Consider the following 72,089-nt stretch of genomic DNA (forward strand, 5'->3'; position numbering starts at 1 on the left):
AAATAGCAGAATCTCCCCGTGACGCGGGGTATTTTCCCGTCTGACGGGATTAGTTACCGTGTCACGGCATGATGCCACGTGGCACGGTGACTCTGCTTCTGTCCTGCACACTTTTCGATGCCATCAGCGAATATTCCTGGCATTTTTGACCAGTTTGAACAGTTTTTCCGAGGTTTTTGGACAGTTATTTTCTCACGGAAAAAGCGCCGAAGGTTCTAACTGATATTAAAAGGGGACCAAAATTACTATTTTACCCCTAGCAAACGTCAAAGTCTATTTTTCGACATTTCTAACACCTAATATGGTCGAAAAGTCGACTTGAAGGTAAATCATCTACGGCCCACGCTCGGGGACAATCGAACCACTATCATTCCGGCACAAGGTTCTCGATACACAGAGACTTGTAATTTCAATAGACAAATTTTTCCTCAAGCATGGAAAATTGCCGGTCGTTGTCACCTCTCAATACGAGGAAGTCAACGATTATTTCATTCATCGACTTTCCTCAAGCATGGAAAGTATTCATTCATCGACTTTCCTCAGGCATGGAAAGTTTTTATCTGTCAACTTTCCTCAAGCATGGAAAGTATTCATTCATCGACTTTCCTCAGGCATGGAAAGTTTTTACCTGTCGACTTTCCTCAAGCATGGAAAGTATTCATCTGTCGGTTTTCCTCAAGCATGGAAAGCATTATCGGTGGATTTCTTCAAGCATAGAAAGCTACCAAAATCATCAGTCGATTTTCCTCAAGCATGGAAAATGTTATCCGGTAGATTTCTTCAAGCATAGAAAGCTACCAAATTCATCAGTCGACTTTCCTCAGGCATGGAAAGCATTTCAGCGAAACATCATCCGGTGGATTCCTTCAAGCATAGGAAGATACCAAGCATCATTTGTCATCGATACACTGGTGTCAGATACGTATTCTATCCCTTTACACTTTTATCTGTAGAACTAACATTTTTCTGCAAGTATCGGTGTATACAGAGTGATTTAGGATCGCAGAACGTCTTAAATCATTCTCCGTCCCTATCGACTACTTTGACTATCGTTTTCGAAACTGACGTTTCTACAAAATCAGTCAAAGTGGGAGCTTCTGTAGACACCTAAAAATGTCTCCCCAAAACCAAACCCGATGATGAACAACCTTTCACCGTCACTATTGGTCGGGTTTAGTATTTAATCCCGAGAGTGCTTAAAAATCATATTTAATTAAATTCGTATTTCTGAATAGTCCATGGATCAGTCTTGGTGTTTGATAAAAGCATAGTTTTAATTTCGGCCCAAACCTTTTATTTATTTTCTTAATTTAGCCCGATTTTAATAAATCAGAAAAATGGCCCGAAATTATCAATCGGCACCTAAAATGCTGAATGAAATTAGGGTTAAAAATGAATTTAGACGGGAAAAAGGAACAAACTGTCCCGTGTCACGGCAAGAAATACCGCGCCACGGGAATCTTTCCCGTCTGACGGCAAAGAATCCCGTGTCACGGGATATCTGATGTGACACGGGTACAGTATGTGTCCCTTCCGCGTAAACCCTAACGTTTTTTCTTCCCCCGTTTGTTTAAAATTATCCCGCGTTACACAAAAGAGTACCGTGTCACGGGATTTTCTCCCGTCTGACGGTGGAGTTTACCGTGTCACGGTACAGCTTGCCGTGTCAAGGGATACTGTTTTAGGGTTTCTGTCATTTTAGGGTTCCGTGTGTTCCCTCAGCACATTTTTTCTATAAATAACCCCTCATTTCTGATGTATGGGGCATCAAATAATTCTCTCATTTTCTCTTCTATGCTCTAGCCTAAACACTAGCCTACCCCTTTCTCTTTCAAAATACCTTCCTTAAGCACTCCAAGGAGTCCGTACTTTACCCAGGGTTCAATCCTTAAACCACGGCGTGAAAGGTAGAACTGTTTGAGGGTTTGGCCTCAAATCAATTCTCATTTGATTTAATTCTATTTTAATTATTGTTTAATTATTTTCCTTGAAGTTACTAACGCGTTTATTGTTTTTATAGTAGCAAGCAAACAAAATCAAAGTAAGGAATCATGTTCCTTTTGTTTCTATTATTTTTCTAACGATTTTATTTTGTTGGATTTATTGCTATATTTCTTCCAATATTAATGTTTATTAATGTCTATATTTGTTGATCACCATATTTCATGTTAAAGGGAATATGTAATTGAAAATCACAACTAATAAGATAATTTGGACAACCAGTTTAGGTTCCTTTTTAATCTTGTTGTTAAATCGAAGTGATCACCAAAATTATAGAATTATATGTTGCATTAATATTCAACCAATTTAGCATAATAATAGTTTGGAGCGAATTTGAATTTGGTTTGTATGCCATTGAGATCACAGAAATACTTTTTACAATAAGAATCGAGTAGAGGCCAATACGGGCGAATGTGACTCCATGACTCACTTCGTACCATCATCCCCGATCCTCCTTTCGTGGTTCCGAACCATATGGAGTTAGTAATCTCATGGATTATGAATGGGGTGTAACCTTCACGGGTCAATCGTTGTTGCCTATCGTTGTCCCTTTTCGTGGTTGCCTTATAATGATCCGTGAACGGTTTACAAGTTCCTTAAAAACTTGTTGGCGGCTCCCTACTTTCTTGTCCCTAATCGTTGTCCCTAATCGTAATGTCTATTCCCACTTCCTATGAGTGCCAAGCATATTCACACGTGCTTTTACGTAGGCGCACTTCGAACGACGCCTACACTTAGCAGGGATGTTCATTGAGAAGTTGGTGGCAAACAAGAAGGCTAGCTTCTTGAAGCAATTAATAGATCCAGCTCGGAAGTTGCCAAACCATTGTTGGGCAATGCCCTTCAATGTAGCCGGAAAACACCGACACCAGGTGGCATCGTCCCAACCCTGTAAGCACATAAGGTTGGTGTATGCCATTAGGTGGTCTTCTGGGTTGGTGGTACCATCATAAGTACCTACCAACACATTCTTAACCTTGGCCGGCTGAGCCGCCTCGGTTATATTCTTGGGGAACGCAGAGGGTTGTTCACCAAGCTTCAGCAGCCGGAGCTGCCAATCCAATGGTTGGACATTGTTGTATGCCGCCTGACCTCCAAATGGGGTGGCTGCATAAATTGGAGGCCATATTGCCCATATTGCGCCTGGGGTGAGTATGGAATAGACCCTATCATGAGTTGAGGTTCAATGTTGACGGTCTTGCAACTTGTCCGACTCTCATGCAAGGACAACGATTGCCTTGCAGAAGTTTCACTGAAGCTGTTTAGAAAGCTCGATGTAGAGGCTGACTCAGACAGTTGTTGTTACCTCCTTCGCTCAATGATGTGTCGAGCGTCGGAGGCAGATTTCTTGTTGGCCTCCGGCTGTTCTTGCCGGGGCTGCCTCTTGGGCAATAGAATTTTGGCCCAATCAAGTTTTGCGGCTGCCTTCTCCTTTGGATGGGGAGTTGGCTGCCTGTCCTTGACTGGCTTTTTCCTCCCGACAAGGGGAGTCTTTTAAGCTAGCTGACCCTTACTAGAGCCAGCCTTGTTTTTGTTGATCATTGGTCGGGTCTAAATCTACCGCAAGTGTACGGGTCAATTACAGTAAATATAGGATGAGCAAGGTATCGTATCCACAAGGAGGTCTACTCAAGTACCAAATTAAGAAACTAGAATATTATTTAGACAACAAAATATGAGAAAAGTAGTACTAAACTATAAAAGATTAAGGCTTGCAAACTAATAAAACGATAGACAATAATAAGAAGTAGTTCTAGGTTTCGGGTTTCGCCAATTACTCTATAATGAAATTAAACTAATTGCAGGGTTGAACATATATAATATAACAATGATCGAATTACCAAAAGTATGTAATCTCCTCTTCCAAGGTAGAAAACGCATATTTAAATCAACATTATGTCTACTTCCGTGATCACAACAATTGAAATAAACTCATTAAGAATAAGAATTCAAAAGGACCACCCCAAGTGTATAACTATTCCTAAAATTATACTACTTGACGTTTGATAATCCCACGAACTAGTATTGAAATTTCACTTCCGCTAATAATCCAATACCTTAAACATACAATCAATTTGCCAGATTAAGAGTACGAATTAAAACAAGATTATCAAATTGCAATTATATAAATCAAACCCAAACAAAGTAATTCAATTTATTGATAGATTATAAAAGACTACATCCCTAACCTAGAACAAAGGAAATTAGCTAGACATGGAAATACGGAAGACGCCCAATTCGTAAAACAATGAAAAATTGATACTCGACATAATAATTAATTAGAGTTTAACAAATTGACAAAAATTAACAAGTTGAGAGAAGAAAAACTCTTAATCAAATTGCTGCTCGGCCACTTCGTATCCCCCCCCCCCCCCCCCCCCCGTCCTGTGTGTGTCTCGCTGCTGTTTTTTTAAGTACAGTAGAGTATTTTCAGGGTTTTTCTCCTCCTTTCCTCGTGCCTCTGCCGCTTCTCCCTTTTTTGTGGGTTTTAGTTAGTGGGTTTTTCAATCCACATTCTCTTAATTGAGGAAGTGTGCTCGTGGGATTGTGGGAATCCTTGTGGGCTTTCTTTGTTCTTTTTTATGTTTGTGATTCAACTTGCAACAAACCTGTTCACATAATGAAGATGGGGTTTCTTAACTTCTTTTGCCAATTTAGTAAAATAGTAGCATAATGTAAGTATAATTAATTAAAAATAATTCATTAAACTTAATAAAGTAGATCTCGTGATAAGACATTTAAATCTATATAAACACTTAAATAATACTCTAAAATAGCATAAAAATGATATAATAAAGTATATAAAATATGGACTTATCAACTCCCCCATACTTGAGATTTGCTAGTCCTCGAGCAAATAATAATAAATCATATCGAGAATTTTTAAATCCAATTTCATTCCATCATAAGATCATATATTGCCACAATCAACAAGAATGGATCAAGTGTGATACGAAACAAGAATTTGCACCCTCATTGACCAAACATTCTTACCGCTTCTTTTCCCCAAATTTGAATCCACCCTAGGGATGCTCAACCGTTTAGCTCATGCCTCTCTTCGGTTTGATGACCCTCGTCAGGACTTGCACAAAATCTGCTTTTGTCCCTCGGGAGAGTTACAAAATCTACTATTTTACCGTTTAGCTCATTCTTACCGCTTCTTTTCCCCAAACCCTCGTCAGGACTTCCCCACAGACGGCACCAAATGTTTTTTGTACTTTTGTCCCTCGGGAGAGTTACAGCTCGAAGATTGGTCCGACTGGATTTGCACCTGCAAAAATAATGGAGACTCTGGATGGGTGGAGCTCCGCCTCCAACGATCAAGTTAGAAACTTGAAGAAAGGTATAAAGTGCGGAAATTTAGGTGGGGATCTGCTTGGATTCCAAGCTTAGATATTCTCTGATGAGAGAGAAAATTGCTTGTAATAAATGATTGTGAATGCCCCAAAATGGGGGAATATCTCCCTATTTATAGGGTCATGGGGAAAAGTGCCCTCTACTAGGTCATTCTGACCTAGGACAGGTGGGCTGCGCCGCAAAAGAGCGGATTTGGGGAATTGGGCCCTTGAAGGCCGCAATTATGAGAATGTATAGGGGGTGTGCCACGTGTCAGCTGGAGATTGGTCAGAGATGACTTGCCAGCCTCTGACACTTGGCATGCCCTCATTGGTCTAAGTATCAGGCATAAAAAATCCCCCAAACAGACAGTAACTCCAAATCCTTAAAGGTCCTACGAGAAGAAGTAGCCCATAATGGCTCATAAAAAAGCAAAAAAGGCTAAAAAAAAAGCAGAGAAAGAAAAAGAAAACATTCTGCAAGAAAAAGCAAGAGCCGAAAAGCTAGAGGCCTTGAAGAAACTTGGCCTTCGATCTAGCTCAGGGGCTAAGTACTTCAATTATGAGCTTGCATCACAACCTAGTGGCAAGACTTTCCCAGAAAAGTTCTTGACTACGAATTTGCCAACCTTTAAGGTTACAGACAATCCTTGGACTCACTTAATGAGCTTTATTAGAATTATGGCATTGAAAGGGGTTGAGCAAAGCCTATATGCATGTACTTTTCCTCTTTCATTGGACCCAACTACTAGATCATGGTTTTATAACCTCAATCCAAAACAAACTTCCACTTGGAGTGATGTGGTAAAAGCATTTTTAACCCAATATGGAGATAAAATCGAGCTCACAACTACCTTGCGCGATCTTGAATTGGTTAAGCAAGGGAAAAAAGAAGGCTTCATTGACTTCTTTTCCAGGTGGTGATCAAAGGTTGCTCTTCTTTCACAAAGACCTCCAGATCACGAACTTGTCCCAAAGTTCATAGACAATATGTCTCCACCATACAAGTGTCATTTACAATACCTTGGTTTAGACACATTTCAAAAGGTCTATACTGTGGAAACAATAATTGAAAGGGACTTGATAAATGAAACCATGAATCATATAGATGGACTAGATTTTTAGAGAGGATTTCACCTACGTAAAAAACGGACAAAGCTCGAAGACGTAATCTCAAGAAGGTGTCAACAATTCAAGATGTAGCATCCTAGGTCTTGTTTTGTTTCTTTCCTTTGTTTTTTTTTTACGATAGACTAAGAGATTCATGTTGTCGAATCTACTTATTTTGTACTCTCATTAATTAATGAAGAAAAAATTTATTTTGAAGTACGTCTATCTTGTACTCTTTTCAATGTTTTTATTGTTATTGGCTCGAATTAAATAAAATGTATACATACAAATAGGCAATATCAAAAGGCATACATACTCAACACTTTAAGAATCTTGATAAGCTTTGACTTACTAGATTTATCGAATGAAAAGAGGCCCAACTTTGGCCCACAAAGAAAGGATATGATGATTTCACCAACATATGAGGTAACTTGAAACTCCACAAAGATAATCCCATGTTCTTAACCTTAGAGGAAATCCATCTTCTTGGCAGCCCTTTTGAGCCTCGTCAGTTGAGCCTTAGTTATTCAACCTACATTATTCTATACCTTGGGATGAGAATGGTGCAAAGAGATATAAATGAAAAATTCGGGAAACCAAACATAAGAGGGGGACACAAAGTTAGTCTAAGCCGAAAAGGAATGGTCCAATGTAAAAGAAAGAGAACAATTGTTCTAAACCCAAAATAAAACTTGTCAAAAAAAAAGAGAAAAACAATGAGAGAAAAAAAAGTAAAGAGAGAACAAGGTAAAGGCACCTAATGTAGGATGTTGCCACACAAAGCAAAAAGGTTTCACTTTGATAAGCACCAAAAGTAAGGGATTGTGGGAGTATACTTAAGCCAGTCCATTCTTCATTACCCCAAGCCTAACCACGTTACAACCTTGGAAAGGCCCTCCTTGAGGTAGACCATAACCATGTACCAAAATTATTATCCCATGAAAATATGGCCAATTCTGAACCCATATGTGTTCTACATATAGACATAACCCTCTGGGGGTTCCTGCTTCACCTGCCCAATTGAATATCCACTTTATGTGCAACAACGGGTACGTGCAAAGTTTGTAAATCCACCAAAACATGGAGTCGAGTTCGATTTCATCACGAACTCGCGGGGTCCCGTCCATTCACACCAACCCTCACGGTTAGGCTTGTGTGCAATGCATACGGACTCATAACCATGGACCCTTTTGACTTAACCCATATCCTTGAACTTTAGAGAACTAGAGCCATGGTTAGGTTGCAAACTCATTGCATCATATTGTGACTATGTGAACTACTTGTGCATCTCTTATTTGTGCATAGCTTATACGTGACTAAACTAACCGTTTGGTTTGACTTGTGTTTGCAAATAAGTCTAAATAAACTAACCAATGACTAAAGGACTTTGTTTAATTAATTAATTAATTTGAACTAATAAATATGCCTTTAATCGAGTCATAATTCCTTTTAGTCAACCCGGATTTTTATTCCCGTATACTGCACATGCGTCAACTTGTTTTGGTCATAGCCGGAGTTCTAGGAAGAACCACGAGTCGTACAACTTATGGATCTGTAGCCCCGAGTTTTATCTTCAATTTGGAGTTGGTTTCGTCCCAATCAGAGTCATATATTAAAAGTTATGACTAAAGTACCACAGCCTGTCCAGTTTAATGCACATACGTGAAGTCTTAATTTAGTCTTTGCTCAAGTCTAGTCACATAGTCTAGCCACATGGTCATGACACAAGTATTAACATGTCACCTACACTCACTAGTATTAGCACACACTTTGTATATGTCATCATGACCATGTCTTAGGTTCATGCATGAGTCGATTTTTCCGTCATTTGAGTTGGGGGTCCATTCTATTCCTAATTCTTCCATATTTCTTCATCTACATCTTCTTCCTACTCTCCACATACTTTCTTCCATATTTCTCCATCTCCATCATCTTCCCACTCACTACATTCTTTCCCCATGCATATCATACCCCTCACTCTTCCATAATCTTTTCCCATCTATTGCATGTTGAATAAAGCTTGAGTCAAAATAATTGGTATAAAACTTATCCCTAATTTCCCTTTCTACAGTACTTGGTCAAGGAGAGAAGGGAGATTAATAAAGGACAACATTTCATTCAAGTAGCACTTTTTGACAAACCGGTTAGTAGGAAAAGGAAAGCTAAGAAGACAATGGCTAGTCAAGAAGAGCTTAATGAAGTCAAGGGACAGGTAGCCAACTTGGCTGAAACATTGCAAAACTTAACTCTGCAAATGAGTGACCCTGCAAGACAAAAACAAATGGACCTAATCCAGGAAAGCTTGGGCAAGCTGTCCAACAACTATAGATTTCAAGGGATTAGCTCACAAGGGGTCTCGGTGGATAAGGAACTTCTCCCGCAGAAGTTCAATCCCAACGACATCCCTAAATTTAAGCCTATGGATAACCCCTACTTTCATTTAAGAGCATTTGAAACTATAATGAATATTAAAGGGATAGACAAGAAAGCTTTGTCTTTAGAAGCTATATGTCAACAGTGGTACTTTTCACTTGATAAAGAAAAGACCTCTAGTTGGGAGTCTATTGTAAGTGCTTTCATTGAAAGATATAAATGCAATATTCAAATTGAAACTGATCATAGAGAGCTTGAAATTCTAAAGCAAAAAGAAAATGAAGGTTTCACTTCCTTCTTTAATAAATGGAGGGAAACTACTGCAAAAATGGTTGAAGTACCTAGTGAAAAAGAGTCTGTCAGGATGTTCATCAAGAACCTTCAAGAAAAATATGCAAAGCACTTAAAATACCAACACAACTTGAATACTTTCTAGGCTGTGTATAATATAGGTATTGACATTGAAGATGACCTTCTGAAAGATAATAGTGCGAGAGGAAAGAAGAACGACCATCCCTCTTCTTCCTCTCCCATTAACGAAGTACATGCTACGAACACCTCTAAGCAGCGAATCCAAAGGTCAAAAAGAGTGTTCACTCCACTCGGTATGAGTTATGAAACAGCTTTCGAAAAACTACACCACAAATGACTGGTCATGCCCATAGGACCTATCAAAGACCCAGTTCCCGAAGCCAGGCCACCTAAGTGGGATCCTAGTAAACACTGCAAATATCATCAAGGAAAGAGTCACGACACTGAGGAGTGTTGGAAACTCAAAGAAGCTATTCAGGACCTGATTGATGAAAATAAAACTTTCGAGATTCTAGCCATCACAGAAGATCAAACATCCGTCGATCCTTCACTCCTTATCACACCTGTAGGTGAGCCCATAATCGATATGACTTATATAACTTCAATTGATGAAGTACCCATGATTGAGGAAGACGAAGGGGCTTTCTTAGATGATATCGAGGAAAATTTGTCAAGTCTAAAAGACGACGTTTGAAAACTACAAGATGCCATTGTCATGCTCTTGAATGTGGTAGAAGGATTAGCAAGTCAGATAATGGTTATCGAACAAAATTCTCACCAAGGATTCAATAAAGAATTCAATGCTCCTAAGACACGGGCAAGACGGACCATGGAAAACCTCATTAATTCAAATCACATTCATACTCCTCTTAGCAACAGGAAGGCCAAAAATAGTACCAATAATAACAGCGGCTGGAAAGGAAAGAAGAACGACAATCCTTCTTCTTCCAAAACTACTCACTCAAATAACGTTAGCACATTTGACTTGGATGAGATCCTTGCCATGAACAAACGAGGACAAATGAGAAACATCACACCTATTAGTATAAGTTATGACACCGCATTTGATCGTTTACATGCAAAAGGTCTTATAACTCCTATTGGACCGTTTGGGGATCCACCTGTCGAAAGGAGGACGGCTAGCTGGAATCCCAATGCATATTGCAAGTATCACCAGGGCAGGGGTCATACTATTGAGAGCTGTTGGAAGCTAAAGGAGGCCATCCAATATTTGATTGACAATAACAAGCTTCTTATAACTCCAGTCAACGAGAAGTCTGAGTGATGATAAGGCACAAGACAAGAGGCGAGCTTTAACGACAAGATTTCGTGACCTCTTTTTTCTATTTCTTTTTTTTATTCTTTTCCCCAATAAGTCTAGCATAGGCACCTTTCATTTTCCCCTAGTTTTTACTTTGTAGGACTTTTCATTTACTTTTTCCTTTTAATAAAATGAGCATTTAATTTCTTGCATATGATCATTGCATTGCATTATTCAAAAAAAAAAAAAAAAAAATCGCCGAATTAAGCACAAGGTATACCCCAATGATTTGAGGCACCCTTGTAGCCATATCATATCTTTCACCCTTTAAATATATAATCCTTTTCTTGATAAACCACTTTGAGCCTCGTCTAACGATAGACCCTTTTTTCTTCAACCCACATCTACTTAACCTTGGGATGGGATGGTGTGTAATTTATGCAAGTTCCAAATATGAAAGCTTGAGTGATCTCAAAAGAATAAAATAAAAATATAAAAATAAATAAAAGTGTGCAAAAGGGCAAGTGTTCCAATGTCTTTGATATGAAAATGTCTTTGATAAGAACACGTCTCAGATTGCGTCTCTTATCGAGTGCTCGGTACCGTGCCTGAGAAACATGAATGCCAAGTGAGTGATAGACCGCATGATCGGGATTGCCCACACTTACAAAAAAAATGCAAAAGCAAAAAAGATAGCAAAAAAATAAACGAAAAAAAAGAAAGCTCAAAAATGAGAAACCTCAAGCATAAAAATACAAAGATTCAAAAGCAAGGTTGCACACCTTGGGGGCTTATTTAGGGTCTTGAGCCTTTATCCCCTTCTTCTCTAACCTTTAGCCTAACCACGTCACAACCCTTAAAAAGACCTTTTTGAGGTATACATATACTTGTGCGAGGTTCGGCTAGAGCTACGTTTGGCCTATTCCTAATGGATAAGTAGGCAACCTCACATTGAGGTGCGGCCATAATAAAAATGCATTCATTTTCACATTCACACACTCACACTATGATCATGTCAAGGGATCTCCAATGCTCATCCCTATTCACATAGAGCTAGACTTGGGGGCTTGATCCTTACATCATTAGCCTACGGAGCCTAAGAGTCATCATTATTTGACTCTTACCAAATAATACTTTTCCATACCGTTAGCCTTTGCAGCTTAACTTTAGTGTCACTTTCACACACATCACAGATACATGACCAAATAGACTTCCAATTAGGAACCCTTTTGTCATGAAGTCTTAACATAACGTTGAAGCATGCTTTGTCATATCAACATCACTCATCACTTGTAATCATCATTGTATCAGGAAGTATGAAGTGCTTAGCCTCCATGCCTAAGTTACCCAAATACTTTCATAATCGAGTCAACTAAGATAGTTTAGGAGGAATTAATCCTTGCAACTTGAGGGACAACATTGAACGCATATACTTGATTAAGCTCATTCAACATGCACCATCAAACACTTCGATTCTTTTTTGCGTCTTTCTTTTTTGGGAGAAGGTCGGTACCCTCCAAAAAAATGACGGAAATTTTTTTCTTTTTTGCATTTTCGAGTCGCACATCACACACGAGTCATGTACATTGAGTCATGTCGTGTCAATTCACCTTGGGTCAACCTCAAGTTAGTCAGTCACATTGAGTCAACCTCAAGTCAGTCAGTCACATTGAGTCAACCTCAAGTCAATCATTCACCTTAGGTCAACCCTAAGAAAAACATCAAGCCTTAGGTCAACCCTAAGAAAAACACCAGCAAAGTCTTTTGGCAATTCTTTTGATTTTTACAGGATACAACCATTCCGCAAAGCTCCTGTTCGCAGCCAACCGAACGATCGCAACAAGAATTCAAGTATCAAAGCTCTTTTGTTCAGAGACGCGTGGACATATCATCAAAGCTCTTTTGTTCAGAGACGCGTGGACATATCATCAAGCTCTTTTGCTCAGAGACGCGTGGGCATTCTATCAAAGCTCCATTGTTCAGAGACGCGTGGACATATCATCAAGCTCTTTTGCTTAGAGACGCGTGAGCATTCTATCAAGCTCCATTGTTTAGAGACACGTGGGAATTCTATCAAGCTCCATTGTTCAGAGACGAGTGAACAATCCTCAAGAAATCTCCATTGTTCAGAGACGAGTGAACAATCCTCAAGAAAGCTCCATTGTTCAGAGACGAGTGAACAATCCTCAAAAAAGACTCCATTGTTCAGAGACGAGTGAACATCAACAACAGCAAGATAGCGTTCCCTAGCTTGTGGAAAGTTGTCACAATAACAAAGTGCAATAAATTGGTTACCTCCAGAGACGTGTGCTCGACGGTGCAAGATACGCGTTTCTTAAATCTTTTATCTGTTTAACTAACATTGTTTGTAGGTATCGGTGTTACAAGAATGATTTAGAATTGCAGAACGTTCTAAATTGTTCTCCATCCCTATCGCTACTTTGACTTTTGTTTTCGAAACCTAAGTTTCTCCAAACTCAGTCAAAGTGGGGGCTTCTGTAGACACCCATTTGTGTCTCTCCAAAACCAAACCCAGTGATGAATACCTTTTGCGTAGAACCATAATCGAATGAGGTGGAAATGTGAAAAGTCAAGTGATGCGGTTGTTTTTATTAAAAATCTTACTATCTGTTTTCGAAAACTCACTCTATTTTATGAAAACGTCCAATCCAATTAGTTTGGTCCATAATAAGGGTCCAATAATGGTGTAGTTGGATGGGGCTTTAAAAGACCTTTCCAACGATATATTATAAGCCCAATTCCGATGAATAATGAGGAAGTTATGGCCAAAATACTAAACTGGGCCCAAACCGGATTTTACCTACGACCCAATGATCATGAGGAGGGTCCAAAGGTTTAATCCTATTCCTAAACTAATTAGGATTGATTAGAATCTTCTATAATTTTCTAAAATATCTTAATTATCCTTTTTTAAAAAGATAAGATCATAGAGTTTGATTTAAATAAAACTTTCCTTTTAAAAAAACTTTCCTAATTCTATTTGAATTTAAACATGTTCAAAGACAGTCAGATATTATTTTTGTGCCTCATATATTTTTTCCAAATTTAATATTTATGGATAGATATTGAAATTATCTTTCCAATGATATATTATAATATTAATTCCGAGCTATAACGAAAAAGATATTAAAGATATACGAAACTCTATCCAAAACTGACACCCTTTCACTATTTCGGCCATATCTTTTTATCTACAAAAGATTTTAATCTGATTCTAATTGCATTAGAAAGTAGACCTCAAGAGATTTCCAACGACATATTATATGACTTATTTGGACTTCTAGATCAAAAGATATGATAAAAACAAAATCCGCAAAAACTGTCTCTGTCGCCAAATGATAGGTTTGTCGCCTCGCGACAGACTCTGTCGCCTGGCGACAGAATAAATTTCTGGCGACAAGGTCGGTTTGTTAGCGACAGCGTGGAGTTTTATTCCTCTTCAAATTCTGACTATTTTCTTATAAATAGGGTCCTCGAATCCCCGTTTTCAATCATCAATTCTCATCGACAATGAATTCTCTCTATCAATTCTCATCTAGAATCAACTCTCTATCAATTCTCTCTATTCTCTCTCAAGAATTACTCAATTCTTTTCTTGTTATCTCTCTTTCTAAACCAACCTTTTACAAAATACAATATTCCGCATTCACAAGACTTAGAATCACCTAGCGAAGTTCGAAATTGTCTTCGCCCTAGACGTGAAAGGTTTAATATTTTCTGAGGGTTTGGTCCAAAACTAGTCAAAACTTTATTTAATTTGATTTTTATTTAATTCTTTAATTATTCTTTATTGTTTTCATTGAAGTTTACTAACTTGTGTATTTTGTTATTAGAAAGAGGTACGAGGCTTCAAAGTAAGTAGATTAGCTTACTCTTTATTTCTTTCACAATGTAGAAAGCATGCTTATTATTGTTTAATATTCCTAGTATCATGTTAAGATGCTTTTAATGCTTTCTAGTATCATGTTAGGATGTTATTTTATGCTTTCTAGTGTCGTGTTTGGGGTGCCTTTACTCTTTCTAATAGCATGTTAGTGCCATGTTAGGTTTAAAGCTTTGATCTTTATTGTTTAGTGACATGCTAGGATTTGTTATTAATCTTGTTAGTATCATGCCTAGGATCTTGCTATTATATTTAAGCTTTATTATGCCTTAACATGATTTTGACTATTATTATTGTTATTATTATTATGATTATTATTATTTAATATTGCTTATTATTATGTTGCTTGATTATATGATATTATTGTTATTGCTTGATCACACTTTTTATGCATGTTTAAAGGGAATTTGTACTTGAAATCACGCTTAATAAGATAATTAATAATTTGGTTTAGGCTAATGTGATTTTAATTCAAGTGATCGCCAATAATAGTATTATTTGTGCATTAATATTCAACCAACATAGATAAACAGGGTAGGTTTAATATAATGTTTGTATGTTATTCGAAAAGCGCACATGAATACGAGCAGAACAAAGTAGAGGCCTATTTTATAGGGCGGGTCCTTTCTTTTGTAGATTGGATTCGTACCCTCATCCCCGTACCCTATTTGGTTCAAGGCCTTATGGAGTTGATGGTCCTTTTAGATTGTCTTTTGGGTTTACAAGTTCCTAAAACTTGTTGGCGACTCTTTTGCTCTCTTTTCTTTCCCTTTGGATCGCCACCGTACTTTAGTGTATGATCACAGTGAGGTTCAAGTTTGGGATCATAATTCTTGAAATATTCCCTACACTAATAAATTAATCAATCTGACTTAGTACGACTTTAGTCAAGTCCCCTCAGAGTAAAATTACTGGAAATAGTCCCAAATTATTGTTTTAGCAATGGCGCAAAAGTTTGGGTTGTGGCGCCGTTGTTTACTGTCTGTCGCCTGGCGACAAATTTGTCATTTGGCGACAAGCTCTAAACTGTGGAAACAGTTCTGTTGTTCCGGCGACAGTCCAGATCCTTACTCGAGTCATCACGACGAGTCTAATTAAACAGTTTGCTAGTCAGTTTAACTAATTTGCTACTGGTTTTAGCCATGTTTAAGTCCTTAATTGAGTCTAGGCACTTAGTCCCATGGTCACACACAAGAGTCAAAGCATGTCACTTGCACTCACTTATAAAGCACGCACTTAACATGTTTGTCACACTATGACCATGATTAGAGAGTCTTGAATGCGTGTTTTCCGTCATTTTTTTAGGGGGGTAAGTCGGATATTAATCCTCCAATTAAACCACTTGTTGAAACCCATTCCCAAAAATATTCACCCTATTTTTGCTTTTTTGCTTTCTTTTTTTTTTCTTTTAAACCATAAAATCAAAGTCAACTTGAGTCAAGTCATTAAAACGAATATGGTTTAATTTACAGCGCGTGGTCAAGAAAGGAAGGGCGTCTAATCAAGGACAACACTTTCGTTCAAGTTTTATTGTTTGATAAGCCAATTGGTAGGAAAAGAAAAGCTAAGAAGATAATGGCAAGTCAAGAAGAGCTCAACGAAGTTAAGGCTGAGATGTTGAAGAATCTGACTCTTCAAATCAATGACCCTGCGAGATAGCAGCAAATGGAGCTCATCCAGGAAAGTTTGAGCAATTTATCCAATGACTATAGATTCCAGGGCATTAGCTCACAAGGGGGCTCGGTGGACAAGGATCTTCTTCCGCAGAAGTTCAATGCAAACGACATCCCGAAATTCAAGCCAATGGATAACCCTTATTTTCATTTAAGAGCATTTGAAACTGTAATGAATATTAAGGGAATAGATAAGAAAGCTTTTCATTTGGTGTTTTCTTTGTCTTTAGAAACAGTGTGTCAACAATGGTATTTTTCTCTTGATAAAGAGAAAACCTCTAATCGGGAGTCTATTGTAAATGCTTTCATTGACAGATACAAATGCAATGTTCAAGTTGAAACCGAACATAGAGAACTTGAAATACTTAAGCAAAAAGATAACGAAGGCTTTACTTCCTTCTTTAACAAATGGAGGGAAACTTCTGCAACGATGGTTCAAGTACCAAAATAACTTGCACACCTTCAAGGCCGTCTATGACACTGGTATCAATATTGAAGACGACCTAGCTAAACAAGAAGCTGCTAAACAAGAAGCTGCTAACAACGGTAGCTCCAATACTGGCTGGAAAGGCAAGAAGAATGACAATCCTTCTTCTTCCAAAACCAACCACTCAAACAATGTTAGCACCTTTAACTTAAATGAAGTCCTCGCTATGAATAATCAAGGACAAAAGAAACCATTTAGGAGGAACTTTACTCCTATTGGCATGAGTTATGACACCGCATTCGATCGCCTACATGCAAAAGTTCTTATAACTCCCATTGCACCGTTTGGGGACCCACCTGTCGAAAAAAGAACGGCTAGGAAAATTCGGTGCGGTTTGTTTTTTTTTTAAGAAATCCGAAATCTAGGTGGTTTGGTTTGGTTCGGTTTTTAAGCTAAAGTGGTGTGGTGTGGGTTGTAAAATCCAAAAACCGAAATATTGTGGTTCGATTTCGGTTTCGGATTGCGCAATAAACCAAACCGAAAACCGAACTTTCATCTATTCCTACCTCCAACCATCAGCCAACCACCGCCTCCCATTCACTATACCCTAGCTAGCAACAGCTCATCCCCTTGACCCCTCCCCTAGCAGCAGCCCCTCCCCCATCGGCCTCCACCCCAGCAACCTACCTAGCCGTCGGTCGACCCTTCCCTTCCCCCTTATCCCCATCGGCGACCACCATCTCCATTCATACTTCCTACTCTCACTTCGATCTCCCTCAAATACTCTCAAACTCACTAACAAAATTTGCTAGGATCTTCTTGAAAGCTTTAATTCAAGTTCTTCCATGCAATTAATGTATTTTTTGCTTTGATTTTATCTTATAATTAGCTTGAATTTTGTGATTACTTTGTCTGAAAACCCTAAAAAAAATTGATTTTGGGGTTTTTACTTTTGTGCATTTTGCTTGTAATTGATGCTTGTTTTCACTTTGATTATATATGTTTATGATGCTAAGGTGATATAGAAGCAAATTACAATTTTTGAGGCTTTCATCTTGTAGGTGAGAGAAGAGAAGGATTTGATGGTGGTGGAGAAGAAGGATTTGGAGGTTTAGTAATGGCAGAATTTGAGGTTGAGGGGCTTGGTGGGGGTGGGGGAGATGGAGGTGGAAGGGAGGAGAGAGAAGTGGCGGCGGAGGGGGCTGCTAGTGCTACCAGAGGAGGGGGAAAAGTAGTTACTAATTAAGTAGATTAGAGATCTTCAACAACAACAAAATTTACAATTAGGTTTTCATTCACTAAAAAGGTGCTTTTTTTTTTTTTTTTTTTTTTTTTTGCAAAGTGCTGCTTTTAAAAGTTTTTTTTGACAAATTATCCCTTTATAGTAAAAAAATTCAACTAGTAAGCAAACGAATATCACAAATTTATTAGATAATACTCCATCCGTTTCTTTTTACTCGCAACAAAGAGGGAGTTTGTGGACTCCAAGGCAAAAGATCATAAGCTTGGTTAAGTTATTGGAAAATTTGGGATACACTTAAGTACTAATCCAACCCAAAATCAACAACTAGCACCACCACCAATAGTTAGCACCATCAGTCCACCACCTAGCACCACGAAACTACCCAACACCACCATCTGCCACCACGATACCACCCACAAACACCACCTAGCACCACCCACCACCCACAACCCCGAACCCCACGAACCTAGAACCACCACCTACAACCCCAAAACCCACAACCCACGAACCCAGAACCACCACCCACAACCCACAACCCACGAACCCTGAAACCCACAACGCACGAACCCAGAACCACCACCCACAACCCGCGCACCCCAAAACCCACAACCCACGAACCCATATTGATAAGTGACTTTTATGTCACTTTTAGGGTGTTTATTGAGTCGTATTCCGGCTTATTTTCCAATAATTTCACCCTTTTATCCTTTATTTCTATTATTTTATTATTCTCGTCCCTTTATTTTGTGTATTTTTGCCCTTTTTATTTGTTTTTAGTTTATTTTTGTAGTTTTAGCTAATTATTTCCCGCTTTTCTCGTTTTATTTATTTTTCTTTTAGCTTCTAGTTTATTTTATTTTATTTTATTTTATTCTATTTAATTTTATTATTTCTTTAGTTTTAGCATTTTATTTTATTTTACTTTATTTATCTTATTTTATTTTACTTTATTTTTCTTAGTTTATTTTATTTTATTTTATCTCTTGGTAATACTCTCGTATTTTTGGTTGAAGGTGTTCCGGGTTTCAAAGTCATAATCGTGTTCGGAGGTCGGAGGTTCGAGTCAAAGGTTCCAATCCAAGCATCATAGTTGCTGCCCCTTAACCTACACTCCACACCTCATTTATCCTCCACCACACACACACCAATAACATCGCATCTCCCCTGCTCCCAGCTCTTCACGCATTCCACATCAACCACTACAGCCACCACACCCAGAACACCACACACCACCAGCCACAACAACAACAATTCACCACCCCTGCTTCCATCTCCAACCTCACACAACCAAACCAAACAACACCAACCCGCCAAAACCGTCAGACTACACCCCCAATTACAGCAGCAACGCTGCCCCTGCTCCCTCCCCTCACGCAACAACAACAACCACCGAAACCACCATCAATCTCCACCACCAGCCACTTATCTCACCTCAACAACACCAACACCAACACCACCAGCAACCAGCAACCAGCAACTACCACCGAACTCACCTCCAATCTACCTCCGTCAGCCATCAATCAAATCTCAGCCACAACAGCGGCCAAAAATCGCGCAACCCATCTCCAATTGAGCCTCGAATCGAAGACCCTTCAGAGCGGGCACTCATTCATCCGAAGCGGCCGCTCCATTTCACTCATTTTCACCAATTTGAGGCAGAAGCTCAGAGCGGACGCTCCAATGGGTATGAGCGACCGCTCCATCTTTATCGAGCTTAATTGTACGGATTAATGAGCTTCAACGGTCATGATTGCTTCGATTAATCCAAAGGTCGTGATTGAAGGTGATCGATGGTGATGATTTGAAGGTCCATGCGTGAATGGTGAGGATGAGAGTTCAGAGCAGCCAAGAAATTCGAAGTAGGAGGTTCGGGGTATGTGTGTTTTGGGGATTTTGTTTTGTTTTTATTATTTTCTTTTCTTTTTATTTTATTTTCCTTTTTCCTTTCTCTTTTCTTATTTCTTTTTATTTTCTTTGTTTATTTTATTTATTTTTCTTATTTTCGTAACTTGTATAAATACCCCTTTGGGGTTATTTTAACACAACTCTTGAATATTTAATTCTACCCTAGATTAGATTAGAGTAGTTTTAGTTCTTTTATTTTCTCTCTCTTAGGGTTAGATTAGGATTTTCTCTCTCTAGTTTAGGAGTAGTTTAGAGAGAGAAAGCTTGGATTTTTCATGGAGCTTTGAGAGGTTGAAGATACAATTTGTGGATTTTTCTTCTCATTAATTCAATGAGTCTTTCTAACTTTCTCTCACTTTTATTGCTTTCATTTATTATTGTTTTTGCTTATTTATTTGTTATTTTGAGTGGATTAATTAGTTTATTTGTTTAATCTTGTTTTTATTATTACTTTACCTTGTTTTCCATGTTTTTGTTCATTATGTTAGCTTAGGTTTTGTTCTAGGGAAATGGATGAAGGTTATGTTAATTAATTTAATGATTGATTGTGATTAGTATGAAATTGTTTCTTGATTATTGTGTATGGATGATGCTTTTATAGATTAGAATCTTTCTAGCTAATTGATTCTATGTTCTTAATTGTATTTTCAATCAATTGCGCGAGAGTGAGTTGGTTGAGAGCCCTAAATTCCTCCATACCTTTGCTAGGCTAGTTGCACAAGAGTGAATTAGTTTAGTAGGATAATTAACATGCTTAATTGTGCGAGAGTGAGTTAAATGTGTTGATTGTTCCTAATCGAGGTCATATTCACCTAATTGTATGATATTGTTGAATGCATTGATGTAATTGGATTCAACTTTGCCTAGTTTTAGTTATTTTCTCTTACTAGTGTTTAGTTGAACCTCTCTCTATCTCACAAGCTTTCCTAGTAGTCTAATTAGCACAAAATGATACACTTAGTCCTTTTGGGTTCGACCCTTTACTTACCCGTATACTCGTATTAGGGTAGTTTAGGTTTTATAAATTTCTAATTTGATTAGGGTTAGTAGACCAACAACACTATCTAAACCCTCGATCACATATCCACCACCCACAACCCTGAAACCCACCACCTACAACCCCAAAACCCACAACCCACGAACACACAATCCCAAAAACCATAACCCACGAACTCGAACCTTAACCCAAAACCCCAAAATCCGAAACCTACAACTCTCTATCATTAATTAAAGCTTTAATTGGTCAAATTTAACCATCAAAACTCTAGATCTAAAGTTTTCATGGTTAAATTTGACCATAAAACCTTCAAATTTAAGCTTTAGAAAGAGCAAGAAGAGGAGAGAGCGTAAATACGAGTATACGACTTCTGGCGAGTCGACGACAAACAACAACAAAACAGCAACGGGACACGGCCGTGGTTGCAGTGGAGATAGGGGGAGATGAACAAAGAGATAGAAATTTTTAGGTAAATAGAGGGGAGATCCGGTGGTAGAAGTGGTGATTGCCAATTAAGGTGATGATGAATTTAGATGGAAGGATAATGATTTTGGTAGAAATGCTTAAGTTAATCAATGTTATGGTTTAAGTTAATAAGATAAAGAGAAATTCTCTTTGGTAATCATGAACTTTTATTTTTTTCAATGGTAAACTGTGCAATTTTTTAATATCAATGGTAATCACAAATTAATGTTACAAAGCCAATGATAACATTAATGATAATAAAACGATTAATTTGGGTTAATCTTGGTTAAGTAACACTAAATTTGCATAAGTACCCTTCAAATGATTTAACAAAAAACACAAAAAAATCCAAACCCCGGCCACCCAGCCAACCGCCAGCCCCCTCCCATTGTCGGCACTCAGCTCGACCATGGTTGCGGTGTCTCAAACCACTATCTCGCCGGAGACCCCCACCGATATTGGAATCCCACCCGAAACCATGTTTCCAACCCCTGTTCCTAACCCACCCTCTCTCTCCTCTCATCACACACCGAAATCGATTCTCGCAGTACCTCTTTTCAGTTTTTTTTTTCTTTATGTTATTCTTACTCCATTTCCGAATTTACTTGCAATTAATTTGGAGCTTTATTTAAATAAATTTTAAGGGGGATGTTATGTGTTGTGTTAGTGAACCAGAGGTTAATTAAACCAATTCACCAACAACAACAACTGGTCAACGGCGACAATTTGGTATGAATAACTTCTTCAACCCTTGAATTTGAGTGTGGGTGAGGTTGCATTGCATTTCGAAGGGAGAGGGGTATGGATTTCAGTTGTTTTCGAGGGAGGTGGTGGGTTTTTTCTGGGTTTCGACGGGGAAAGTGGTACGGTGAGGCAGGGGTGGGGAAGTGAGGTGGATAACGGCGAGGATGCAAGGAAGGGAGGTGGGCAGCGGCGGGGATGCAGGGATAGGAGTTGGCAGCGGTGCAAGTGGCTGGAAAGGGAGGTGCTGTGGGGAGGTGCTGTGGGGAGGGGAATGAGAAGGAAGAAAGAACCATGGAGGGGGAAAGAGATAGAAAGAAGAAAGAATTTAGTTGGGGATAAGTGTGTCTTTTTATTGTCCAACAGTTAAACCAAGATTAAGAATTAACATATTGTTTAATTTAAGCTACCATTGGCTTAGTAATATTAATTCATGATTACCATTGATAATAAATAATTTCAGACTTTACCACTGAGAAAAAAAAAAAGTTCGTGATTACCAGAGAAAATTTCGCTAAGATAAAATTAGTAGTTTAATTAGGGTGTTTAGAAAAAAAAAAGTAAGGGTAACGTTGTAAAATCACACAAAAAAACTTACCATAAAAGGAAATACATAAGTTTGTTGCAAGTAATATGTAACGGCCATTTATAATATTTGTTGCGAGTAAAAAGAATCGGAAGGAGTATATGTTAGTAAAAAAAATTTATTTGGAAAAATTAAAACAAATCGTGCATCGCATGGGTTTCATCTAGTTTTATTCTAAAAATCAATCCAAAACTTATTGAATTAAAAACTTCAGAATAACTGTTTTATCCTTTAAAATCTATTTAAATTTAACCAACTTTTTATCCTTTTTTTTTTCTTTACAAGAACTTTTTATCCTAATTAAAAATCCAACTTACTACAAAATATATTTATTCAAAGTTTGGCCCTTTTTACTCCACCTTACAAAAATAATATTCAGTAAAATTTATTTTTTTTTCAGTTGAAAAAACAAAATCATTTTAGTAAAAATAAGTTCAACAAAAATAATTTCAGTTTGGAAAAAACAGTTTCAGTTCAGTAAAAATTAGTAAATTAAAAAAGAACTATAGTAGCGAATTAGTAAAAATCTATAATATAATTGCAGAGTCATTTTCCCAACTATTAACCACAGCACTCCAAACTATCAATCCTCAAATTCTGTTAACTTTATTTAAAAAAAATTAAAAAAATAAACTTCATCATAACTTCCTATTTTGTAACTTCAACTAAGCAAATTCAATAACTTCCAATACTATATTTACATAAATAAATTAATAATATTATAGTAATAAAAAATAATGAAATATACGACTAATATATTTCGTGCTTTAGCACGGTACACCCTAGTAAAGGGAAACGGAGAGTGCATTGAGATTCGTTTTGGGGCTGCTGTTTAAATTGTTTTCACTACCCGACAGTACCTACCAACTTGTTAAACAACCAAAAAAGAAAAAAGAAACACGCTATTAGAGAGATTTGATAGAAATTAAAGCAACGCGGTCAGCACTAACACCTCGTCTGAACAACGACGGAGTAAAAAACCACTTTAAAATCATCAATGGCAGACTAACAGAAGCAACCTTCCCTTGATTAACCAAACAATTCGCCGCCATTATTCGTTGACTTTCTCCCCTTTTATCCCTCTCTTTTCTTCTGTATTGGGTAAACCAAACAACTACCAAATCAATCTTCAACAATGGTGAGAGATTCCTCCCAAGAAATCCCACTTCGATCAACATCACCAAATTCAAGGGAAAATATGATACACCCAGTTGATATTGAACGAAATTCAGCACCACAATCACTACCATATCCACCACCAAATCAAGGATACTATCAAGTCAAGCATTTCAAGAAATGGTTTCCATGGTTGATTCCTGCAATTGTAATTGCTAATACTGTTATGTTTATTATCACTATGTATGTTAACAATTGTCCCAGATATTCTCTCTCTTGTTTAGTCCCATCTTTTGGTCGCTTCGCTTTTCAGCCTTTTAAGGAGAACCCTCTTCTTGGTCCTTCTGCTACTACGTAAGTTTTGCTCATCTTAATTGATTCATGGATTTTCTTGTTATTGGAATTTTGGTTGTTTCATTGATTTGGGTTATATGATATTGAACTGTTTTGTGAGTTAGATTTGTTAATTGGGGCTTTTTTTAAAATTTCTTTTTTATTATTGGGTTTAATTGTTTTGGGATTTTTGTGTTTCGATATAATGTTTGATGGTTTTGGTGCAATTATTTATTTATTTATTTTATATGAGTGACATTGATCATATTACATGGAATTTTTATTTAGAAATTCTAAAATTGGATTGATTAAGTTGAAATGCAGCGTCATGTGGACAATGTTTTCATACATAGGTTAGATTATTGATCAAGTTGTGTTAATTTTAATAATTAAGTGGAATGAATTCCCTGTGTCGTCAGATTGTCCTTTGAATACTGGGATTCTAGTGGTATCACCTTACTAGCTATATTAGTTTTGTGAAATTAAGCTATTATTAGGTCATAGCCTGAAAATCTAAAACATACAATTTTGTTTCAAGCATTTTGTCATCATGTAATTTGGGTTTATTTTAGCTTGGTCTCAGCATAAATTTGATCACTCATTGTTGCCACAGCAGAGCATTTTTGAATAATCTCTCGTTATCCAATTATTTTTCCCTCCATGCCAAATCTGATCTTTCTAGCCTCTAGGGTGGGAAGAAGCAGCTGTAAGAAATTTGAAATTCAGTGAAGGGTTTGGAAGAATGGGGTGCTTGTTTCATGTTCAAGCTTATGTCCTTAATTTACCTAATCTCTCTAGTAGCATGATTCATGATTCACATCTTTTCAATTTACTTCGCCTCTAGCCCAGCCTACTACCGGTGATTTAATTTTACAAAATTCATTCGTTTGTAGGTTATTCATAGTTTAATTGCAAGGTTATTCATAGTTTAATTAATTTATTTATTTTAACATTATACATTACATAGCTTCTGTATCAACTATTAACAGCACAAAGTATTGTTCTCTCCAACATTATTTTCATCAGGCTTGATAAGATGGGGGCTTTAGCAATAGACAAAATTGTAAATCGTGGTCAAGGATGGCGTTTGATAAGCTGCATTTGGCTACATGGTGGAGTTTTTCATTTGCTGGCAAACATGTTAGGTTTACTAGTTATTGGATTTCGAATGGAGCGAGAATTTGGTTTTGGTATGTTTTTATGGATCCTGCTCTCTTTTACCATATTGATTACCATAATTAACTTGTGATGCATGTATATTATGCTATGAAAATGCTATAATTGTGCATTCAAACATGCAAGAAACGGTTGATGTCATATGTATCATTGCAAGGGACTAGCTCTTTTAAACATCACGTTCTCACCCATCATAGTGCCAGTGATATGCCAATCTGCTTCTTTTGTTGTTTATCATCATTCTTATCAGTTTTTCTCTGGGTTTAGATACTTGTTATTGGATTGAATGCCAAGAAACACCTCAAAGTCATTATCATCTTGTTTAATATTTACTTGATGGTTGATATGGTTTTTTTATAAAGCTGTCCCTATTTTTTGACATGCTTCTGTAAATGGCATGAACTCACTTTTCTTTTCTTTTTATTTTATTTTATTATTATTTTTTTTTTATTTTTTATTTTTTATAATAATATACATTCTGTTCACTTTGGACAAATTACAAAGTATATCATTAAAGAAGAAAAAAAATCTCCACTAACCACATACGAAAAATATGACTAATAATAAATAAATACCCCGCTGGTTTCAAAAATAAGTAAAAATAAATAAATACCCCGCTACTAACTACGGAGTATCATACTACAAAATATTCAGTTAACTTGCTTAAAACCTTGTCACGTTCGAAATAATAAGGTACTTAGGGAGTATACAATTTTACCAAGTCTCTATCTTGTTCTATAATAAATGTGAATTATGAGATGTTTAAGTGTGTTCATTCATAATTTTTACTCCCCTTTCCTGTAACAGTAAGGATTGGTTTGCTGTACGTCATTGCTGGACTTGGTGGGAGTTTGATGTCTGGTCTTTTTGTGCGATCAAACATCTCCGTCGGTGCTTCAGGTGCTGTTTTTGGTTTACTAGGTGCCATGCTTTCTGAGTTGATCATTAACTGGACTATATACAGTAACAAGGTTAAACCCAATAATTTTTTAGTAATCTATCTTTACATGTCATGGTGTTTATTATATAATGCTAATAAAACTTCCCTTTTAAAATCTATCTGCTTCTCCAGGTTGCATCACTCGTGATGCTGGTTCTCATTGTTGCAATCAACTTGGCTGTTGGAATTCTTCCACATGTCGATAATTTTGCTCACATAGGAGGGTTTCTTTCTGGTTTTTTCCTTGGCTTTGTGTTTTTGATCCGACCCCAGTTTGGATGGGTTAGCCAGAAGTATATGCCACCTGGAGATTCTCTAGAATCAAGGAGGCCTAAATACAAGATATATCAGGGTACCTTGTGGATCATCTCGTTGATTATTCTGATAATCGGGTAAGCAAGTGAAGTCATTGTGATTTTCTTCTCTTCATTTATCTATATAGACAAGTAGGAGATAATGTGGTCTTGAAATCTAAGGCTTAGGCAGTATTGGTAATACATCATGTGTACTTTGTGGCAAAGTCTTACTAAATTACAGTATTGGTGTCTGGAGGAATTTAAGGTGGGACCTGTAAGGAAGAAGGTTGATAGCCGACAAAATAGGATTGATGCATTCACTACTTCTTTTTCCCTTTTTAAATTTAATAAAATATAATTAACATTAAGATGATATAGAAGTGTTAGGCTGTGAGGACCCTGCCTCTGACTTCCAAAAAGCACTAGAATGCTAAAAATCAAAGAGCTACAGATTGATCTGACAGAAAAGCATTGCTGTATCAGCTTTGTTAGAGTAAACGGTGAAAGAACAGAATGGGAGGGGTGTATTTCCCTTTCGATAGAATATTATGGGACAAGGGGAATTGATGGGTTTTCCCCTTCCAAGAAACTGACCTCTTCAAAGTTAGACAAACTCGAAGGGATAATAGCACAAGCCTTAATAATATGGAAATGATAATTATATTTCATTTACACTCAACTCTTTATCCTCCCATCGTGAGAAAGATTGATCTTGAGAGAGAGAGAGAGAGAGAGAGAGAGAGAGAGCAACTCTCAACTGAAAACATGCCATATAATCTGTGGCTGGCATTTTTCATTCCCTCTTTCTACAAGCTTTGCTATCAGTTTGCTGCTCCTTGTCAAGTTTCTGAGTCATCACTCCTAACTAGGATCAAAATTTTACATTTACAGCAAAAAGAAAGTATATATTTGTCTGCATTTATTTGTCTTTCTTATTTCCCCCCTTAATGTTGTCATAGAGCTATCAGGTCTATTTTTTTCTGCAGATACTTGATTTTTAGGTTTATGCTGATTATTGCAGGTTCATTGTTGCATTTGTTATGCTCTTCAGAGGAATTGATGGGAATGAACATTGTTCTTGGTGCCATTATTTGAGTTGTGTTCCTACGTCAAAGTGGAGCTGCAATTCAGAGCCTGGATCCTGTGTGGTATGTTCTTTTGTTCACTTTCTCTCCTGCTTCTGAAGGTCTATGAAATTTCTTATGAAATTGCTCCATATCATTATTTGAAACTAATAAGCTCCCAAATCCTGAAGATCGTGCACCACATTGTAATTTTGACATAGTGATTGGTTAAGTTCAAAGATGATGACAATTTGTGATAACAAAAAACCTGCTTCTTTCCAGATTTAGAAGAAAGGGAAATTTTAGGAAAAATTGCCCGCAATAATCCCACCTTTAGGCCGTCCGCACCAACTCGAGACCACCTCTACTGACGCGCTTATCGGAATCCCATCCCACCCCAGCCAACCCAAACCCAAAACCCCTTTCTAAAAATCGAAAACCCACCAAAACCCATGGAAAATCGAAAAATCGAAAACCCTGATTCGAGGTCGGAGGAGGGCAGCTGGGATCGGGATTGGGGTTAGGGAGGTCGGAGCGATTGGAAAAGGGACAGTGGACGGGGAGGGGGCTGGATCAGGCCGGGAAAGGGATTTTCGAGGGTTAAGGGCTGCTGGTGTTTCCGTTTTCGTGGGGAAGGGAGGGGATGGGGGAGTGGGGTCAGTCACGTGCCGGACCGGCGGGGGGATAGGGGGCTGACTGGCCGGAGCCGCGTGGCGGGGACGACGGTGGCTTGAGTGGTGTGTGGTTTCGTGAGGGAGGGGTTTGAGGGTGGTTTCGTGAAGGAGGGGTTTGAGGGTGGTTCAGGGGAGGCGGTTTGATGGTGGTTCAGGGGATGGGTGGTAGGGGCGGTTGGCGCGCTGGAAGGGGTGGAGGGGTGGTGGTTTGGCTGGTGGGTGGGTAATTTGGGTGGTTTGGCTGGTGGGTGGGTGGTTTATAAAACTAATTAATTGTTTTTATTTTTTTTTTGGACTAATTGGGTGCCAACACGTGTCAAGTAACTTGCTATAACAAGTTAACTGACCGGTTGGGAGCATTAAAAAAGATCGGGGGGTAAAGGTGGGATTATTTTCAGCGAACGGGCAAAAGATCGGATTATTACGGGCAATTTTTCCGAAATTTTATTTAAGAATCTTGTCCATTTTGTCACCTTTGTGTGAGAGGGAACATGAACACATGAATTGAAATTTCGGCTATTAGGATATGAATCTTATACATGTTCTCTTTCACTACTTTTGACTGAAAATCACTTTGTAGGAAAGAAAATAATGCTTCAAACCTGCTCTTTTTTTTTAATTTTATTTTTATTTTTTTATTTTTATTTTTATTTTTTTTTATTTTTTTTTTTTTTTTTTGCCTTTGTTTGAACCTGAATTCTATTAAATTAGGTTTTCATACTTAATAATTTTCATTTTCTTCTTGCAGCAAAGCCAACTAGGCAATCAGATGAATCTGACATGTGTGACCACCGGGAAATCTAGAACGTATAACTTGTCAAATATTAGTGATTCTCAGCTTAACGGCCTGTGCACTCAGCTCTGCAGCAACTTTAGATAGATGTCAATGGTGAGGTGTTTTAGATTGTCAGAGGTGCATATATAAACTACCATGTAAAGCTTTGAAATTATATAATTATACATCGTGATGATTCTTGTAAATTAAGCTTAGATAACTGCATGCTATTTTGTCATCCAATCGATTTATGAAGAAATGTTTTGGCTATGTACATTATTAGTGACACAATACAAACTACCATTGCTTGAATTTGCTATAATTGCTACATTATTACTGCCTACTAGTGGTGATAGTTTGGTGTAAAAGTTAGTAAGTGGTCACAATTTGGTATAAAAGTTAGTAAGGGGTGACATATAACCCTATTTAAATCCATGTTTCTCATGTTGGTAAACATGGTATGTATCTCAAAGGGGTATTTACGTCAATTTGAGTTAGTAAGTGGGGGCTAATATTGTAAATTGATATTAATAGGGGTGGTTATTGGGAGGGTCGGTGCGGATCATTAGTGGGGCGGATCGGTTGCGGGTCATGATGAATATTTAGCGGGTCAGGGTCGGGTCAGGGTCTGAAACGGGCCATTAACGGGCCTTTACCCACATACTTCTATATAACTACTCATGTAAACTAGAAACAAAAATACTCCTTTAAACATAAATACTCCTTGAAAACTAATACATTTAAGTGGAAAACATAATACTCAATATCAAAATTGGAAAAATTTTGAAATCCACAAAGTTCAGACTACATCAGGCTAATACTCCTTGAATACTAATACATTTAATGTCATGAAAATGATGCTAAACACATCAAATATTTGAAAACATCAGGCTTCAAAGCCATATCAGAATATCAGGCATCACGGACATTCGAGAACCTCAGATGTAATCTCAAATTTTCTTGACTAGCTGCTTGTGGAGTATGCGCACTATGCTCTCTCCTAATCCTGTAACTCCTCCTGTTACGAGTACTTTCCCCAATAAACTGAAATATATGAATGCATATTTTCATATACAGTGAAACAATTCAGGTAACGAAATACATGCATCAGGGAAGATTAAATATTTACCCTGCAGCAAACCAGCAGCCACATACGAAATATTACAGGACAGCAGAAAGTTCAGACAACAAGATCATCAAATAATTCTTTATGTTTACTCCAGACTACTAAGGCTGAAATAAGATTCAGACTGTAATCTTGTATCATTTCTTCAGACTAGTCCTTTTTTGCTAGGAGATTGGGAAGTTTAGACTACAGGAACATCAGATAAATTCTACACCAATTGTCAATACTAGTACTAAATTCGAAAGTTCAGACTAAAGGAGCAGATAAATTCTGAAATAGAAACATCAATATACAAACAAAAACATTAATATACAAACACAAACATCAATATACAAACATCAATTTACAAACAGAAACAGAAACAACAATATACAAACAGAAACATCGAGAATTGTGATTAAAGCTTTGTAGAAATTACCTAGTAGAAAGGGTCGGCATCATCATCCTCTTCTTCTTCAATGATTTCATCTTCAAGTTCACTATCAACCACTACTTGATTGCTTTCACGATGCCAATCTTGCATTCATACAAAAGCTTGAATTGTTTTTGACTTTAATGAACTTCACGATGCTGAAATAGTCTTTCCTCCAATACTAAAAGCAGACTCCGAAGCTACATTACTAACAGGAATAGTCAACAAATCCCGTGCCATTTTAGATACCACTGGATACCTCACAGAACTTAGATGCCAAAACTCCAAAATATCAAGTTGTGAATTTAGATCTAGAGGATTATCATCAAGATACATCTCAAGTTGAGATTTTCCAACCTAAGACCTTGTACTAGTACTGACAAAATGGTCATAATCATCAAAGTAGTTTCTAGCTCCGGAAGTACTAGGAGGAAAAGGAGCAACTACAATAGGTGAACTACTAGCATATTGCAACTTATAGTCCTCAAACATTGACTTCATAGTTCCCAACACCAAGTTAATTCGTCTTGAGGCCTCTACACTTTCATATAACTTACTAAAACAATATTCCACAAATTTCACTTTGTACCTCGGATCAAGAATGGCAGCACATAACAAGTACAAATTGTAATCCGACCAATACTTGTCAAACTTTTCAAGCATTGGTTTCACCATTTCCTTTAAATAATCATAAGGACCTTTCTCCGCCTCAAGAAAATGGTGATGCACCATCCATGCACCTTTAAAATACACAATAGAAGTAGGATAATTCACCGCCGAAAACATACAAGTAACCTCATAAAACAACTCTAAAAAATTGTGAATCACGCTTACTTTTTCCCACTCATCCTCTAAAGGAATATATGATTGAAATGAAGCATGACTGATCTCAAGTGAAGAAAAACATCTTTGAAGTAAAGAGAAGTGCCAAGCATTTTATACGTGGAATTCCAACGAACAAGCATATCAAGGTTAAATTTCCTTTTTTAAATATCTTCTCCGCACAATCATAGAATTCATCACTTCTATGAGAAGATTTGATTATCAACTTTATTAATGAACGAATTTTATCCAAAATTCCACTAATACAAGTCAATCCTTTTTGCACAATAAGATTAATTATATGGGCACAACATCGCACATGAAACAATGTCTCACCACAACTTAACCCTCCTCCAGGTTCAAGATGTCTCTTCAAACAAGTTATCATTGCATCATTATAAGTTGCATTATCAACGGTGATAGAGAGTATCCTATCATCTAATTTCCATTGACAAAGAAACATAAAAATCTCATTAGCAATACTTATCCCATCATATGGAGGAGCCAACGCCCTAAATCTAAGAATTTTTTTACGGAGTTTCCAAGAATCATCAACAAAGTGAGAAGTGACACAAATGAAATGTTGTCTAGTATGATTTGATTTCCAATTATCGGTTGTTAAACAAATTCTACCCGAAACATTAGACAACAAATCTTTCAATTCATCCCTCTCCAATACATAAGCCTTTAATAAATCTCTCTTTGTGGTTGCACGGCTAAATGGTTTAAACTTAGGGGTAGCTCTTTTCATCATTCTCCTAAATCCTTGTTCTTCAACCATAGTGAATGAATGACCTCCCTCAACAATGAAATTAAGAATCTCTTTTCAAAGTTCATTCATGTCAAAAACAAACTTTTCTTCATCACTATCATCCTCAAATGTGAGTCCTTGAGGCCTATTTGCACACCTCTCTAAATGACGCATCAAATGAGATATACCACTATCACGATGTGCAGATAAAATAGAATTACAATGTACACATGTAGCAATTCTCTCACCTTTAACATTCTTCCCTTCAGTAGGCTCTCTCCAAACTTTAGACCTCTTCTTTCTCTTTCTTTGCAGAGTGATGTATTCATTATATCCATCATCATGTGCCGTAGAAGTAGTAGTAGTATCATCGTCCATATTAAGGAACACACTGCACAATTAATGGGATTTAATTAACAATTGCAAAAACTCATGACTTTTCCATTGAAAGACTTACTATTTCTCCATTTGTGATCTGTAGGAAGGAAACATCGATAGTCCAGATAACAACACTTCCCCCAATTAGGTAATCTTGTTGAAGCGGTTTCATTCAAACAACGAGGACATGCCTTATAACCCTTGGTTGACCACCCTGATAGGTTTGCATATGCTTGAAAATCGTTGATAGTCTACAAGAGAGCTGCATGCATTTGAAAGTACTAATTTTTCGAAGAATCATAAGTCTTAACACCAAACTTCCACAACTGTTGTAACTCTGCAATTAAAGGTTCCAAATACACTTCAATGTTATTTCCTGGAGCATTTTTACCGGGAATTAACAAAGATAACATCATATAAGGTTGTTTCATGCACAACCATGGCGGAAGGTTATACACAACTATCACTACCGGCCATATACTATAATCACTTCTCAGACCACCAAAAGGGTTAAACCCATCAGATGCCAAGCCTAATTTCATATTTTGCGATTCATAAGCAAATGATGTAAATGTCTTATCAAAATGCTTCCATGCTTCACTATCTGCTGGATGTCTAAGAATATCACCATCTTCACGCTTATCTTTATGCCATTTCATATCATTAGCAGTTTTAGATGACATAAACAACCTTTGTAGCCTTGGTGTTAATGGAAAGTAACGCAACACTTTTGGAGAAGCTCTATTACGTGGTTTATCACATACCTTACAGCTTTCAAGGTTCGCATTCTCTTTCCAAAACAACATGCAATCATTCTTACAACCTTCTATCTTCTCATAGTCAAAACCCAAATCAGTGATCATTTTACGTGCTTCATAATATGTTGATGGTACATGTGCATCTTTGGGCAAAACACTTTTGAACATTTTGAGCATACTTGTGAAAGCCTTGTTGGTTATCCCTTCCATACACTTTATTTGAAACAACCTCAAAATAAATGATAACTTTGAGAACTCATCACAACCAGAGTATAAGCCTTGTTGAGCATCTTTCATCAAATTTTGAAAAGCTTCTGCCCCTTTTGTGTTTGTAGCATTTTCATTGACAAAAGGTGCATCTTTTGGTTGGTTATCAAGTTCCTCTACCAAACCATCATATGAAATATTATCGAGATCTTGGTCTAAAACATCACCTGAACTCATTGGTCCCTGAGCCTCAAAGATCATTTTAAAGATTTCAGCTTGATCCTTTTTAGTTCTGGATCGTTTTTCAGGGGGGTTATATTCACCATGAAATATCTAACAAACATAATCTTTAACAATTCCATTTAATATCAAGTCCTCAAATATCACTTTTCTTGTCTTGTGCCGACTATCGTTACACCGGTTACAAGGACAAGGGACTTAATTTTCCTCTTCTTGACTTTCACTACTCATAGGTAAATCACTAAAAGCAAAGTCTAAAAACTCATTTACTCCATTTATATATATATCATGAGTCCTGTCATTGTATCTCATCCATTCTAACCTTTTTGTTAAGGGATTTGAGGTATCCATGTAACACCCCAATAATTCTCTCTTTAAACCTCTGAGGACCCTGAACAATATTCAAGAGAATTACTGGCGTGCTACCGCCACGTGTTCAAACGTTAAGGCTTTATCAGAAAATAGCAGCGGAAAAACTAAATCAGTTATAAATAAGTTTCAAAACCAACGAATGAAACCAAATTAAGTCATACAACTTGGAACCATTAAGGCCCTTATTCAAAACCCAATAAAAGTAGTAAGTGATTAAATTCAGTGTTCAAATAAATTCAAACCCAAAAGAAATAGTGTCGAATAAAATCGAATTAAAATAAATTCAAACTTGCAAAAGAAATAAAATGAAACAACCAACTCTCTACTCAAGATCCCACAACCCTGATGAATGATGCATGTGTAAGAACCTGTGGTAATTCTGCTCCCCAATATTACAAGTGTAAAAATTGGATCGTCACAGGGTCATTGAAAGGCGAAGGCCATGACCAAAGAAAGACACACAAAGCACGCAGTCAGCAAAGCTGAGTACATACAAGCTGCAAAATAAATTAAGAATTCCATAACATGCTACTAATAATCAATCATTAAATTATAGACTCAACACACGACTCAACTATTTATATTACTAAGATTCCATTAATTAATAATAGGTAAATCATTATTTTTATTCATTGGATTACGCAATAGACAAGGTTGTCCAACCCATGCTCCATTTGGAACATCAATAAAAGAAAAACCCCATGCCTCCTTTCGGAAACATCAATAAACATCCAACGACCACGGGCGCGACTCCGTGACCGTAGTTAGTATGAGATCTCACCTAACTCCTAGTTTTGAAAAATATTTGAAATAAGAGACTCGTAGATCAGACGGCCTCGAGAAAAGTACACGGCTAATACCCCATGTACCCCAACCCCTGATTGTCATTACTCCAGAAGTGCACCAATCCAGAGTTTTATTGCTCATCCATCTTGCACTTTACGTGATTTACAGGTTTAGACTTGGTGATGACTCATATGCATAACAATACAATCAATCCAATATCAATTCAATCAAGTAAAGCAACTTTTCAATTTCAATTCTTGATTTATTAGTGGCAAGCAACATTTATTATTTATTCCTTTACTACCTCGGTGTATAAACACCTTGAGTGCATAAGGCACCCCAAACTCTTAACCTTGTCTTATAAGACATGAACCATTCTTTACTCATCCTATTTCATTAAATCATGAATGAGTAATAATTAAGTCATTTCACCAATCACATACCTTTGCCTCTAAGCGCACCTTGCATAATTAGAACATAACCAATAATTACAATAAGGAATAGTGCACGTCAAAGGAAATTCACAATGTATAACCAAACAATTTAACCCAGTCATCCCTAGACATGATACTAAGTTCTCGATCCGTCCTTAAACATGCACCTAAAAGCAAGGTTTTGTAACTTGTACGTACCTTGAGCAAACGAATTAGTATGCCACTTTACTAACTAGAAATCACCTTCAATAAACTCCTCTCCTAAGCCAAATAATAACATCTCAATCAATACCCAATCAATCAAATTTACAGCAATACTAACTTACTTTAAAACCTTCAAAATCCAAATCAAACAACACTTTAAAACCTTCCCTTTTGTTAAAATTAAAGGCTTATATATAGTTCTTTAAATTTTTCTTCATAAAAACCTTAAAATACACTCTTATACATGAAATTACAGCAAGTTCAAAGTCTAATAAAAATCTGAAAATTATATAAAAACCCCTAAAATCTCTCTTTTTAATGGGTGATTAAACCCTCTTTATAAAACATCAAAAGTAGTACTTAGAAACTATTTCCAACACTTGAAACTTCAATAAAAACATATATTTATGCTTAATTAACTTTAAACATAATTAATTTTATTAATCAAACTCAAGGATAATATTTTAAGTATGTAAACACTTCGTTAAAATCAAAAACTGCCCGAAAATCATATTTAGAGGCTGAATTTGGCCTCGAGAGGGTGGTGCTCACTACCAAAGGTAGTGAGTCTTTCTTAAAACGTGGTTTCCACATGGAAAACACTACTTTTTTGTCAAAATCGGATGAGTTTAGAACCTGGTCGGGATTAAAACGGGATTAATATTAACGAACGGAAATCTAAAAATTAAAACACGAATCTATGTGTTCAAAATAATCTGGAATTAAGTTAAACTAATCAGTAGTTATAATCACCAAAATTTCAAAACATCATTACTATAAAAGCCCTAAATCAATTGTTCATAAAAACCCTAAAATCATGATTTTCAATAAATTGAAACCCTAGGTTTATAATTCATAAAATATGAAATTTATAACATAAATATAATTTGAAATTTATAATCTTTATACCATTAAAATATAATTTGATACTAAAAATATAATCTTTATACTAAAATCAAAACCCAAAACAATTAAATTAACATTAAGCAAAATAAAGAAACAAAGGAGGATGAAAATAAGACTAACCTTTTTGTGTGGGAAATTTTTGAAGATTCATGGGATATTTATAGGAGAGAATTATTGTAGGGTAAAAAGAAAGATTGGGCCTCATAAAAATAATGGGTCGATTAAGTAAACAAATGGGTTAGGCTTGTATGATTGGACATAAATTGTAGAATAAAGGTGCATAAAATAATTTGTTCAAATAATTTTCGACCCAGATTAATAATTTGAAACTTTTGAAATTAAATTATGAAAAATAACAAATAAATATTATAAATAAAATAAATTTTCATTTATAAAATATTTAAAAATACGGGGGATTACAATCTACCCCTCTTAAAAGAAGTTTCGCCCTCGAAACTTAACCCAAAAGCCATAAATTTTCCAAAACCATTCAAACTTTTGTGTTTTATATTGCTGTAAATTGATTGATTCTCAACATGCATACTCAACAAACTGAACTTTATGCTTAATAGACTCGTACTTGGCCAAAGTTTACATACTTTAATTGCATGTAAATACAACAATAGTGCATATTAATAAGCAAAATAATGCAAACTCAAGCAATAAATAGCATAATTGAGGTAAAAATCGCAAAATTACATCGCATTCTACCCCTCTTAAAGAAAAGAGTTACGCCCCCGTAACTCACCTCAATAATATCATTAGGCATTTCTTTTTCATTTCTTCTTTCTGCAATAATTTATCCATAACTTGTTATTCTATAATTTCCTCAAATTTGAATAGCTCAAATCATAGGCACTCAATAATCTCTTTAGCTCTCCTTAGCTAACAACCAAAGGCTATTAAGAGCTGTAAAAATCTTACAGGTGACACTGTATTTCAAATGAATCTCCAATGTAAACAATATATACGCAATCTCAAGATCATGGTAGGGTAATTGGTCTCATAAGATTTGTCTTGGCAAGAAGCATTATCGTTTTTTTCCATTTTGTTGCAGCACACATCCATTAAGTAAAAACTTCAAGGCCACCACTCCTATTAGGCAAGACTAAAACAAGTGCAACGATTAAATGTTCTTTAAGAGTTAAAAGGCTTGTTTACACTTCTCATCTCATTCAAACTAACTCTCTTTCATCAATGTATATACAACAATCCTCAAAAGTCCTTTACAGCCCTCTTTAAACATCTAATCCCAATAAACAACTTATATCGGTCACATTGTTAGGTGTAGACCACTTACTCACCACTTGAATTTTTTTGTCCCAAAATGAAACTTACTTTCATTAATAAAAATTCACACTTCGAAAACTGAGCATATTACAAGTCGTCCCTAAAATGTCACAGAATCCTCAAATGTCTATTATAATTCTCCTCACTCTTCAAGTATAGCAAGATATCATTAATAAAGCCATATATTTATCGAATTACTGTACTCATGGAAATACTCGATTCATTAAATCCATAATGATTGTTAATACATTAATTAACCCAAAAGGCCTGATTTATATTTCCATGTTTATAAATCCATGGGCTCCTCAAAATTTTTTTCTCTCCAGCTTGGTTTTCAAATTCTCCTAACGAAAGTCAATTGTCTCACGAATCGTATCCCTATTCTCTTTCCACCAAAGTTATGCTCCTCAAATTCTCATGGCAATTCAAAACAACAAAAACTCATCTTTCACTACCTAGTTCTACAAAAAAGCAGGGTCTCCACTCTCCTTAAAGTATGCGGCTTGACCAAAGCAAAATTCATACACTCCTCTCGCGTAGTTTATCATCACCAAATATATATATTCATCAATTCTCCAAGTACATTCCTAATTTGATCATAAGGTTTCTCAAATAAACACTCATTGGTTGCAAAAATTGAAGGAGATATTAAATAATAAAAATATAGATCTTACCAATAACCTAAAGCACCAAATAAATAATAAATAACATCATTAAATAAGCATAACCAAATAGTCACATAATTACATGCTTCATATAATGATCATCCATACATACACATTACATTGCACAAATCATCACAAATTAATCTATATTGTATTCTTTAATCCTTACACATGATTCTAGGTGATCACAACACCCAAATTTGCATGATTATATAAAACATATACAATTAAATATAACTTGCATAAAAACTACATTCAAAATAAATGGCACCAAGAATTAAATTATAATGCACATAGAAAGAAATCATCTGTCCTATATGCCCTTCTTAAGACTACCCAAATCTCACACATAAAATAAAATAAATAATACTAAGGATCAAAGAATAAAATAAGTACGCAGATTCAACTAATTTCAAAAATAATTAATAACATAGTAATTTATAAAAATACATATATTTTATTTAAACTGCCGAATTATTTTAATTAAAATAAAATAATTTTTTTGAAATTAAAGTTTAACCTTAAATCACGTCATAAAATCCAGAATCATAAGATTTAAAACATTAGGCGCCCAAAAACTTTTAAAGTAACTTTAGTGGTAATTAAATCGAACCAAAGCTCCCAGATACCACTTTGTAACACCCCAATAATTCTCTCTTTAAACCTCTGAGGACCCTGAACAATATTCAAGAGAATTACTGGCGTGCTACCGCCACGTGTTCAAACGTTAAGGCTTTATCAGAAAATAGCAGCGGAAAAACTAAATCAGTTATAAATAAGTTTCAAAACCAACGAATGAAACCAAATTAAGTCATACAACTTGGAACCATTAAGGCCCTTATTCAAAACCCAATAAAAGTAGTAAGTGATTAAATTCAGTGTTCAAATAAATTCAAACCCAAAAGAAATAGTGTCGAATAAAATCGAATTAAAATAAATTCAAACTTGCAAAAGAAATAAAATGAAACAACCAACTCTCTACTCAAGATCCCACAACCCTGATGAATGATGCATGTGTAAGAACCTGTGGTAATTCTGCTCCCCAATATTACAAGTGTAAAAATTGGATCGTCACAGGGTCATTGAAAGGCGAAGGCCATGACCAAAGAAAGACACACAAAGCACGCAGTCAGCAAAGCTGAGTACATACAAGCTGCAAAATAAATTAAGAATTCCATAACATGCTACTAATAATCAATCATTAAATTATAGACTCAACACACGACTCAACTATTTATATTACTAAGATTCCATTAATTAATAATAGGTAAATCATTATTTTTATTCATTGGATTACGCAATAGACGAGGTTGTCCAACCCATGCTCCATTTGGAACATCAATAAAAGAAAAACCCCATGCCTCCTTTCGGAAACATCAATAAACATCCAACGACCACGGGCGCGACTCCGTGACCGTAGTTAGTATGATATCTCACCTAACTCCTAGTTTTGAAAAATATTTGAAATAAGAGACTCGTAGATCAGACGGCCTCGAGAAAAGTACACGGCTAATACCCCATGTACCCCAACCCCTGATTGTCATTACTCCAGAAGTGCACCAATCCAGAGTTTTATTGCTCATCCATCTTGCACTTTACGTGATTTACAGGTTTAGACTTGGTGATGACTCATATGCATAACAATACAATCAATCCAATATCAATTCAATCAAGTAAAGCAACTTTTCAATTTCAATTCTTGATTTATTAGTGGCAAGCAACATTTATTATTTATTCCTTTACTACCTCGGTGTATAAACACCTTGAGTGCATAAGGCACCCCAAACTCTTAACCTTGTCTTATAAGACATGAACCATTCTTTACTCATCCTATTTCATTAAATCATGAATGAGTAATAATTAAGTCATTTCACCAATCACATACCTTTGCCTCTAAGCGCACCTTGCATAATTAGAACATAACCAATAATTACAATAAGGAATAGTGCACGTCAAAGGAAATTCACAATGTATAACCAAACAATTTAACCCAGTCATCCCTAGACATGATACTAAGTTCTCGATCCGTCCTTAAACATGCACCTAAAAGCAAGGTTTTGTAACTTGTACGTACCTTGAGCAAACGAATTAGTATGCCACTTTACTAACTAGAAATCACCTTCAATAAACTCCTCTCCTAAGCCAAATAATAACATCTCAATCAATACCCAATCAATCAAATTTACAGCAATACTAACTTACTTTAAAACCTTCAAAATCCAAATCAAACAACACTTTAAAACCTTCCCTTTTGTTAAAATTAAAGGCTTATATATAGTTCTTTAAATTTTTCTTCATAAAAACCTTAAAATACACTCTTATACATGAAATTACAGCAAGTTCAAAGTCTAATAAAAATCTGAAAACTATATAAAAACCCCTAAAATCTCTCTTTTTAATGGGTGATTAAACCCTCTTTATAAAACATCAAAAGTAGTACTTAGAAACTATTTCCAACACTTGAAACTTCAATAAAAACATATATTTATGCTTAATTAACTTTAAACATAATTAATTTTATTAATCAAACTCAAGGATAATATTTTAAGTATGTAAACACTTCGTTAAAATCAAAAACTGCCCGAAAATCAAATTTAGAGGCTGAATTTGGCCTCGAGAGGGTGGTGCTTACTACCAAAGGTAGTGAGTCTTTCTTAAAACGTGGTTTCCACATGGAAAACACTACTTTTTTGTCAAAATCGGATGAGTTTAGAACCTGGTCGGGATTAAAACGGGATTAATATTAACGAACGGAAATCTAAAAATTAAAACACGAATCTATGTGTTCAAAATAATCTGGAATTAAGTTAAACTAATCAGTAGTTATAATCACCAAAATTTCAAAACATCATTACTATAAAAGCCCTAAATCAATTGTTCATAAAAACCCTAAAATCATGATTTTCAATAAATTGAAACCCTAGGTTTATAATTCATAAAATATGAAATTTATAACATAAATATAATTTGAAATTTATAATCTTTATACCATTAAAATATAATTTGATACTAAAAATATAATCTTTATACTAAAATCAAAACCCAAAACAATTAAATTAACATTAAGCAAAATAAAGAAACAAAGGAGGATGAAAATAAGACTAACCTTTTTGTGTGGGAAATTTTTGAAGATTCATGGGATATTTATAGGAGAGAATTATTGTAGGGTAAAAAGAAAGATTGGGCCTCATAAAAATAATGGGTCGATTAAGTAAACAAATGGGTTAGGCTTGTATGATTGGACATAAATTGTAGAATAAAGGTGCATAAAATAATTTGTTCAAATAATTTTCGACCCAGATTAATAATTTGAAACTTTTGAAATTAAATTATGAAAAATAACAAATAAATATTATAAATAAAATAAATTTTCATTTATAAAATATTTAAAAATATGGGGGATTACAGTCCATGTCTCAAAGAAAAATATAACTACAATATAAACAATCAAACAATTTTTAATAAAAAAAAGGGAAATTCTCAATGGTATCTCCAATTTTATAAAATTCTCAATGGTAAACAAAGTTTTATGAAATTATCTTTGGTAATCACTAATTAGCATTCCTAATTCAATGGTAACATCAATGATATAAATATGCAATTGTAAGTTAACCTTAGTTAACTAAAGGCATAATGACCTATACAACCGTATTAATTAAATTAGAAAAACCCTAGCCACCCCAACCCCCTGCTAGTGGCGGCCGGCTATCCTATCCTTCCCGGATTCCCTCTAATCTCCATCCCAGATTCCCCCTCTTTTCCCCAGTTCCCATCCCAGCCACCGTGAACCGAACTCCGCCGATTCCCTCTCGTTCCTGATTCCGTCGCGATTCCGATTCCCACTCCTTCACCTGAGTTTGCAATTCCTTTTGATTCCCCCGAATTTTCGACAAATTCAATGCAATTGAAAGACCCTCAGCAATTGAGCTCTTGAATGACCCGTTTCTTGCATCGAGTTTTTCGAGCATCCTATCAGCAAGATTTTCGAGTCTGATGAGAGGGTATGTTTTCCGAGTTTGATGAGAGGGTATGTTCTTGCATATTCTGAAAAATTCTCCATATGATTCATTCACCTGGTGATTTGCTACTCGATTACCTGTTATTATTAGTTAGCCACACTTAATCGAACTCCTACACCGCCGAAGAACCACCAGCTTCATTAACCTGATCATTCGCTCATGGTAATGCGAAAAATTGTTAATTTTTCCTAATTCTTCACCTGGGTACTTGAATAATAGGATTAGGGGGATAAATCCTTCAAATGTTATGCTTCTGTTTGACTATTTCAATCCACATCAATTCAAGGTTTCTTAGAGTTTAATGGGTGGTAGGATTATCGCCGGCATTGGGGTCATGGTAGAGGGGCTGGTTGGGTTGGGGGAGGGGAAAAAAGTGTGTTTTTTTTTAAAAAAAAAGGGTATTTTAGTCATTTCTCTTTTCCCTCCCTTTTAATATATGAACCATGGTTTATATTTCCTTAAAATACTTAACTAATGCTACCACTGCATTATTTTTACAAATTATAGATTACCAATGATCCTTCTTGCTAGAATTGGTGGGATCCAAAAGAAACTTGCTGAGAAGTCTGATCGAGGGCTCATAAAGCTAGAAGCTAGACTTCGAAGGGAGCTTGATGAAATTTTAGATCGAGAAGAGCTAATATGGTATCAAAAATCTCGCGTAGATTGGATTAAAAATGGTGATAGAAATACCACCTTTTTCCATTTGAGCACGGTTATAAGAAGGTGGAAAAATAAAATTGATACCATCAAGAATAGCAATGGAGATTTGCTCAAGGATAAACTGGAAATACAGGACCATATTGTTCAGTATTTTGCTAATTTATTCACTGAAGAAGAAGGGCCTACCAGGTTCGATGTTCCACAAGACATTTTCCCAGAAATTCCTGCTCTTGAATGGGGTAATTTGGTGAGACCGTATTCGAAGGTGGAGGTGGAGGTGGAGGTTGTAAATAAGGAGATGGGTGCCTTGAAGGCTCCGGGGCTGGATGGATTTCAAGCGTTGTTCTATCAAAAAAATTGGGATATAGTGGCTAGCACAGTTTTCAGCACGATTATGCCGATATTGGAAGGTAAGGGTATTCTAGAAAAGCTCAATGAAACCCTTATAGCTTTGATTCCAAAGATAGAGAATCCGGAACTAGCTTCTTAATTTCGTCCAATTGGGTTATGTAATGTAGCATACAAAATTGTCGCGAAAGTCATTGTGAATAGACTCAAGGAAGTGTTACCTTTGTTGATCTCCAATACCCAAGCTAGTTTTGTTCCGGGGCGCCAAATAACGGACAATATAGTGATTGTACAAGAGGTCATCCATACCATGAGAAGGAAACAAGGGGCTAAAGGTTTTATGGCCATTAAAATCGACTTTGAAAAGGCGTACGATAGGCTTCGATGGTCTTTCATTAGAGATACAATGGTGCAAATATTACCTATCACTATGATTGAAGTGATTATGGAGTGTATCACTACGGCTTCTCTCCAAGTGCTATGGAATGGCGAACCATCGAAAAGCTTCAAACCAAGTAAAGGCATCCGTCAAGGAGATCCTCTTTCACCATATTTATTTGTGATGTGCATGGAAAGATTTTATCAAGTGATTGAAGAATCGATAGTGAATAAATGGTGGAAACCAATTAGAGCAAGTCGTGATGGCCCGTTACTTTCCAATTTATTTTTCGCGGATGATATAATTCTTTTTGCGGAAGCAAGCGTGGAACAAGCTGATATTATTCGAAGCTGCTTGGAGAGATTCTGTCGAGCCTCAGGACAGAAAGTAAGTCTCTCGAAATCAAGAGTTTATTTTTCAGCAAATATGGATAGCAATGCTCAGAATGAAATAAGTACTGCGCTTCAAATGGAGGCCACCCCGGATTTGGGTATGTACCTTGGCATGTCGACCCTCACAAGTCGTGTTACCAAGGATACTTTCAGCCATTTGTGCGAGAAAATAGATAGAAAGCTCTCGGGTTGGAAGACAAAGTATCTCTCCCTTGCGGGGAGAATCACCCTTGCAAATTCGACCCTTTCTACTATGGCATGTTATTCAATGCAGTCAGCCAAAATTCCGAGGTCAATATGTGAGGACATTGATAAAAAAACGAGAAAGTTCATATGGGGTGGGAATGAAGACAAACGAGGGGTTCATCTCTTATCTTGGGAAGTCTTGCAACGTCCTAAAGAAAAAGGAGGAATTAGGATCTTTTCTGCAAAGCAAGCCAATGCTGCGTTTTTAACTAAGCTAGGATGGCGAATTCTCTCCGAGCCTAATGCCCTTTGGTCAAGAGTCCTTCGAGCTAAATATTGTAAGGGTCGGTGTGACCTTGATATGTTTGAACCCAAGGTTGGGATGTCAAATGTATGGAGTGGTATAACGGAGAATGCAAAGGTCTTGGGTGAAGGCGTGAAGATGGCAATTAGGAATGGTGAAAAAACTCTTTTTTGGGATCATAAGGGGGCAACAAATGAGCCTCTTAGAAGCTTAGCAATTCAGCCTATTCCAGAAGAGTTATCAGCAGGCACAGTCGGGGAAATGTGGGAAGCAGGACATGGTTGGAGGTGGAATATAATAGCCCCTTATCTAGATCAAATCGTGTTGAAAAAAATTCAGAGCTATGAGGTGCGTGTTGATCCTTCAATAGGAGACCTTGTTTACTGGAAAGATGGTGATAAAGGAAAATTTTCCATTAAATCAGCTATAAGTATTATGAAACATCATACTAATGTTTTGGATGATGACTGCTGGGATGTTGTGTGGAATGCTCCAGTACAACAGAGGATACGAGCATTTATGTGGCTGGCTGTACATGATCGTGTGCTGGGTAATTTGAATTTATTCAAGAGAAAGATGACAGACAACCCAAGATGCTATATATGCGGTGCTGCAGAAGAGAGTACTTTTCACATAATCATGGACTGTCCTGTTGCAAAGCTGGTGTGGAGAAAGACAGTTGATGACTCGATTAGCCACATATTTTACCAAGGCAATATCAGAGAGTGGATCATGGAGAATGCAAGAGATGATAACATTGAAGGTAAAGAATCTTGGCCTGTTTATTTTGGAGTCACTATATGGTGGATTTGGAGGTGGAGAAACTGCTATGTTTACAATAGAAGGGATGAGATACCCTTAGATTTTGGATCTTTTCTTCAAGTTAGATATGATGAGGCTAAGAGAGCTTTGTGGGATGCACTAGATGGCGATACAAAGAAGAAAAGATACAAAGTTCCTGCTAATATCACTTGGCATGCTCCTTCTTATGGTTGGTTTGTGTTGAACTGTGATGGAGCTGCGAAGGGAAGCCCTGGACCTGCTGGTGGAGGTGGAATTATTCGTGATTATGCTGGGAATTTCGTGATGGCCTTCACAGCAAACTATGGGTATTGCTCTGCTTACAGAGCAAAGGTGCTTTCTCTGGTAAGGGGTGTTGAATTGGCTCAGAATTTGCAGATTGGGAAGCTTGAGATACAACTAGATAACTTGGCAGTAGTACAAGCATTACAGAAAAAAGAAGCTAGAAGAAGGGTATGTAAATATGATGTGCAGCAGTGCTTGAAGCTAATCAATGAAGATCGATGGCAAGTGATAGTAGCACATGTTTTTAGAGAAGGGAATAGAGCGGCGGATTGGTTGGCCAACCGCGGAGTCATTCAAGACTCTCAATTGGAAGTTTTTAGTAATGAAGTGCCGGTAGAACTTAGTCGTATTTTAGAGGAGGATATAAGGGGTGTGGCCATGCCCCGTCTTATCCCTCCGTAGGTAGTTTTCTTTTATGTTTTTGCTTTGTGTGATTGTTTTTTATTTTCGTTGGTTTTTATTTCTTTGGAACTTTGTATCCTCATTTGGAACAAAAAAAATAAAAATAAAAAATAGATTACCAATGATAATTTAATATTTTAGTGTTTACCATTGATAAAAATAAAAAATTGGAGAGTACCATTGAGAATTTCCCAAAAAAAAATAAACTCAGTACTTTATAGAAAATTATATCAAGAAAAAAGTGATTCATCTAAATAAGAATGATAAGGAAAAACACATTCAATTAATTTCACCTGTAAGAGCACAAAAATTAATTTTAGTAAGTTGCATATATTTATTTTTACTAGTCGTTGGAGCACGCGCGTTGCGCGTGCCCCCCCCCGACGGCAAGATAAGTAAAATTCGTTGTTGTGTTCGATTTTTGTGATATTCGTAGCAAGGATACAAGAATTTACAAGTACTAACAAGGAGTGATAAAATTTCTACGAGGAGATATTTATGGATAAACAATTTTAATAAGTTATCTAGAATTTGTTAGAATTTAAAGATTTTTAAAAAAAACCGATTAATTTAGATATTATTTTAAAACACAATATGGTTTTTTTTAGTAACTTAATAATTTTCAAACAGCTCTATCTTAAAATGATTGTGATAATACGGAACAGTAATAAGGAAACACAATTTTAAAGGTTAAAGTTATTTAAAATGGATTAAATGCAAAACTTATGAAAAAATTGTGTATTTCTTTGTTATTAGTCTACATAATTGGCGTGATCTACACTTCTTCAAAGCTGTTTTTGTATTTGTATATTTTTTCTTCGAGTTGCATAATGAATTTTAGTTTTTTTTTTTATTCTCGATATTGGTTTTCCCTGAGTGAATATACAATCTAATTTGGGCAAAGTAACTATCTTGGCAAAAAACGTAATGTTTCTCAATAATAATGTGTAAAATGAATTTTCTTTCTTTCTCTCTCTCTCTCTCCTCCCTTTTGATCTCTTTTCATCCTACCTTCTCTCTTTCTCTCTCTTCCCATGGCCTTGTCTCCTTGTTCGTTTTTTTAATAGCTTAATTTGAAAATTATAAACCGCAGTTACTCCTCTCTCAATCATTCCTTCTTTTTTATTGGTCGAAACTCTTTCTCTCCCATTTTCATTTTCGTTCTTTCGTAATCCCTCTTGTCCCTGTTCCTTCTTTAAAAAGGCTTTGAAAATTATAAGTTGCACTTGTTCTCCCAATCCAAATCCTCCGGCTTCTTTATCTTTCCAAGCTTTTCTTTATAATTCTCTTTTTCTTTCGGCCTCCTTCCCCTTTCTCTCTGTCTTTAGTCCCCTTTATATCTTATTGCTCTATGGCTTTCTCTTTTGACCTTTCTCTCCCTCTTCTGGGACTCTTTCTCTTACTTTCTTCCTCTTAGGCCATCTTTCTTTCTCTTTCGCTTTTCTCTTAACTCCTCTCTCATGGCCTTTATTTCTTTCACTTTCTCCTAGATCTCCTCTCTCTCGTCCTCCCTTTCGTTATCTCCTTAGCCCCCTCTGTCTCTCTTTCGGCCCACGTTCTCTCTCGACCCTTCTATTTCCCAACTCCTTCCCCCTCTCTATCCATTTTCTTCCTCATTCCCTTTCTCGTCCTATCCCTCCCTGCCCCTTTTCTCTTCCCCCCTCACTTTCTCTTCCCCTCTCCTATCTTCACATGCCCTTTCCTCTTTTAGCCTGCTCTCTCTTTTCCAGCCCCCTCTTTCTCTCTCTATCCTATTATATCTCCTTGCCCTTCTCGTTTCTCTCTCTCTCTTTCTCTCTCTCTCTCTCTCTCTCTCTCTCTCTCTCTCTCTCTCTCTCACGTATGTGATGATTGTCATTTTGACATTTATTTTCTATTCATGTTCCTAGATTTTAGGTTAGTTCCTTAAAATTTAGTGTCTTTATTTATGTTTTTTTATATGTTATGGCTTATTTGTCCTTTGTGTATTTTTTTATACATTATTGAGGTAATTTTGGAAGGTAAAAAGATGAACAAAATAATGGGATTTAATGTCTTTGCAAAGAAACAACATGGTATATGCAAACTAAAGGAAATGTTACGTATGAATCTAATACGTTCTACCTTAAGGTTGAATTCATTTTCTAAATATTATCAATCAGATTGACTCACTATACAAATTATCAAATTAGTATTGAATTTTTATCATCAATTTCACAGTTCACTATCTCTTTCTCCCCCTCCCTCCCTCTCTCCTTTCTTATCTTATAATTTTCAAAATTTATAAAGTCAATCTTTATTTGTATTACACAGTTCTCACTCATTCTCTTCTCTTTATCCATCTTTTGTTACATAGTCGTTAGAGCACGCGCGATGCGTGAACCCCCCCCCCCCCCCCCTAAACGGTAAGATAAGTAAAATTCGTGGTTGTGTTTGGTTGTTGAGATACTCGTTGGTTGCATTTGGGTTTTATAATAACAACGATACATGAATTTGTAAGTACTAACAAGGAGTAGGGATAAAGTTTCTATGGGAAAACAATGGTTATAAGTGAACTTGTTTAGAATTTGTTATAATTTAAAGATTTTTTTATAAAAAAATTATACTATTGTTTTAGATACTATTTTAGAACGCAATATGGTTTCTTATTGAATACCCCCCCCCCCGGTTAAAATATGTAAGAGTCCTGGTTGTTATCGTATTTCGTTGTTTGGGATGTTATTAACATTTTGATTAGAGGATCTTATTTGTGTGGTAAACACTAACTTGTTTTTAAGTTCTTCATATTTCTTCTTCCTTCATTACCCTCTCTCTTATATTTCTCCCTTGTCTTATCTCATTTCCCTTTTCTATTCATCCTTGCTTTCTTCACCTTATGGTTCCTTTTTTCTCCTCCTTATCCACTCTTCTTGTATAGTTTGAGCGGTTTAGTAAGCCTCTCTCTCTCTCTCTCGACCCATCTCTCTTTTTCGACTCATTTCTCTCTCCCTGCCCCTCTTTCTCTTAAAAGCTCTATTTATTTCTCTTTCGACCCTTATTTATCTGTTTTTCTCCCAACTTCTCAATCTCTCCCTTTCCTCCTGACTCATCTCTATCCCGAGTTCCCGACCCTTCTTTCTCTCTTTCTCACCCCTCTCTCTATATCCATCTATCTATCTCTCGTCCCACTCCTTCCCTTTTTTCCTCTCTCTTTGTCTCTTTCTCTCCTCCCACTCCTTGCTCCTTCCCTCTTTTCCCCTCTCTCTCTCTCTCTCCTCTTCCCACTCCTTCCCTTTTTCCTCTCTCTCCTCCTCCTCCCATTGCCTCTTTCTCTTCCTCTCTTCTCCACCCTCCATCCTTCTTCCATACTCTCTCTTAAAAGCTATTTATTACTATGGTTATATTAAAATTTACGTAGTAACAAAACATTTACTTGTAAATCTAGCACAATTCGACCACAAGGTTGAACATTTTATTCTAAAAGTTCTACAAATTAGTTAACATTTTATTCTAAAAGTTCTACAAATTAGTTAGCATTTTAGATGGTTTCTATAAAGTATTTTCATCTCCTTAATTACACCCTAAAAAGTTTTTCCTCAAACTCTCTCTCTTTCTCAATCCCTCTCCCTCTTATAAAGTTATAATTTTATTAATTTTATATTTTTAAAAGGGTTTGCACCACTGTTTCCTTTTCTAAATCTCTCTTTCAAATTCTACTTTTTAAAAACAAATATATTACTCCCTCCGTGTTTTTTTAAGTGATACATTTTCCATTTCCGGCCGTGTTTTTTTAAGTGATACATTTCCTTTTTTGGCAAAACAATACATTAAAGTATTATATCTCTCTCCTCTCATGGTCCCTACCCAAACCCACTACTACTTTTTTATTATATCTTTCCTCTGACATATATTACTTTTCAATAAACTATTAACCCCACTATCTTTTTTTAACAATTTTTTAATACTCCACTACCCCACTTACCTCTTATTTTATTTAAGTTAATTAAATTGCCTAAAACTATGTGCCGGTCAATATGTATCACTTAAAAAAACACGGAGGGAGTAGCTATTGCTAAAATAGAAGATGATGACATCATCACTGTCCACGTGTCGTTCTCTTAATAAAAAATTTCCCGCCTAAATGCAATGATGATGTCATCTCTTTTTATTTTTTAAATTTTTGGTAGAGTTAGCCTATCTAACATTTTTGAAATTTAAATATTAGAAGCTTCTGTTTTGCAACAAAAACCTATCAATTTGTCGTAGGAAATTGAAACAATTTTTCATAACACACTACAAAATGATATATTACCTTGAATTATGAATTAGACGACGTGGAACATATACTATATTATAGTTTTGATGAAAATATTAGATTTTAAATTACAAAATGTACGTAATGCTTATTTATATTCATGTATAATAGCGACTTATTATTATTAATAAAATGTACAAATTAAAAATAGATTTTATATAAATCGTGTATCGCACGGGTTCTAACCTAGTTAAATATGATAGATTAAATACTTACCCACTCAACCCCTTCTTTCTTAGGCCATTCATCTCTCTCTCTCTCTCTCATGTATTATGTGGCAAGTAATTCAAAGTAGGATGAGCCTTTAACAAATTCACTCATTTCCTAGACTATCATAAGATTTTATCTACATTGAATGTTTATATAAGCCAAAAGAGCATAAACAAACTTGGAATACTACTAACAGCAAATAAAAGAACGCCACTATATCCAACATTAAGCCAAAATATGAAAAATCTAGTCGAACAAACAAAGTTGTAAAACAATGAGTCATTTCTCTAACATAAGACTATATATACTACATTAATAAAACCAATATTACATTTACGGCTTGAAAATTCTGATAAACTAACACAATAAAGTATTTATGTCGAACCATCTCCGCCGCGCTGTGCTATTGCCTTTTGCACTCTTCTTTGCCTAATGGCTCCCAACAAACTGCTAATAAACGCAAAGAAAAAAAAGTGCACATGATATGAAGAAATTAGAATAAAAACACGATACGCCAACAAAGCCTGAATTATTCACCATTGATGAAGAAATCTGCATTTTTAAGCATGAATTGTTGCAATTAACCTAATTTCGAGTAGGGTAAGTTGATGTAATTACTAAAATTTCTTGCAATTAACCTCAATATATTTAATTTAAAATTTCAATTAATACTTGCCTCTCACCTCAGCTATGGGATTATCTTGTACAAACAACTAAGTCTAATAATATCAGTTTGGGATACTAAGGTGCTCTCTCTCTCTCTCTCTCTCTCTCTCTCTCTCTCTCTCTCTCTCTCTCTCTCACACACCATTGTCAATATTAGCTAAATCGTAAAAGTACTTGCCTCACACCTTAATGTGGCAGGAAATCAATTGTTGGCCAAATTTCAGCAACAAAATATCACATACGCAGTATTAGCTAAATCATGAAAGTACTTTGCAAACATGATCTTTAATTAGTTTAGTTTGGCAATCAAAGATTCTACGTTCATAAATAGTAGTATCACTTGGAAAAGGTTGAACAGTCAAAATCTTTCATAGTATTAGCATAATTAGTCAAGCAACAAGGAGAGTAAATGCGATTATAATTTCTATAGAGTATATTCTGTTTTAACTTTAGCAAAAACAAGATACAAAGATACATAAGGACATACAATAGTTCCTCCATTTTGGGGCTGGAAGACAAAAAATGTAAAATTTCTGGAAGTTCGAAATTCAACAGCATTACACACCACTTTCTACCTCAAATCAGGCTATGCTTGTATACGTTAAGTGGAAAACAAATATGTTAGTAAGAAATCTAAATTATACTCAAGTATTTACCATCAAACATGGGGTTAGACAGGACTCATACCCAATCTAACTCAAAAATCACCGAAATGCACTTTAAAAAGCAGTTTGACATTTAAAATCACCAAAAATGCACTCAATTTAAGCACCAAAATGGAATCAGATCAACTACAAATAAAAGATGAGAAAAATAATCAATAAATAAAAATGCACAAATCAATAAAAATTCAAGCCCAAAAAACCACACTTCCTAATCACACATGTGAATTGTTCGAAAAGCAACATGCTCTATTTTCTTCCAATTATAGTCCACTCTCCAAACTTAGTTTACTAAACTTACAGCTTGTCCATATTAGCCACAATAAATAATTTAAGAAAATTACCAGGTCGCATGAGGTCACATGGTTCAGATGTAAGAAATTACAAGGATGGTCATCTCCCCTAAATATTAGCTACAACCTACACAGATGGCTATCTTCCCAAAACATTGGCTACAACTAACCAGGAAAAAAGATGCAAAAAATCTACAAACCTTAGCTCTTAGGTGACCAGCAGGGCTATTGAACTCGGAAAAAACATATTGCACTAACATTTGCTCCAACTCAGATTTGTATGGTGCAGTTTGTTTCAGCTTATCACAAAGGGCACCAATAGCAAGAAGGGCACCATCTTTCTGCCGATATGGCTTTTGTTCCACTGGGAAGTCATCATCCCTGAAAGTGGAGTGATCATTATAGCAATTGTAAAGCTCATAACACCAGCATAAATCATATATAATGAAACAAATATAACATAAACAGAAGAAATATATAACTCTTTAAAATCTCAGCAACATATTGAATGAACTTTTGCAAGTTTTCTTTGCCACGCTTTCTGACCAACTCACTGACAAAGTCCATTGCTATTGGACTATATAGATCTTCTATAATATCTACTCAATATAAAAAGATATATAACCATTTATTTTCAGTAGTCCATATAACAAAAACAAACATAACTTTTTTTTGAAAAGAAATGGAAGGTAAACAATTTAGAGCTGTAGAAAAGCCCATAATACTCACCATAGCCTTTTCTTACATACTCATGAGGGTCTTCATCCCAAAGTCTTTGATCGCTGCTGTTAAAACACATCAGGGGAAAATTATTTCAAAAAGGAGAACGTCAAGTCGTGGTTGCAACAATTGATACATACTGGACTTTGAGATGCTGCCACAGTGGAAAAAATTATGGTTAGACCAATACAAACAGGCCGCAATTTTCCAGCCAAATTAGTCAGCAAAGTATAATTGCACAATCCTGCCTCAGATATTGACCATCATTATACATATACTTATACTTGCCCTGCCTCGAATTTCAGTTTTCACACCTAACATCTAAGATGTGTGACCCACTCTCAAACATATCAATATTCTTTGTCAAAAGATTTTTTTAACCTTGTTTTGCTATCCAACCTTGCTCCCCTTGGAAATTCCAATTTGGAAGCAAGTGCTTTGACAAAAAAAGCTACTACACCAATTAATTACATCAAGTAGTTGAATATTAGAACAAAATTAGAGATGGATGTGATTAGACGGATGGGATCACTTACCACCCAATTCTTAACTAATGCTGGTTTGCTGAGGCCTTAACCATTAAGAATTCTTTTAAACATATTTTTTGTCATGTATAATCCACAGTGACAAACCTCCGCATTTGCTACAGCAGCCCTGAAACAACAAACCAGACAAAATTATTCGGGAAAACAAACAGAAAAATCAGTCAAATAAGCCGATATTATTCTTTGGCAATTGATTTAAACAAATAGCCTCCCATCACAAAGGATGAACCAAGCCAAAACCTACAAGAGCAACCAAATAATAGAAATCCGAAATTGAACAATACAAAAACAAATTCCACAAATTGATTATTACTGAATTGTTTTTCATAGCCTCTTCCCACTGGACGTCCCTCTGCCTCTTCATTAGTAATGAGACCCTTGATTTTATTCACATCTCCAATGAAAACTTATTGGAATTTATTCTGAATAACAGCATTGCGACACTTCTTTGCTAGTAATTTACAAACAAAATCTTTGAATTTTTCTGGAAATTCAACGTTGTTGTTGGCTGTCTTACAAAATTGTTTATCAAAATTCAGGACATTTGACTGAAAAGTATGGGAAGGGATATACTTATCAGAAGGATGAACAACATCATCAGCTGTGATAATTTGAGGAGAATCGACATTTGTGAGTTTTTTTTTTTTTTTTTTTTTTTTTTTTCTATATGCACAAAATAATGCTGTTGGGTAGTAGGAATATTTATTATTGGAGGTCAATTCCAATATAGGATTATCTGTAGTTGCAGGCACAACTGATGTATTATCTCATTCAGATTCTTTTGAAATTTTATAAGGAAATTTATGTTTATGAAAATATGCATCATAGAGAAATGACAAACCAATAAGAATGAGAGAGAGTGGAGTGATTTACATTTATATGCCCATGTGATAACCATTATTCAACCCTAACAAAAACTGCTACGCCTTCTTATTTTCAAATTCTGCAACCTTTTGTTGAAATTAGAGGAAATTGTTTCAAACTCTTCAAAGATTCCCTTAGATTCTTCACCTTACTGTTATAAGCAATCATAGTCAAATTCCGTTGTCTCAAATTATCAAGTTCCTTTTACAACTAATAGATTTGTGGTCGATTAGCTTGACCCAATCTCTCCTCCAGTCTTCACATCCGTCCATAAACCCTCAACAGACTCAATCAGAGAAATCACACGAAATTTCTTGAACAACAAAACACTGAGCGTACCAATTTATTTATTTACCATTCAAAACTCAAACCAATTTATTTACCACTCAAAACTCTCACCAATTTATTTACCAATTTACTAAAAACACCTCAAATTTGACAAAAAAAAAAAAATCCTATCATCAAGTGAGCTTGTTTCTCAATCAATCAAATTAAAATTCCATCAATTCCACAAAACACAAACAAACATCAACAACAACACACAAATCACAGCAAAGATCATAAACAAATCATTACATTATAGAAATTAAATAAATAACAAATCGACCATGCAATAATATCTGAGTTTCTTCACCTCAAACTCGAATCCACCAAACCTTGCTCCGTCTTACTCCTTCCGCCTATTTTAGAAAGAAAACAGAGAAACTGGAGGATGAGAAAAAAAACACAACACAGTCAACATGCATATAAAAGGTTAGAACCAATTAGAACAAGAAAGAGGAAGGGGTAATGCTACTAACAATATAAAAAAAAATCAACCCAAAAAAACGATAAATCACTGAAATTCAACCTAAATAAAACCACCACACAATCAAAGAAGGCACTAAAATTCAACCCAAAAAACGAAAATAAATAGAACAAATAAACCCTTAAAAATCCGAAAAACATCGAGCAAACAAACCCAAAAAATCGAAAACAAATCAATCAAATAAACCCCATTAAAAACGAAAGATTTCGCACAAATACACCCACAAAGATTCAACCCCAAAAATTTGAAAATATATCGTAAACAACAGGAACATAAATGAAAAAATCCACGGCAATCGAACAAGTAAAGGCCAAAATTTTGAAACAAAATCGAGAAAGAGAAACGAGAACGAACCTGATGAATGTGCGATCGAAAAATCGTCTGAGAAAATCGAGTTGGTGAAGTTTCTCTCTCCTTATTCTCCTTGTTTCCCCTTTTTCCTTCTGAGATGAAAATACAGAGGGGGAATAAGGTGAGGAAGTCGGTGAGAGAGTGAAGGCCAAGCAAACAGCAGGCAACAAACAGTAGGAAAAAGGGGCAGAATGGGCAATTCATTAATGTTGGGGGCAAGGCTGTAATAGCATCACAAAGTACTATTCACCAGCTACAGTAAATTCTTTTGCATGCTTATAAGGTTATAGATAAATATTTATAGTTCACATTTTTATGCATACTTCCTTTTTTGGTCAAGCTTATATTTTTTTTATTTCCTTTTTATTTTAGTTTTGTAGTTGATTAAATAATTCTACTATTCTTTCACATAAAAAAAATATCATCAAAATTGTGAATTACTTTGCAAACCCATGATTTTCTACTTGGCAACTTAATAGGATCCTACAACTTATTAGCTCTGTGTTTAAAAAATAATAGTATATAAATTTCATAAGCCCAAGAGTATTTCAAAAACTAATTTGTATTAGTCAGTGATGAAAACCAATCTAATTATGTCAAGGACCTTAAATTAAAAGTACTTTAATTGTAGAAGGTAAGGTTACCTACACTAATCAAATTATCCTACACAATGGAAACCATTTTACATAAAATTTATACACTAAATTTATAGCTCATATCAGAACCTCAACATATATATATAAGAAGACATTGATAAGGAAAATGCTCATACATAGCATATGATATAGGCTCAAATAAGAATGGCAACATGGAATACAGTATAAATAGCTGACCATATATGTCAAATTTGCTAAGATTATTTAAATCAAATTCGAAGAGAAGTGGTCTAGTAGTGAGACAACAAATGAGATAAAATAGCTTGTTTTTATGATTTTTGGGATGCAACACTCTGTTTGGTATCTAGTTTAGAACCCACCGCCTTACTTGTAACATTAACGCCTAACTTGTAACATAGAGATTATGATTAGCTGCAAATACGAGCTATGGGTGATTGCTCATTCTTATTCTAAGGAGCAGCAACTCCTTATTCAGTATAAGTTTATGAACAGACAACAAGGGAACGAAATTAAAAAGTTGTAGTACGAGGCTAACTTTATAATACTACGCTTGACAGGCTAAAGTCATAGTAACCTAATCAAAAGTAATTACCTAAGTCATCTAACTAAAGTAGATAGGGAAGTAGGGTCGAATCCACAGGGAAATAAGTCTTTCTATTCCTAATTAATTATTATAATCTAAATTATTAAAGTTACCAAGAGTTGTTGTGAATAAAGATTATACTACGAAGAATATGAGCAAGGAAAATAAAGTAGGGAGAAAACAAATATTAAAAGGCCTAGGCATAGGTTCACCAATAAATAATATTTCAGGGTAAAACATAATAATCAACCATCAATGTATCAATTAATCAGATCATAAAGGACTTTCGCTACGTATTACAATCACAGAGTAAATTTACCAGTATTAAATCTCATCTCTCGAATCTCGACTTAACCATTTATAAATTAACCTGCCTATTGAAACTAGGCCTAAATATCAATTCTCATTTCTCGAATCTCGAATCAATATTGCTAAACTCATACAATTAAACCAGCGCTAATCTAGTTGCAGAGCATTAAATCAATCAATAGGAAATTAATCTAGCATTGACAATTAACAATAATAAATTACCCCTTCATATTATTTATGCATCCCCACAAACCCTAGAAAGAAAACTACTCGGACAAAATTAAATCTAAACTAAATAAAGCGATTAAAATAAGCATGATTAAAAGCAAGAACAAGAGATTAAAGAAAATAATAATATAAAAACTAACATGAAAGCAAACGAGTTAAACTATAATAAAAACAAAGAAGCAAAAATCAATAAGACCAATAATGAAAACAATCGTCACGAAAAACTGGAGGAAACTAAATAAGCTAAACTATGAAAAACAAATATCAAAAGTTCCGTCAATACTAGAAAGTAAAAAACTAAAGTCAACTCCTAACATAAACTCTCAAATTCCACTAGAGCTAAAAAACTAAAGAAAAGCCTACGTACTACCCCCTTCTATAACTCAACTGCTATTTGTCGCTCCCATTTTACCAGGTAACGCTCCCTTTTTTTCTTGAAATTACCACTATGCCCTTTATGCAATATGGGTTATAAAAATGAACTTGTTCCCCATTTGGACACCATACATGAAACGGTACCCTTACTTCACGACATTGTTGTCCCGAGCTTCCCAAAATCGGTCCCCACGACCTTGCAACCAAATCGGTCCCCACGACCACCTAAAATTTCTATTTTCAAAAATCGTTAAATTTTCCGACGGGTCTTGGGTCATGGACGGCGAGTGGAACATACGTACGCCGGAGAATGCGTCGGATCATTCTGTAAGTATTTTTTTTTTTATTTTCGGTAAGTAGGACATCCGCCTAAAATTTCCGGATGTCCTACGTACATCCGCCTAAAATTTCCGGATGTACCATGGAACATCCGGAAATTTTAGGCGGAAGTTGGGATCCGCCTAAAAAATCCGGATGTTCCATGGTACATCCAGAAATTTCAGGCGGATGTACCTAGGCACATCCGGAAATTTCAGGCGGATGTACCTAGGCACATCCGGAAATTTTAGGCGGATGTACCTAGGGACATCCGGAAATTTTAGGCGGATGTCCCAATTTTTTTTTTTTTTTTTTTTTTTTTTTTTTTTTTTTTTTTAAATTGTTAAGTACGTTTATCAACATATGTCTTGTGATTATTGTTGTGATTTAGTATTTGATAATTAATGTAATTTTGTTGTATTAATATGATTATTAGTAATATGTTTAATTATTATTATTATCAAGGGTAAGATTGGAATTTCAAGAAAAAAAGGGAGCGTTACCCGGTAAAATGGGAGCGACAAATAACAAAACCCTTTTATAATTAACAAAGCTATTAGGCTTTCCACAATAAAGGCCCAAACAAACCGACAAAGCAACATTCAAGTAGCATACTCGCCCGATCGGGCGTTGGGCTGCCCGATCGGGCCTGCTTCCTTCACGCCCAAGCTACTGACTTTGGTTCCGGGCTTCTTTTTACTTTGGGCTTGAGCCTAATCTTTGATTACTCTATTTATACTAGCATTTTAATGGGTAGTGTAGGGAATATTTCAAGCATCATGATCCCAAACTTGAACCCCACTGTGATCATACACTAAAGTACGGTGGCGTTCCAAAGGAAAAGAAAAGAGAGCAAAAGAGTCGCCAACAAGTTTTAGGAAGTTGTAAACCCAAAAGACAATCCAAAAGGACCATCAACTCCATAAGGTCTTGAACCAAACAGGGTCCGGGGATGAGGGTACGAATCCAATCTACAAAAGAAAGGACCCGCCCTATAAAATAGGCCTCTACTTTGTTCTGCTCGTATTCATGCGCGCTTTTCGAATAACATACAAACATTATATTGAACCTACACTGTTTATCTATGTTGGTTGAAATTAATGCACAAATAAAACTATTATTGGCGATCACTTGAATTAAAATCACATTAGCCTAAACCAAATTATTAATTATCTTATTAAGCGTGATTTCAAGTACAAATTCTCTTTAACAATCATAAAAGGTGTAATCAAGTAATAACAATAAAATAAATCAAGCAACATAATAATAAGCATAATGAATAATAGCGATGATAATAACATGATAAGGCATAATAAAGCTTAAATATAATAGCAAGATCCTAGACATAATACTAACAAGATTAATAACAAATCATAGCATGTCACTAAACAATAAAGATCAAAGCTATAAACCTAACATGGTACTAACATGATATCATGATATTAGAAATAAGTAAAGGCACCCTAAACATGATACTAGAAAGCATAAAATAACATTCTAACATGATACTAGGAATATTAAACATCCTAACATGATACTAGAAATTAAACAATAATAAACATGCTTTCTACATTGTGAAAGAAATAGGGAGTAAGCTAATCTACTTACTTTGAAGCCTCGTACCTCTTTCTAATAACAAAATACACAAGTTAGTAAACTTCAATGAAAATAACAAACAATAATTAAAGAATTGAAATCAAATTAAACAAAGTTTTGACTAGTTTTGGACCAAACCCTCAGAAATTATCAACCTTGCACGTCTAGGGCGAAGGCAACTTCGAACTTGGCTAAGTGTTTCAAGATCTTGTGAATGCGGAATATTGTATGTAAAAAGGTTGGTTTAAAAAGAGAGAGAGAAAGAATAAAAATTAAGTAATATTGCTTAGAAAGAGAATAGAGAGAATTGATGATGAGAGTTGATTGTTAATGATGAGAGTTGATGATTGAAAAAGGGGAGATATGACCTCTATTTATAAGAAAAAAGAGAAGGTCGAAGAAATCCGAATTCAAATCGAAATAAAACTCGTAGACAGCAGTTTTTGCGAATTTTGTTTTTATCATATCTTTTGATCCAGAAGTCCAAATAAGTCATATAATATGTCGTTGGAAAGCTCTTGAAGTCTACTTTCCAATGCAATTAAACTCAGATAAAAATCTTTTGTAGATAAAAAGATATGGACGAAATAGTAGGACGGTATCAGTTTTGGATAGAGTTTTGTATTCCTATCATATCTTTTGCGTTATAGCTCGGATTTAATATTATAATATATCATTGGAAAGACAATTTCAAGATCTATCCAACCATATAAAATTTGGATAAAAAAATATGAGGCGCGAAAATAATATCTGATTATCTTTGAACATCTTTAAATTCAATAAAATTAGGAAAGTTTTAAAAAAGGAAAGTTTATATTCAAATCAAATTCTATGATCTTATCTTTTCAAAAAAAGGATAATTAAGATATTTTATAAACTTATAGAAGATTCTAATCAATCCTAATTAGTTTAGGAATAGGATTAAACCTTTGGACCCTCCTCATGATCACTGGGTCGTAGGTAAAATCCGGTTTGGGCCCAGTTTAGTATTTTGGCCATAACTTCCTCATTATTCATCGGAATTGGGCTTATAATATATCGTTGGAAAGGTCTTTTAAAGCCCCATCCAACTACACTATTATTGGACCCTTATCATGGACCAAACTAAACTGGATTGGACGTTTTTATAAAATAGAGTGGGTTTTCGAAAACAGAAAGAAGGATTTTAATAAAAACTAACCGCAACACTTGACTTTTCACACTTTCACCTCATTCGATTATGGTTCGACGTGACATGTATTCATCACTGGGTTTGGTTTTGGGGAGACACAAATGGGTGTCTACAGAAGCCCCCACTTTGACTGAGTTTGGAGAAACTTATGTTTCGAAAACAAAAGTCAAAGTATCGATAGGGACGGAGAATGATTCAAAACGTTCTGCGATTCCAAATCATTCTTATAACACCGATACCTGCAAACTAATCATTAGTTAAACAGATAAGAGAGTTAAGAAACGTGTATCTTGCACCGTCGAGCACACGTCTCTGAAAGTAACCATTTCGTTGCTTCATTTGTTGTTTGTGACAACCTCCAAAATGCCTCGTGAACGCCATCGTTGAAGATAACCGTATGTTGTCGTCTTCAATATTCTTGGTGACAATCCTCCACAGTATTTCGGGAATATCGTCGAAAATAACTGTATGTCGTCATCTTCTAGGTTGTGGTCGTATGTCGCCACGGCAGTGCATCGCCGCTATAGACAATCTCTTCTTTACCTTGAGGGACCGTCGAAGGTGACCTTACATCGCCATCTTCAAAATTTGTGACATTACCTCGCCACGGCTGTATTTCGCTATTAGACAACTCTCCACATCCTAGGGAACACTGTCTATCATTGCTGCTACATCTCGAGCTTTTCCTTAAATCATGGTGACAACTTTCAAAATCTTAGCAAATGTCGTCGAAGACCGCCTCATCACGAACCGCTCTTCTCAAATCTAGGTGACAACCTCCACAATCTTAGCGGACATTGTCGAAGATCGCCCATCTCGTGCTATCTTCTCAAATCTTAGTGACAACTTCCACAATCTTAGCGGGCGTTGTCGAAGATTGCTCATCTCGTGCTATCTTCTCAAATCTTGGTGACAACTTCCACAATCTTAGCGGGCGTTGTCGAAGATTGCTCATCTCGTGCTATCTTCTCAAATCTTGATGACAACTTCCTCAATCTTAGCGAAGGTTGTCGAAGATAGCCCATCTCGTGCTATCTTCTCCAAATCAAGTGATAACTTCCTCAATCTTAGCGAAAGCTATCAAAGACCGCTTCATCTTGAATCGTTCTTCTCAAATCTAATAATAACCTCCCCAATCATAGTGAAAGCTATTGAAGGTCGCTTCATCTCAAAACGTCCTTCTTAAATCCAAGTAATAGACTCTTTTTAATCTTAAAGCCCCCTGTTGAAGGCTTCGTCATCTCGAATCTTCAAATCTTCTTCCATCCTAGGAAATCGTTGTGAACCGTTACTTTGGTGCTTGCAATGAGCCAATGCTTAGGCGCTTTAAGCTAAGTGAGACGATCTTTTGTCAGGTCGATCACTCATTGTGATTGTAATCGAGCCGATTACTAAATCATGTCAAATTGCTTAGAGGGGCTAACTGGCGTACCAAGGAACCCGAAATTTCTGTAAAAGGTCCGCATAATCCAATATGGGGCCACACATTCTGTCGCTGCACTAGCGCACACCAGAACCTTCTATCGCCGCGATATCGTTCTGTCGCCAGGCGACAAACCTTGTTGTTTGGCGACAAATTTCTTTTTCATTTCTACCGCTGCCACTGCTGTTCATTGCTCGGTTTCGCTCCGAACTTTCAATTTGGTCGTTTCCTTACGACCAAATCTGCTCAAATCTTTTGGAAATTAAAGCTCTTCATAATTTTGCTCAAACTTCTCTCATCTTGGAAGAATCTCATATATCTATATTTGCGGTTTTTTTTTTCGAAAAAATCCGGGAATATTATTTCTCGCTGGAATGTACCTGCATTTATATTTCAGACTATAGGACTTTGCTCATCTTTTATTATCTTAGGGTTGACCTAAGGCTTAGTGTTGCTTGACTCATTGATTTGACATGACTTAACTCAAATCGTTTGACATATGTGTTAGACTCCACTCGATGTGATATGACACAACATAACTCAATGTACATGACTCGTGTGTGATGTGCGACTCGAAAATGCAAAAAAGCAATTCCGTCATTTTTGTGGAGGGTACCGACTTTCTCCCGAAAAAGAAAGACGCGAAAAAGAATCGAAGTGTTTGATGGTGCATGTTGAATGAGCTTAATCAAGTATATGCATTTGATACTATCTCTCAAGGTACAAGGAGTAACCCATCGTAAACTATCTTAGTTGACTTGATTATGAAAGTATTTAAGGAACTTAGGCATGGAGGCTAAGCACTTCATACTTTGATACAATGATGGTTATAAGCATGCTTCAACGTTATGTTAAGAATTCATGACAAAGGGTTCCTAATTGGAAGTCTATTTGGTCATGTATCTGTGATGTGTGTGAAAGTGACACTAAGGTTAGGCTGCAAAGGCTAACGGTGTGGAAAAGTATTATTTGATAAGAGTCAAATAATGATGACTCTTAGGCTAGGTAGCCTAATGATGTAAGGATCAAGCCCCCAAGTCTAGCTCTAAGTGAACAGGGATGAGCATTGGAAATCCCTTGATATGATCATGGTGTGAGTGTGTGAATGTGAAAATGAATGCATTTTTATTATGGCCGCACCTCAATGTGAGGTTGCCTACGTATCCGTTAGGAATCAGGCCAAACGTAGCTCTAGCCGAACCTCGCACAAGTGTGTGTATACCTCAAAAAGGTCTTTTTAAGGGTTGTAACGTGGTTAGGCTAAAGGTTAGAAAAGAAGGGGATAAAGGCTCAAGACCCTAGATAAGCCCCCAAGGTGTGCAATCTTGCTTTTGAATCTTTGTATTTTTTTATGCTTGAGTTTTCTCATTTTTGAGCTTTCTTCTTTTTTGTTTATTTTTGCTCTATCTTTTTTTTGCTTTGGCATTTTTTATTTTTATAAGTGTGGGCAATCCCGATCATGCGGTTTATCACTCACTTGGCATTCATGTTTCTCAGGCACGGTACCGAGCACTCGATAAGAAACGCAATCTGAGACATGTTCTTATCAAAGATATTTTCATATCAAAGACATTGGAACACTTGCCCTTTTGTACACTTTTATTTATTTTTTTTATTTTTATGAGATCGCTCAAGCTTTTGTTCTTTGAACTTGCATAAGTTACACACCATCCCATCCCAAGGTTAGGTAGATGTGGGTTAAAGAAAAATGAAAGGTCTATCGTTAAACGAGGCTCAAAGTGGTTTACCAAGAAAAGGATTATATATTTAAAGGGTGAAAGATATGATATGGCTACAAGGGGTGCCTCAAATCATTGGTATACCTTGTGCTTAATTCGACGTTTTTTTTTATTTTTATTTTTTTTGACAATGCAATGCAATGATCATATGCAAGAAAAATGCTCATTTTATGAAAAGGAAAAAAGAAAAAACCTACAAAGTAAATCTAAGGAAAATGCAAGGTGCCTATGCTAGACTTATGGGGAAAGGAATAAAAAAAGAAATAGAAAAAAAAAGAGGTCATGAAATCTTGTCGTTGAAGCTCGCCTCTTGTCTTGTGCTTTATCATCACCCGATCTTCTTGCCGACTGGAGGTATGGGAAGCTTGTTATTGTCGATCAAATATTGGATGGCCTTCTTTAGCTTCCAACAGCTCTCAGTAGTATGACCCCTACCTTGATGGTACTTACAATGTGCATCTGGATTCCAACTAGGCAATCTCTTTTCAGGTGCGGGATCTTGAATAGGTCCAATGGGAGTAATGAGCCCCTTAGTATGGAGTCGATCGAAGGCAACATCATAACTCATCCCAATAGGAGTGAATTCTTTCCTTAATTCTTTCTTAGATTCTTGGTTATTCATGGCTAAGACTTCATTGAGGTCAAAGGTACTAACATTGTTACTAGAGTGGGTGTTTTTAGAAGAAGAAGGATTGTCGTTCTTCTTTCCTTTCCAGCCACTGTGGTTACTATTGTTAGTAGCTTTTTGTTTTGCAAGGTCATCTTCAATCTCTATGCCTATGTCGTAGACTGCCTTGAAAGTGTTCAAGTTGTGTTGATATCTCAAATGCTTCGAATACCTCTCTTGTAAATTCTTGATAAACAACCTCACAGACTCCTTCTCAGTAGGGACTTCAATCATATTAGCAGAAGTTTCCCTCCACTTGTTGAAAAAGGAAGTGAAACTTTCATTTTCTTTTTGTCTTAGCATCTCAAGTTGTCTATGGTCAGTTTCAACTTGAATGTTACATTTATATCTATTGATGAAAGCATTTTTTATTTCTTCCCAATTGGAGGTCTTCTCTTTGTCAAGAGAAAAGTATCATTGTTGACATATAGCTTCTAAAGACAAAGAAAATACAGAATGAAAGGCTTTCTTGTCTATCCCCTTAATATTCATTATAGTTTCAAATGCTCTTAAATGAAAGTAAGGGTTATCCATAGGCTTAAATTTAGGGATGTCGTTGGGATTGAACTTCTGCGGGAGAAGGTCCTTATCACCGAGACCCCTTGTGAGCTAATCCCTTGGAATCTAAAGTCATTGGACAACTTGCCCAAGCTTTCCTGGATTAGGTCCATTTGTTTCTGTCTTGCAGGGTCACTTATTTGCAGAGATAAGTTTTGCAATGTTTCAGTCAAGTTGGTTACCTGTCCCTTGACTTCATTGAGTTCTTCTTGACTTGCCATTATCTTCCTAGCTTTCCTTTTCCTACCGATGGGTTTGTCAAAAAGTGCTACTTGAATGAAAGTGTTGTCCTTTATTAATCGCCCTTCTCTCCTTGACCAAGTACTGTAGAAGGGGAAATTAGGGATAAGTTTTATACCAATTAGTTATTTTGACTCAAGCTTTATTCAACATGAAATAGGTGGGAAAAGATTATGGAAGAGTGAGAAGTATGATATGCATGGGGAAAGAATGTAGTAAGTGGGAAGATGATGGAGATGGAGAAAAAATATGGAAGAATTAAGAATAGAATGGACCCCCAACTCAAATGACGGAAGAACGACTCATGCATGAATCTAAGACATGGTCATGATGACATATACAAAGTGTGTGCTAAGACTAATGAGTGTAGGTGACATGTTAAGACTTGTGTCATGACCATGTGGCTAGACTATGTGACTAGACTCAAGCAAAGACTAAATTAAGACTTCACGTATATGCATTAAATTGGACAGGCTGTAGTATTTTAGTCATAACTTTTGATCTGTGACTCTGATTGGGACGAAACCAACGCCAAATTAAAGATAAAACTCGGGGCTACAGATCCATAGGTTGTACCGTCTATGACCAAAACAAGTTGACGCATGTGCAGTATACGGGAATAAAAAATCCGGGTTGACTAAAAGGAATTATGACTCGATTTTAGGCTTATTCATTAGTTCAAATTAATTAATTAATTAATTAAACAAAGTCCTTTAGTCATTGGTTAGTTTATTTAGACTTATTTACAAACACAAGTCAAACCAAACGGTTAGTTTAATCACATATAAGCTATGCACAAGTAAGAGATGCACAAGTAGTTCACATAGTCACAATATGATGCAATGAGTTTGCAACCTAACCATGGCTCTAGTTCTCTAAAGTTCAAGGATATGGGTTAAGTCAAAAAGGTCCATGGTTATGAATCCATATGCATTGCACACAAGCCTATCGTGAGGGTTGGAGCGAATGGACAGGATTCCGCGAGTTCGTGATGAAATCGAACTCGACTCCATGGTTTGGTGGATTCACAAACTTTGCACGTACCCAAATTTGAACTTTGCACATGATAGTGGATTATTCCATTGGGAAGGTGAAGCAGGAACCCCCAGAGGGTTATATCCATATGTAGAACACATATGGGTTCAGAAAAGTGAGAAAAGGACTTAATGAATAAGTAAAATCAAGCCAACAATGCTAGAAATGGTCAAAGCAAGAAGGCAGACCCCTGGCTCGGTATTGGAAGAACTTGGCGCCAGACTACAGGGACTGTCGTCGCAAAAAAGCCTCTGTCGCTAGGCGACGGAAACTTTTTACGGGCGACGAACCCTGTTTTCTAGACGCTAGCTCCTACATACCTTGGCAAGTTTCTGTGTTCTTAGAAATTTCCAGATTTCGCATCATCTTTTCGATTCTAGTCATGAATGATATTTCTCAAACTTCCTACGTGTAAAATTCCTAGGTATTGACTCATGGGGCTCTCCCATGAGAACCTTTTAATGCATATGACAATAATGTTAATCAAATCACGCACATGAAATACTTAGAATTTTTCGAGTCTCATCCGCTCATTCTAAATAATTGCCAAAATAAATTTCAGGAATATAAATAGAAATCCTCCCCAGTGGAGTCGCCAAAAACTGTAGGGAATATTTCAAGCATCATGATCCCAAACTTGAACCCCACTGTGATCATACACTAAAGTACGGTGGCGTTCCAAAGGGAAAGAAAAGAGAGCAAAAGAGTCGCCAACAAGTTTTAGGAAGTTGTAAACCCAAAAGACAATCCAAAAGGACCATCAACTCCATAAGGTCTTGAACCAAATAGGGTCCGGGGATGAGGGTACGAATCCAATCTACAAAAGAAAGGACCCACCCTATAAAATAGGCCTCTACTTTGTTCTGCTCGTATTCATGCGCGCTTTTCGAATAACATACAAACATTATATTGAACCTACCCTGTTTATCTATGTTGGTTGAAATTAATGCACAAATAAAACTATTATAGGCGATCACTTGAATTAAAATTACATTAGCCTAAACCAAATTATTAATTATCTTATTAAGCGTGATTTCAAGTACAAATTCCCTTTAACAATCATAAAAGGTGTAATCAAGTAATAACAATAAAATAAATCAAGCAACATAATAATAAGCATAATGAATAATAGCGATGATAATAACATGATAAGGCATAATAAAGCTTAAATATAATAGCAAGATCCTAGGCATGATACTAACAAGAGTAATAACAAATCCTAGCATGTCACTAAACAATAAAGATCAAAGCTTTAAACCTAACATGGTACTAACATGATATCATGATATTAGAAATAAGTAAAGGCACCCTAAACATGATACTAGAAAGCATAAAATAACATCCTAACATGATACTAGAAATTAAACAATAATAAACATGCTTTCTACATTGTGAAAGAAATAGGGAGTAAGCTAATCTACTTACTTTGAAGCCTCGTACCTCTTTCTAATAACAAAATACACAAGTTAGTAAACTTCAATGAAAATAACAAACAATAATTAAAGAATTGAAATCAAATTAAACAAAGTTTTGACTAGTTTTGGACCAAACCCTCAGAAATTATCAACCTTGCACGTCTAGGGCGAAGGCAACTTCGAACTTGGCTAAGTGTTTCAAGATCTTGTGAATGCGGAATATTGTATGTAAAAAGGTTGGTTTAGAAAGAGAGAGAGAAAGAATAAAAATTAAGTAATATTGCTTAGAAAGAGAATAGAGAGAATTGATGATGAGAGTTGATTGTTAATGATGAGAGTTGATGATTGAAAAAGGGGAGATATGACCTCTATTTATAAGAAAAAAGAGAAGGTCGAAGAAATCCGAATTCAAATCGAAATTAAACTCGTAGACAGCAGTTTTTGCGAATTTTGTTTTTATCATATCTTTTGATCCAGAAGTCCAAATAAGTCATATAATATGTCGTTGGAATTCTCTTGAAGTCTACTTTTCAATGCAATTGGAATCAGATAGAAATATTTTGTAGATAAAAAGATATGGACGAAATAGTAGGACGGTATCAGTTTTGGATAGAGTTTCGTATTCCTATCATATCTTTTTCGTTATAGCTCGGATTTAATATTATAATATATCATTGGAAAGAAAATTTCAAGATCTATCCAACCATATAAAATTTGGATAAAAAATTATTAGGCGCGAAAATAATATCTGATTATCTTCGAACATCTTTAAATTCAATAGAATTAGAAAAGTTTTAAAAAAGGAAAGTTTATATTCAAATCAAATTCTATGATCTTATCTTTTCAAAAAAGGATAATTAAGATATTTTAGAAACTTATAGAAGATTCTAATCAATCCTAATTAGTTTAGGAATAGGATTAAACCTTTGGACCCTCCTCATGATCACTGGGTCGTAGGTAAAATCCGGTTTGAGCCCAGTTTAGTATTTTGGCCATAACTTCCTCATTATTCATCGGAATTGGGCTTATAATATATCGTTGGAAAGGTCTTTTAAAGCCCCATCCAACTACACTATTATTGGACCCTTATCATGGACCAAACTAAACTGGATTGGACGTTTTTATATAATAGAGTGGGTTTTCGAAAACAGAAAGAAGGATTTTAATAAAAACTAACCGCATCACTTGACTTTTCACACTTTCACCTCATTCGATTATGGTTCGACGTGACAGGTATTCATCACTGGGTTTGGTTTTGGGGAGACACAAATGGGTGTCTACAGGTAGCTTGTAAAGTTAATCCTTTTCCAAATCGAGCCCTTAATCATCGAACTAATTTATTTAGCACGACCTTGAGCTTCAAAAATACGGTCATGAAATACGATCAAACTCCAGTATCTTCGTAATGGTTTAATAAGCTCGGGAATTGTCATAAATCTGCAAAATTCCTAAAAAATAATACTAATTCTACAAAAACACTAGAAAACGTATATTAGTAATAAAAATAGCTCCGTAGAGCTCAAATATGCATATAAATGACCGTGGGACGGGAGATAACAATATATATATAATAGACTTTTCAAACTCCCGCAAGCCAAACCTTTGCTTGTCCCTAAACAAAGCAATGAATAAATAAATCAATACTTCACCCCAAATACAATTAAAATCAATAAATATAATTCAAGGTAAATCTGACAAACATGTATCAAAGTCAACCAATCAAATCCATCTAACTACCAATCTTCCCTAACAATTTTCAAATAGAGCAAACCACAAGAACATATAGAATTCAAGACTAGTGCTCACACACTCAACTCTCATTTATGTGGCGAGTAAAAGGTGTACTCGATCGCTCTCTAACCACCCCTTTATGTGAACAATGCCCTCCCAAACTCACAACACTCGTGTGTTTAAAAAGACATACACTCAACCTAATAGTTGACTCGGAATATGTCAAGTCATAACTTTCATTGCTAAGCAACACTTTCACATCTACACAACTCTATGCACAAGGTCGGAAAGTCTTTAAAGCTTGTAATAAGGCTAGGGTAAAGGGTAGGATAAATTTGGGGAAATGTGAGAGAAAAGCTATGCTAAAAGGGAGCCAAATCCTAATAAACCCATGATAAAAAATAAGTAATGATCATACACATCTCCAACATAACGAACTCCAACAACAATCCACCAAATATAACTCCAAACATAATAATCAAACCCAATACTTACAAAATTCACTCCCAAAAATATAATAATAATGAACTAGAGTGAATAAACAAACTTTGAGCTTATATAACTTCAAATATTTTCATTGAAACTCAACTTTTTTCTTTTCTTTTCTTTTGATCAACCTTCACTTAGAACATTTGAACATTAATCTATTTTTTTCTTTTGCTCTTTTTTTTTTCTTTTTCATCACACTTTTATTTTTCAAGAATATTCAACTTTTAAACTCATCAAAACAAAAATATGATCAAGAACAAATTACTTCTCAAAACCCACCCAAATTGTGCAAATATTGTGCACATTACAAACTCCCTCACCTCACTCACTAATAGCTCCTCCAAGCCAAGCTTGGGACTAGTAACCAATGGGGCAAATAAGGCTTGTAATGTGGCTAATAAACAACAAAAAGTCAAGACAACAACATGGGTAACAAGAAAGGAACAAATGTATCTAAATAAATCTGAAGGCTACCAAAAAGAATGAACGCCTTCGTCCTCCACAATGTGCATAATAGTGAGCTATGAAACACTACTCATAGTTGCAAACTAATACTCAAATTCATTGACATACCAGGAACTAAACACACATTTCTAACCAAATCAACTAGTCAAGCACTATATTCACAAGTAGTTGGACAAAATTGACGCATGTTAAGGTTCCAAGGCAATCAAACATCAAATCATGATCAACTAATCCTCAATAGAATCAAAACAATTTTGAAAAATTTTCATCAAGGGGCGCAGGGAAGCATGATTCATAATTTATTGGAACGTATTTTTGGATTTTTTTATTTTTTCAATTTTTTTTTGTATTTTTTCATATAGGAAAGCATAAAACTATAGTAGAAAGCAATAAATATATGCTAAGAAAGCATTAAAATCTAAACTAAGCACACCAAAGAAAAAAAAAAGAAAGGGAAAGAAAGAATACCTATATATAAGAAATCCCCCCAAGCTAAATCAGACAATGTCCTCATTGGCTTAAAGGGAAACTTGTAATCCAAGTGACTACCCCTCATCATCAAACTCGTATCTACCACCATCCCAAACATTGAAATGCATCACCTTGGTACAATTTTGGACAAAATAGAAACAAAGTGTTAGTAAGAGAAGAGGCAAAAACGAGTCAGGTCCACTATCTTGCTCATAACTTTTTTATACAAATGATAATGACGTGATTCTAATTGCATTGGAAAGTAGACTTGAAGAGCTTTTCAATGATAGGTCACACGCAAAATTTTGTCAAGAAAAGAAAAAGTTATGGCTGTTTGAAGTTGGCCAGTTTTGCTGCTGCGCCCTCGCGCCCGACCGGGCGAGCGTGGCCCGACCGGGCCCGTCTCCCAAGTCCAAACTGACGTCTTTTCATTACTTGCTGCACAAAATATGCCTTTAGCCTCGATTTTCTTCGTTTTCCCACAAGATTGAGCATCTATCACCCGATCGGGTGGGACTTTCACTACGGCCTTAAACTCTACAACTTGCTTCTCTTTCTCCACTTGTTCATCCTCAAACTCAAGTCCTAAACAATTTAGAGCTCTTTCTATAGCATCCACATCATCTTTCCACGTATTAGTTTTTCCTGCGGAAGATGCAACACAAAATACCGCCACCAAGGGATCTCTAACGAGAGCTTGGGGCTTATTAGAAAAATTGTTTACATCAACCACATCAACACTATAGCACTTTTCCTCTAACATGGGCTTTTAGGGACATTATTTATATTAAAAGTAATATTATCATCCCCTACACATAATGTAAGTTTACCACATTTCACATCTATTATTGCCCCTGCAGTATGAAGAAATGGTCTACCCAAAATAATCGGAATTTGCAAATCTTCCTTCATATCAAGAACAACAAAATCAACAGGTATATAAAATTTACCTACTCTAACAGGAACATCCTCTAAAATACCTAAAGGATATTTAACAGAACGGTCGGCCACTTGCAGAGTAATATTAGTAGATTTTAATTTACCCATATTTTATTTAGAGCTCACAGATAATATCATAACACTTACACTAGCACCCAAATCACATAAAGCTTTATCAATCATCAGATTACCAATATGACATGGAATAGAAAAATTACCCGGATCTTTTAGTTTAGGTAGAGATTTATTCTGTAAAATAGCACTACATTCTGCAGTAAAAGCAACTGTCTCTACCTCACTAATAGATCTTTTTCTAGTTAAAATTTCTTTCATAAATTTAGAATATGCAGGAACTTGAGTAATTAAATCTGTGAAAGGAATCGTTACCTGCAAATTCTTCACAATCTCCAGAAACTTACCAAATTGCTTATCCAACTTACTCTTTAAATGTTTATTAGGGAATGGAAGTTTAATAGCTGGACCCTGCACAT

At 35.8% G+C, this 72,089-nt stretch overlaps 3 protein-coding genes across 7 annotated transcripts; 1 reads left to right on the top strand and 2 right to left on the bottom strand.

Annotated features, from left to right (window-relative positions):
• Nucleotides 1–23,212: 23,212 nt before the first annotated feature.
• On the top strand, nucleotides 23,213–29,010 carry LOC145597851 (RHOMBOID-like protein 4). Its single transcript, XM_081654107.1, has 6 exons — nucleotides 23,213–23,803; nucleotides 24,809–24,972; nucleotides 25,766–25,929; nucleotides 26,031–26,290; nucleotides 27,216–27,342; nucleotides 28,681–29,010. The coding sequence occupies exons 1-6, from the start codon at nucleotides 23,469–23,471 to the stop codon at nucleotides 28,810–28,812; spliced, it is 1,182 nt and encodes a 393-aa protein (XP_081510233.1). The 5' UTR covers nucleotides 23,213–23,468; the 3' UTR covers nucleotides 28,813–29,010.
• Nucleotides 29,011–30,395: 1,385 nt separating this feature from the next.
• LOC145596880 (zinc finger BED domain-containing protein RICESLEEPER 1-like) lies at nucleotides 30,396–30,977 on the bottom strand. The gene is made up of 2 exons (XM_081653070.1): nucleotides 30,610–30,977; nucleotides 30,396–30,513 (listed from the first exon to the last, which is right to left on the bottom strand). Exons 1-2 carry the CDS (start codon nucleotides 30,975–30,977, stop codon nucleotides 30,396–30,398), a joined length of 486 nt encoding a protein of 161 aa, XP_081509196.1.
• A 19,543-nt stretch (nucleotides 30,978–50,520) lies between these two features.
• Nucleotides 50,521–55,438, bottom strand: LOC145598515 (importin beta-like SAD2). Of its 5 annotated transcripts, none has more exons than XR_014103572.1 (6): nucleotides 55,233–55,415; nucleotides 54,705–54,750; nucleotides 53,198–53,315; nucleotides 52,687–52,815; nucleotides 52,142–52,322; nucleotides 50,521–50,770 (listed from the first exon to the last, which is right to left on the bottom strand). XR_014103572.1 is itself a non-coding variant. In XM_081654882.1 (6 exons), exons 4-6 carry the CDS (start codon nucleotides 52,738–52,740, stop codon nucleotides 50,750–50,752), a joined length of 249 nt encoding a protein of 82 aa, XP_081511008.1. In that variant the 5' UTR covers nucleotides 52,741–52,815; nucleotides 53,198–53,315; nucleotides 54,705–54,750; nucleotides 55,233–55,438; the 3' UTR covers nucleotides 50,521–50,749. The 5 variants fall into 5 exon arrangements, 2 of the variants coding, with proteins under 2 accessions (XP_081511008.1, XP_081511007.1); XR_014103571.1 differs by having other exon boundaries at nucleotides 52,671–52,815; nucleotides 54,705–54,775; nucleotides 55,233–55,389; XR_014103570.1 differs by having other exon boundaries at nucleotides 52,671–52,815; nucleotides 55,233–55,388.
• Nucleotides 55,439–72,089: the final 16,651 nt, after the last annotated feature.

Source organism: Chenopodium album, chromosome 20 (assembly GCF_948465745.1).
Source record: "Chenopodium album chromosome 20, dcCheAlbu1.1, whole genome shotgun sequence".
Classification (NCBI taxonomy): domain Eukaryota; kingdom Viridiplantae; phylum Streptophyta; class Magnoliopsida; order Caryophyllales; family Amaranthaceae; genus Chenopodium; species Chenopodium album.

What these genes read in the sequence shown, in the direction of transcription:
- LOC145597851 (XM_081654107.1), top strand. Translation starts at nt 23,469, where the DNA reads ATGGTGAGAGATTCCTCCCAAGAAATCCCACTTCGATCAACATCACCA. An exon ending in GGACTATATACAGTAACAAG is followed by an intron (nt 25,930 to 26,030) that starts GTTAAACCCAAT and finishes CTGCTTCTCCAG; the next exon opens with GTTGCATCACTCGTGATGCT. An exon ending in TTGATTATTCTGATAATCGG is followed by an intron (nt 26,291 to 27,215) that starts GTAAGCAAGTGA and finishes TGATTATTGCAG; the next exon opens with GTTCATTGTTGCATTTGTTA.
- LOC145596880 (XM_081653070.1), bottom strand. Translation starts at nt 30,977, where the DNA reads ATGGTGCATCACCATTTTCTTGAGGCGGAGAAAGGTCCTTATGATTAT. An exon ending in TTTGTCAGTACTAGTACAAG is followed by an intron (nt 30,514 to 30,609) that starts GTCTTAGGTTGG and finishes TTGGCATCTAAG; the next exon opens with TTCTGTGAGGTATCCAGTGG.
- LOC145598515 (XM_081654881.1), bottom strand. Translation starts at nt 52,740, where the DNA reads ATGTGTTTTAACAGCAGCGATCAAAGACTTTGGGATGAAGACCCTCAT. An exon ending in TGGGATGAAGACCCTCATGA is followed by an intron (nt 52,323 to 52,690) that starts GTATGTAAGAAA and finishes CTCCACTTTCAG; the next exon opens with GGATGATGACTTCCCAGTGG. An exon ending in CTGGTCACCTAAGAGCTAAG is followed by an intron (nt 50,771 to 52,141) that starts GTTTGTAGATTT and finishes TGCGTTTATTAG; the next exon opens with CAGTTTGTTGGGAGCCATTA.